The following is a 72,089-nucleotide window of genomic DNA, read 5'->3' as shown; positions in this document are numbered from 1 at the left end:
TATATACAGAACTTTTGAAGCTCAAGCATTGAGCTTGCTAACAGGCAAATATCTAGATCTCGTGGGATTTCTTTAGATCAAGAAACTTCTATCCTCTTTAAAAAAAATTAAAAAAGTTATTTCACTAAAAATACTTAAATTAAACTTTTAGGAAAAAATTTCAAAGAATATTTCTTTACGGTTTTGCTATTTAAACACTCTTTTTGACAAAAACAACTCATCCTCTCTTCTTGGCAGAATTTTTTTTTCTTTTTGTATTTTTTTGGAGCCATGTGTAGCTAATTTCTTTAATTTTAGTTAAAAACAAGTGTCAGTCTTTTCAAGAATTGTGAGATCTAAACTTTATTATTCACATTTATTATTCTAATATTATATAATTTCAGTTGTTGTTGTTGTTGTTGTTGTTGTTGTTGTTGTTGTTGTTAGACCCACGATAACTTTTCATAAAGAAAATTTTGAAACGCACGACTTTTAAATATGTGACGAGGGTCGCAGGCCTGTCACAAAGTTCGATATAGAAATTCTATCGTTTAGGGGTCAATTTTGCATTTTAATTAATTTTTTAGATATTTTGGGTATTTTCATAATTTGGCTTATTAGGCTTTTGTTTTTGTTATAAATAGCCTCCCTTGACTATTAGAAACTCACTTTTTGTAACAGCCCGGAAACCGATACCCTGCCGTAGCGGCTCCAAACTGTTCGGCACTAGGATCCAGATCGGCTTAAGGCCGCCGGGACCCGTAGTAAGCCTCCATACATCCTGAACTTTAGGTATAATCCCATACATGATCAAACTTTCATAAAACTTAAGCTTTGGTCTCATAAAACCTTTAAACTTGTTTTCCTTACCTCAGCTTGACCTATGCATGAAAACATAGAACCTCATACCAGATGGGTCATCAAGCTTGCTTTAAAAACATGCCTGCTTTGGGTCAAGGGATTGAAACCCTTTCTTCCCTCACGGGCCATTCAAAACTCATAACATTTAAAACATTTTCTCAAGATCATGCATAACAAAAAGGGATTTACCAACACTCTAGGCAAAGCACAACTCTATACCACAAGCATATACTTTTCTTAACTTGGCTCTATCTCTTTACATTAAGCTCATTACTCTTTCTATTCATTCATATCCCATGTCCATACTTCATCATGTCCATAACTAAGCTATACAAGCAAACAAACATACATAGCATTACATAACATATCATCTCTTTACAACTTACATTACATACTATCTCCATAAACATATACAATAAGCATCTCTCCTTATACATAAACATAAACAAAACAAGCTAAGCTATGCTATTACAACCAAACATGGCAACCTATGCTTGAACCTCTTCTATCCCATAGTTCTTCTGACTTACTCTGGCTTGACATACTCTGGCCCTGCAAAACTGGGGTTAAGGGAATGGGGTGAGCTACAAGAGCCCAGTGAGTAGAAACAGAGAAAAACATTTGCTTTAGTTCCTCCATTTTTAGGTATTTTATTATTCATTTTAATGTTCCACCCTTTTTATGTATTTTATTATAAAGACATTTTAATCTTTTCATGCATTCATGAAATGCGTCATAACACAGAGAAATCACATCATCTTGTCCGTCTCGGGGCTCATGCAATAATTATTCCCCACGGACCCTGGTTTCTGAGAGTCTGTCTTTTTGCATGCATCTTTCCTCTCAGAGGATGGACATGACATCAAAAATCCCTCTGTCGGTGCCCGGCTCCCCCATAGGAGCTCACAAAGGCCTGTAACATACATGACATGGTGTCTGGTCCACAGAGAGCTCACATGGACTTTCCTACATGTACTTGTCCGGCTCTCAAAGGACTAAGACAAGACTCGTGACAGATATGGGCTATTGAAGTCGCCTCGGTCCACCCTTCCTCAGCATCAACATGAAATAATGCAATGCAACATATTCGTGAACTAGTGCAATCAACCTACTATACATAATCATGATGCATGCTCATGCTTTAGGCATTAGAGTTTGTGCATAAAAGATTAAGTTAGTTCTACTCACCTGAAGCCTCTGCTCAACAAACTCAGGGTCAACTAGCACTGAAGCTAGACACCTCTCCTCAGGTCCAATCCTACACAGATGGACTCACATGAGGTACTAAACACATTCTAACAATTCATAAGAAACTCCCCAAAAACCCCTCTAAACATCATAGAAATATGCATAGAAAACAGCCATGAAAAGGCTGGACAGGCACTTTCGGCGGCACCTTCGGCGGCCGAAAGTCTCCTCCAGAGACGAAACTCGGGTAGGTTCGGCGGCACCTTCGGCGGCCGAACCCTCTCTCCAGAAACGAAAGTCAGGCACTTTCGGCGGCCGAACATTACCTTCGGCGGCCGAAAGTCTGCTTTCAAGCCACAACTCAACTTTCGGGGGCAAGGTTAAGCGGCCAAACCATGCATCCAAAGGCACGTTCGGCGGCCGAAACCACCTTCGGCGGCCGAACCTGAGTTCATCAGAACTCAGCCTTCGTGCACACCAGCCTCCAAAACCTCACAAAACAACCCCAAACCTCACATACTCTCTCCCAAGCATGCATACACACTCCCACAAGCATAGAGAGCAAAGAAACTAACTTAAACTCCTCAACACATCATTACATAACATACATTGGGCATAAAACCCACATAAACCCTTAACATGCATATCTACCCATACTCAAACATAAAAACCTCTTAAAACTTACTTAAAACTTCATAAAAACTCAAGGGAAACCAAGATCTACACTTACCTCTTGAAGATCGAGGGTTGGTGCGATCCCTAACTCGGAGGTGTGGAGAATCCAAGCTCCAAAAGCTCCAAGCTCCCAAAACTTCTATTTTAGCTTCAAAACTTCAAACCAAGGGTAGATCTTATGAAAACTTGAGGGATTTTGAAGAGAAGACACACAAGCAACCAAGGGAGGGCAGAAACTCACCTGAGTTCGAGAATGGGGAGAAAACTCGCCCATTTCCGATCTGAGGGCTCTTTATAGGTGGCCTGGTCATCAACCTTCGGCAGCCTAACGTGCCCCCTAAACTCATGCATGTTCGGCGGCCGAACCTCACTTTCGGCGGCCGAACCTTGGCTTGCTCCCACAAGACTTTCGGAGGCCAAAGGCGCTCCCGAAGCCTTCACATGTTCGGCGGCCGAACTTAACCTTCGGCGGCCGAACCTGACAAACGCCTCCTTGGTATTTCCTCTTCAAAAACTCAACTCTTTTCTATTTAAAACCATAAAACACTTAAAAACATTTTAGAAAACCTTTCCTTTACCCTTGCTCTACCCCCCAAAGAGGATCCGACACCCGAGATTCCACCGGACGGTAGGAATTCCGATGTCTGAACGAGCGGGGTCTTACACTTTTCAATTTTTTAGAATTCCAATAAGACTTTTAGTCTTCTAACCTATCTTTCATCTTAGCCAAACGATATTGGTTAAAACTCCTAACGGAGTTTAAATAGTCATTTATCATATTGGTATTAGAGCAAAGTTCAACCATAGCAGATAACCAAGAGGCACGACTTGCTGCGATTGAAGCACACCCCTAACCAGTCACCAATCCTGTGGCCACCAATCCTGTGATCATCAATCCTGTGCCTACAAATCCCCAACAAAATTATCAGGAAGGTTATAAGGTCAAGATAGACCTTCAAAACTTTTCTGGTTTGCTGGATGTGGAATCTGTTCTCAATTGGCTGGTAGAGATTGAACGTTTTTTCAAAATTATGAACGTGGAAGAGGATCACAAGATTCCGATTGTGGCCTATAAGTTAAAAGGGGGTGCAGCAGCCTGGTGGAATTCGATTCAAAACGAACGCTATCGGAGGAGGCTGGAACCCATACGAAACTGGGTGTCGATAAAGCAGATGATTGAACAATGGTTCTTACCTAGCGATCACGCTCAAGTTTTGTATAACAGGTATCATGACTGTGTACAAGGAAACCGAAGGGTGGATGAATATACCGAGGAGTTTTTGAGATTGTAGGCAAGGTGTGAAAACTGTGAGAACGAAACCCAACAGGTTACTCATTATCAAAGAGGCTTGAATCATGAAATTCGTTGTATGATGGGAGTAGCTGCGATTTTCACCTTGGCAGACGCTATTGAGATGGGAAAAAAGGGCAGAAGAGCGTGTTGATTGGCAACCACGATAGCAGTACAACCAAAATTTTAATTACAGAAATTCTGGTTCGACAGGGACGCGGCAGTATAGAGGCAATTACAACGGGCAGCCTTCTAAGGTTGTAAATTCTGGCAATTCTCAGAATACCATGGAAGAAAGGAGAGACAATAAGGGAAAGGCAATCACCACTACAGCAGACAAAGGAGGCAGAACTAATCCTTATCAGAAGCCAACAAGAGACATATATTACCGCTGCAGGCAACCTAGTCATCGATCAAATAATTGTCCAGAATGTAGAGGAGTTAACACTGATCGTCGACAGGTTAATGTAGTTGAGCAGGTGGCCGAAACTGACGAGGAATTGGATGACGATGACGGATCTATTGTTGGTTCTGAAGATAGAGAGGTCACCTATGTGGTGAAGAAAATCTTATGCTCAACAAAACAGGAGGATGAGACGCAAAGGAGAAAGATTTTCCAGACAAAGTGTCGAGTAGGAGAGACAATTTGCAGGCTAATTATAGATAGCTGCAGTTGTAAGAATCTGATAGCTAACCAATTGGTGGAGAAATTGCAGTTGCCCACACAGCCGCACCCTTCGCCATACAAAGTCGGATGGATTCAGGAAGGTCCGACAATTGAGGTCAACAGAATCTGCAGCGTGCCTATTCAATCGATAAATCTTATACTGAACCTGTTAGTTGTGATGTTGTGGATATGGATTGCTGTGAAATTTTGCTAGGTCGCCCTTGGCAATTTGATATTGATGCTTTGTATAAGGGAAAGGAGAATTCATACATATTCACGTGGAATCAAAAGAAGATTACTATCTTGCCTTCCGGTTCTGCGAAACATTCTAAAGTGGAAGGGAAGAATGTTGTTGCTGTTTCCACAGGAGTATAGAGGCTATCAGGCGCAGTTGATAAATCTGGAGGCACACTAACCTTATTGGTGAGAGTAAAAGGTATAATGGAGGATGCACCATCTTTACCACCACCCGTCAAAGAGCTGTTGAAGGAGTTTCCTAAGATAGTGGAGGAATCATCCAAGCTTCCACTTCTGCGGGATATCCAATATCAGATTGATCTCATTCCTGGCTCAAAATTACTGAAGCTGCCTCATTATAAGATGAGTCCAAAGGAGAGTGAAATCCTCCAAGAACAGGTTGAAGAATTACTGAAGAATGGGCATATTCGGGAGAGCATTAGCACCTGCGGAGTACCTGCCCTATTAGTTCCAAAAAAAGATGGGACTTGGAGAATGTGCGTGAATAGCAGGGCCATCAATAAAATTACAGCTCAGTATCGATTTTCTATTCCACGATTGGATGACATGCTGGATCAGCTAACCGGGTCTAAAGTATTTGCTAAAATTGATCTTAAAAGTGGTTATCACCAAGTTCGGATCAAGGAGGGAGATGAATGGAAGACCGCATTTAAGACTAAAGAAGGCTTGTATGAGTGGCTAGTTATGCCATTTGGTTTGACGAATACACCTAGCACTTTTATGCGACTCGTGAACCAGGTTTTGCATCCTTTCTTATGCAAATTTGTGGTCGTTTATTTTGATGACATCTTGATTTTTAGTTACAGCGAAGAAGAACATTTGCAGCATCTCCGTCAAGTCATGACAGCCTTGCAAGAAAGTGAGTTGGTTATTAATCTTAAAAAATGCATTTATATGACGGAGCGTGTTCTGTTCCTAGGGTTCGTTATTAGTGCAGAAGGGATACATGTTGATGAGAAGAAGGTAGAAGCAATACAAAATTGGCTCATCCCTAAAACTATTTCTGAAGTTCGCAGCTTTCATGGCCTTGCTACTTTCTATCGATGGTTTATTAGAAATTTCAGCAGTGTCGTTGCCCCTATCACAGATTGCTTGAAGAAAGAGAGAGTGCAGAAATTTGCATAGGCTGAAGTTGCCAACAAGAGTTTTGAAGAGATTAAAGATAAGCATACTTCTGCCCATATTCTTGCTCTACCTGGTTTTGATAAACTGTTTGACGTTGAACGTGATGCTTGTGGAGTTGGGATTGGTGGAATATTGTCACAGTCTAAAAGGCCTATTACCTTCTCTAGTGAGAAACTGAATGAAACTAGAAAGAAGTGGTCTACTTATGAGCAGGAGTTATATGCAGTATTCCGGACTTTTAAAACTTGGGAGCAGTATCTGATGGGGCTAGAGTTTATTATTCACACAGATCATCAATCTTTGATCCATTTTAAAACTAAAAAACATGTGAATAAGATGCATGCTCGATGGACAACTTACTTTGGAGCCTTTCATTATGTCATCAAACATAAGGCTGGCCATAGTAATAAGGTGGCAGATGCTTTGAGTAGGAGGGCTGCTTTGTTGATTACAGTTAATCAGGAGGTTGTAGGTTTTGAATTCCTGAAAGATTTGTATGCTATAGATGATGACTTTGCTGATATATGGGCTAGAGTCCAGACTCACCAGCCTACTGATGGGTTCTTGGTACATGACTTTGCTGATATACAGGTTGAATGGTCCAAAAGTGCTCAGTTTGTCAAACTCAGAAAGGACATTCGCAGAATACAGGCTTATGCACTCCACTGTCTATTCCAGCACATCCTTGGGATGATTTGTTTATGGATTTTGTTCTTGGTCTTCCACATACTCAACGTGGATTTGATTCCATTTTTGTTATTGTTGACAGGTTCTCCAAAATGGCGCATTTCATTTCTTGCAAGAAAACTAATGATGCTTCTCATGTGGCAAAACTGTTTTTCCAGGAGATTGTTCGCTTACATGGCGTCCCTAAGACCATTACTTTTGACAGAGATGTGAAGTTTCTAGCTCATTTCTGGGTGACTTTATGGAAATGTTTTGGAACTGAACTTTGATGTAGCAGTGCTACCCATCCCCAAACTAATGGACAAACTGAAGTGGTGAATCGCACGCTTGGCAATCTTCTGCGCTGCATCTGCCGTAACAAAAAAACTGCTTGGTATCTTGCTTTTGCCCAAGCATAATTTGTTTACAACAATGCTATCCATAGCTCCACAAAGATGTCACCATTTGCTATTGTATACAAGAAAGTCTCAGCGCATACAGTTGATCTTATTGCCCTTCCCATAGGTTCTCACAACAGTATTGCATCAAGCAACTTGGCAAAGCAGCACGTAGATGTTTTCAAACAGGTACAACAATACCTTATAGAAGCCAATGACAAATATAAAGCTACAGGTAATAAACATAAACATAGGCGTTTCAAGTCTTTCAATGTCGATAACCAAGTTATGGTGTATTTACACAAGGAGCGTGGTGGAGGACAGAAAAAGCTTAACGCCAAGAAGATTTGTCCATTCTGGATCATTCAGAAGATCAATGACAATGCCTATGTTCTTGACCTCCCACATGAGATGAAAATTTTCAAGACGTTTAGTGTGGCAGATCTATTTCAGTACTACCCTGCTGATGACAACTCAAGCTCGAGTTCTTTACAAGTGGAAGAGAATGACATGGAGCAACTAGCCTTGGACTTTACGGCAGACCTGGACCGGACCTAACTTTTGCTGCCGACGTCCGATAGAGACCCACGATAGCTTTTCGAAAAGAGAATTTTGAAACGCACGATTTTCAAAAGTATGACAAAGGCCATAGGTCTGTCACAAAATTCAATATGGAAATTCCATTGTTTAGGGGGTTAATTTTGCATTTTAATTAATTTTTTTGGATATTTTGGGTATTTTCATAATTTTGCTTATTAGGGTTTTGTTTCTATTATAAATAGTCTCCCTTGCCTGTTAGAAACTCACTTTTCAATTTTTGAGGAATTCCAATAAGACTTTTAGTCTTCTAGCCTATCTTTTTTCTTATTTCGTCTTAACCAAACGATATTGGTTAAAACTCCTGACGGAGTCTAAATAGTTCTTTATCATCAATATGACCCATTATTCATATTAGTAACATAATATATTATTAGTTTGAATGTTTTAGTCCGTAATTACTTGAGTTATTCAACAATAGGTAACAATTAGTGTAACTAAATAAAGAATTGCATGATCTAACTTAAACTCACCATGCGGTATGGTTTGTTGGTTAAAATTGGGTCTCTTTAATTCTTAAAACAGTTGATAAATTAAATCTAATAAATATTTTTTGAGTTATTTATTGACTAGAGTTAATTAGCTAATATTTCCTAATTAATTTATATCTGAGGAGAGATTGGTTGTGAGAAGTGTCTCCCACAACTAGAACCAATTTATTAGAATGAATAAAAATAACTTTGCTTCACGAATCAATTTTCATCGTTGAAATGGATCCTATTCTTCAACTGAAATTTATTTGTATTAATTTTCTCTCAAGCATTTTATTTGATTTTCTCTTAATTATTCACCCTTCATCAAAATCCCTCTCTTTTTTATTTTTATTATTTGTTTTTCTAATTATTGATTGGAGATTTTTAGTGTCAATTCCTTATGGGTACGATTCTATTCACCCTATATGTAATTTATATTTATTAGATTTGAATTTGTTATTTTGTGGTTTCGACACCATCAACCCTATCCAGCAACCTTACGGCAAACTTCTTTCGTTGACCCCTAAGGAGATCATTAAAGGTGTTAGCTTTTCTATCCATGGCGACATTTCTCCTTTCTTCTTCTCTTTATAGAGTCGATAGTCAGAACCTCCAATCAATCTGGTGTTACATGCAATCAACTAGTCAGAGACATTCTTCTCCTTGAAGATTAGGAATATTGAATGTTGTTTGCTTGTTAGATTCTTCGGTGTGTTTTACTTGCATGTTGAGCTACTATTAGTAGAAGAAGTTTTTCTTGCCACCAAGTTTTCATCTTGCAAGACAGCAGTCTTTGAAGATGAGCAGCGCTACTGGAATTTTCAATCGGGTTGGTTGCGAGTCGAGTGGTTGGATCGAGTCTCTAGGATTTTTTTTCATAGGCTTTCTTTCCTTTTAAGCATTAAAGGCCTTTTAGGTTTCTAGTTTTTTTCATGCCATAGCCTTTGATACATTGTAATGGGTTTGTAATTTTTTTTATACGAGAAAAATATAAAAAAAATATCTTGTGGTTTTATAAATTTTTTTTATTTCAGGATTTGTAATTTAATTTGTATTAAAATAATACATGTGATATCACACCATTAGTAAATAGCGGCAAGTTTTAGATGCCGTCAAGAATGTTGATATAAAAATTATATCATGAGCTAATAATTTAATATAAATTAAATCATAAACTCTGAAATAAAAATAAATGAAACTATATATAATATTTTTTAAACTTTCACTTATTAATTAATAATTATATTTTATTTTTCATGTCAGTATTTTTTATAAAATTACCATTATTTGCTAACGATACGATACCACAAGTACTATTTTGACATAAATTAAATTACAAAATGAGTGAAATCACATATACTTCTTTATATTTTTTATTTTTTCTTTTTATATGAATATGAATGAATATCAAATATATTTTAAAACAAAATTGGAAAACAAAGTAACTCATTGTCTAGCTAAAAAGTGTTTCCTCGATGATTCCTTTTACAATCCTTCGACACAATTTTAATTTGTATTTTTTTATCTTTTCCCTAAAAAGGTGCAATGAAATTCCTTATTTGGTAAAAAAATATTAATTTTTTTCTGATATACTTATCACCTAAACTGCGAGTGCAATGTCAATTTTAAATATTATATAATATTTATTTACTTTAATATTCCATTTTTAATTCATTTACACATACATTAACACATTTTATATTAAAAAAAAGTTAAATATATAAATTTAACCTTAAACTTTATAAAAATATCCTGTTTCACTCTATTTTTTTAAATCATTTCATCTCACATTTCAATTTAAAGAAAAAATGAAATTAATTGAACTTTACCATCCTAGAGTGTGAATTTAGAAAGTGAAAATTTAGAAAATAATGACACTGAAATTTTGAAAAAATTTAAAAAATAAAATTAAGATAGTTTGTGAGGGATTACTTGTTGATTAGCTGAGTGACGTGGTTTCAAGTGCAAAGAGGAAGTGGTTGTGCCTCCGCTGAGAAATTCTGAGCAGAAGCTAACACTTTCACCTTCCAGCTTCCTTTTCTCCTCTGGAAGTTGCAAATCGATTAAGGAATCAACATAGCACAATACATACTCTCCCTCTTTATTCTTCTTAATTTTTGCTCCTTCAATTCTTTTCTTGATCTCGGCGAATTTGCAAGTATTTTTTCCAGAAATTTCTAAACACAACCTTTGTCACACTTGGGCAGAAGCTGAAAATAATGAATCCCATAAAATTGGAAAGAAATCGACGATGGGCGACCTCAATCTTCTTAATCTCATCTTCACTAACCTTGTCGCCGAGACACATGACGGCTAACAAGCAGAACATGGCATATTGAAGATGATTCATTACACAAATCCTTCCACTGCCTCTGAACTCAGATTCAAGACGATCCTTAAGTAATTGCAGAACCCATTTACGAGAATGTGAGTAGGATTTGACCCGCAAAGAGTAAAGGATTCCCGAGGTGAGGCTTCGCCGTAGGAAGCGCCAAGTGGGTCCATAAGAAGCAGAATTGATAGTGTGCTGATTGCTGGTGTTTATCTTTTCGATTCTAAGTGCAGGAGGGCGATCAGCGAAGATGGCACCGTTTTGGACTAAGGCTTGGTGGACGAGACCGCGGTCCATAAAATTAGCAAATTGAATGTTCACATTCTACATACGCTTGTTTGGACAATAACTTATATTTAGCACATCAAAAAAAATTTATATAGAAAATAAAAAAAAATTATTGAAAACATTAATCAACAAAATAACTTATTTTTAATAATTATTTTAATTTAAAAAATAAAATATATTAATAAATTTATATAGCATAGTATTAATAAAATTCTCAAAATATAAATAATAATTTTTTAAAAAATAATTTTTTTTAATAAAAAAATTATCAATTTTACTGAGTATTTTAAATATTAAAAAATATAAAAAATATTTTATATCGAACAAATGAAGTGTTAAAATAGATATTAGTTTCTTAAAAACCTCTTAAGAAAATAAATTCATCATAAATTCTTACTTGCAAATAAATAAATTAACCATTTAAAATATATATATATATTACTCCCTTATTCTATGATTTTATTTTTTTATTATATCAAAATTATTATCTATTTTTTTAATAATTGATTATTTTTTTATATTATGATTAACATTATTATATTTTTATTTTATTTTATTTTTAATATAACTTTTTATTAGTTATTGTATTTTTAAATAAATATTCAAAATTTTCTTTAATATTTAATAAAATTTAATATTTATATATAATTAAAAAATTAATAAAAAAATTTATTTTACTATATATAAAAAAATAAACTGAATAAAAATTATAAGAGGGAAAAAATATTTAACTGATAATATGATATTTGTATTTGGTAAAGAAATTCCATTAAACTTTAATAATTGGGCCGGAGCTCCTCACGTATTCGGGTTCAAAATTTTGGGCCATCTATTTAGGCTATTTGGACCAGAAGCATTGAAAATGGGCCCATGTTCTTCCCCACCCTCCCAAATAATATCAGTCGCATTGAGCGCCACCGTAATTGATAACCAAAGGAATGAATATCGGCGGCGGTGTGGTGTTTGGAGCTCCACGTGCCACCTCTCTCCGTTTCTGCCACCGTATACCAACGCTTCGCAGCTTCTCTTCTCCATGTGCTTCTCCTTCGTCCTTTACTGGTGATATCATATAACCTTCACTTTATATCCGTTGCAAAAAATTTGCTAGGCATTTTTTTTTCCTTTCTTTTTTAACAATTGGATTTTGGAATTCACAGAGCATGTAAGTTTTATAAGAGACGTGGCTGCAGCTGAGCCTCCAAAGCATTTGTCTCATTTGCTGAGATTGCTTAAGACCAGAGGTAAAATGAGGAGGCATGATTCAACTCCTGGGAACATTTACATTGTGTGTTCATTGAAGCTTTTAAGCTTTTTTAGTTTAAGAATCCGGAAATATATGCCTTTTTAATTCAAACTACGTCAATATTTCATTTAATGTTCATTCTCTTTTTCTTTTTTTTTTGTGTGTGTGTGTTTTGCTTGTGGGTATTGTTATCTGTCTTGCAATTCTTGAGATTGGTTTTGCTTGATTTTGCTTTCTTTTGTGTGGATTACTGCTTATTTTAGGTGTAGAATGTAGTCTGCAGCTATACAATTGTCTTCCAGGGTGATGTGACGAGAGTTTTTTTTTTTTTTTTCACCTCTAAAGTCTTGAAGCTTGATATGCTTGTAAGGCTCGTTTGTTTCAGAAAGAATATTTTTGACGAAAATATTTTTCACATCTTCCGGTGTTTGGGTACTAGAAAATTAGTCAATAGAAAATATTTTACTGATCAAAGAAAAAAATATATTATTTTAAGGAAATGACTTCGACTTTTTAAAAGAGAAAAAATTATTTTCTGCATTTTAAGAATGTTATTAAGACCTTTATATATAAATTTATTAATGTATTTTATTTTTTAAATTAAAATTAAACAATAAAAAATAAGTTATTTTGTTAGAAAATATTTTGCGTTGGAAAACATTTTCCCAAATACAAATTATTTTCCGCAAACAAACAGGGCCTAAATTTGATATTTGCAATGAGCACTTGCTTTGGAATGAAGTGCTGAAATCAATTGACTTCCAGAGAAATTATTAGTTTGTTTTGAGATACATATGCTGTTCTTGTTAATTTGAACAAATTGACTAATAAAGTTTGTCCATCTTTTCTGAGCATTTGTATGTCACCATGGCATTCTTCTTCTTGTTTTCTTGTGTCGTTCAGGCTTACATATTTTTGTTTGCATGTTACATCTAATAACAGGTGAGGCCATCATTTCCCCTGAAGCAAAGCAAGGACTGATCCCTCTTGTAGTTCCACTGGCTAAAAATAGTTCAGGTACGGGTGAAATTGTGCTAATTTGTGGCATTCACTTTTCTTGCGAAGCAACCAAGTTTTAGCTGGTATGTGATTTTGTGCTAATAGATAATGTGATTTCTCTGCTGAGATGGCCAACTGCACCACCTGGGTAAGAGAGTCTAATATCTCTAGATTTGAATTTTATTTTATTGCTATTAAGTTTACTTTAACTTGATTCAAGTTTTATCTGGTATATACAGAATGGAAATGCCAGTGGTGGAGGTTCATAAACATGGAGTTTGGCTTCTGGCAAAGACTGTAAGTTGAGTTTTTACAGTACTGTTTATATAACATGGATAAAATTGACAATTGGAAGTTCCTCATATATAATCTTTTAACCCTCCATTTGGAAATGATTCATTTTTCAAGAAAAAATTCAAGTGAATTCTTGCAAAATCATGCATTGTATCTTTTTTTTTAAAATAAAAAAATTTTAAGTTAAAGAAATGAATTATTCCATTGCAAAGGAGAAAAATATTAGAAAATAATTGAATTAAATTAAATTTTTGTGAAATTTTGGATTCCAAATAAGGGTGAAGGCCTGAGTGTTTCCTGACTTTACAATTTTGTGTCCAAGTACAGGTAGATCAATTTATCCATAGAATCCTGGTTGAGGAAGATGCCAAAAAGTCTAGAGAAGGCAATAACAACATTTTTCATGCTGCAGCTGATGCTGGTGCGAGTCTTTATACAAGGGGTGATTTTGCTAAATCTCAGATTTCTGATCTGGATGCGTATCTCTTAAGAAAGGTATGATGATGAACTGTTGTAGTCTAGTTGGCTGTGCAAACAAATTTGTTAATAGTGTGTTTTATAAAGGTTTACGGTTTTTTATTTTCTAAAGACTGGAATTTGTTTACTGCTTTTTGTTATCTTTTCTTAAATAAACTGTCTTTCTGTGAGTTTGTAAAAATAATAGAAAAATAAACTTAATACATATATTTCTTACACATTAAAAGTTAATTTAAAAATAGTAGTATTTACTATTGAGTTGAATCCAAGACATACCAAAACATGAACTTTGAAATAATTAATTTACAGTGTAAATACTAATTTTCAACTTCATACTGCAGTAGATGAAAAACCACAATAAAAGAAACTGTTATTTTGCTGCTTGTATGTCCTACCAAAAAGCCATACTCAAGGGATTTACATGCCTCATATGCTAAGCAAATGACTTCAACAAACATCCTCCTTTCTCTTACAGGTTATAGAAAGGCCAGAATACTCTAGCTGCAAAAACTTATTCTCCCACCTAAATTTTTAGCCAAAACAAAATTGATAAGTACTACCATAGGATGAAGGAAAAAAATTGCAAATAAAAGAAAAAATAAATGAAAGAAAGAAAAATGTTGTTGAGCTAAAAAACATGTAATTGGGAAAGAAATAATGAATCTACAGTATCAAGTTCGAAATTGTAGGGGGTAACAAACAAATATGGGCATCAGATACAAACCTCCAGAACATTATTTACTATGAATCTACTCTCGATAATTAAAAGTTTGAAATTTAAGGAACTTATAGCTCATTCAAAATCTGTCGAAATTGTTGGAAATTGCTAATTATGAAGCATCAAATATGTTGAGAATCACTGCTTGAAAAGCTGCTGAGACGTACAGAAATAGAGTTGAGAGAGTGAGAGTTCTCTAATGGAGCTTTCCATGTCTATAGAGAGTGCCATGACAATGAGAAGGGGACATTGATGGAAAGGATAAAGGGAAAGATTGAATGGGTGAAGGAGAGGGAGAAGGAATCAGTGCATATTAAAAAATGAAAATAAGAATCCTACTTCCACAGTTTTATGATTACTGTTTTTTGTTTAAAAGATACTTGTGAAAAAATTCAAATAAAATAGAAGCACAGTTTTCATGCAAACATATTTTGTGTTTCATTAAGAGGGAAAAAAGAGAAACATGAAGTGAAAGTGATACTGGATTGATCCTAAGCAAATGGTGTGTGTGTGTGTGTGTGTAGGTCGGTTTGTTTCCAGATGTCCTAGAGCGGAAAGTGATACATCATTTGGAGAAAGGAGACTATGTAAGACTCTTGTGACTGTGGTTACTGTTTACGCAGCATAGATTTGTGAGCTTGCTTGTTAATTGTCCATAATTATGTTCTTCTAAAGGTTTCAGCTTTGGTGACGGGTGAATTTTATACAAAGAAGGAGCACTTTCCAGGATTTGCACGGCCTTTTGTATTCAATGCTGAGGTTTTGTTGAAGTTCGTGGAAATTTTCTTATACTTTCTACAAAATGTTATTCTAAATTTGGTTATAGTTTTCTTTGCTTTAGCATTCTTTGCATCATTTGTTGCCTTCTATAGGGTTGGGCGTAAACTAGAAGCCAAGGATGCTGCCAGGGGAGCTCTGAAGTCACCATGGTGGACTCTGGGTTGCAGATACCAGGTGTGAATTCTCTGCTGATTGTTCTTTACCTCTATTACTATCATGTTAAAATTCTTTTGCAGAATTAAATGCAAGGTTTTTTGTCTCTTCAGGAAGTTGCTCAAATAGCAGAATGGGATGATGAACAAATTGAGTATATTAAAGAAAGAGTGACAGAGGAAAGCAGGCAGGAGGACCTCAATAAGGGGAAGGATCCTACTCAGGTACTTTAAACTGAAGTTCGCGTGTCCGTTCACGTGCATATGTGACTTCAAGCAAATTCATGATGAGTGATATTGAACTTTACCTTTCAAATATGTAGATTGCATTGGATGAAGCTGCGTTTTTGTTGGACTTGGCTTCTCTCGAAGGGACTTGGGATGACTATTTGGAGCGAATTGCTGCATGCTATAAGGAGGCTGGACTTCCTGATATTGCAAGGTTTGTAGAATCCAGGGATTGACTCATCAGCTTGGTGGCTATGGATCAGTTCTGTTTGTGCAGCGGACTGATTGTTCGAAACCGAATTTTGTTAACAATAAAGAAGTTCAAAATTCTTCATTGCCAAAACATGGATCAATTAGTAGTGATTATTACTTGAGCAGAAACTTGTGGTGATTCTTAATGGATTTTTAGATGATCTCTTGAGTTGCCTATCAGGAATCACAGAGGCAATGTTCCTGGATCAGGGAAAGCTACAATTAGCAATGTATCTTCCATTTCATTCAACATTATGATTGGTTTTTGCATTCGAGTGTCGGGGCCTTACCTATATCAGCCGTTCTTCGTTCCTGGGCTGACAGTTTCAAGAATCAACTGGTCTTTGAGTACATTTACATCCTCATTGTTATCGTCACCATGCAGAACTGAGGTCTGAGGATCAGCTTAAGTTTTATAGGAACTTTATAAATTGATCGTTTATGAAGAGTTCAGCAAATCTACTAGATTTGCAGCCAGAAACTATAGCGGAACTTGTTACTATCAACTGATTCACACGAAAAATAATGCTACCGTTTCTATTAACAGAAAGTACAGATGAAAGCTATGCCCACGATGGAACTTGTCTAGCTGACTATTGTATCTACAGAAGGAATACACAACCACGCAAACACTCTCTCAAAAGCTCAACAAAAGGCAGAATTTATTGCATCAAATTCCCCTCATGGACAACCACTGTCGTAACATAACACAACGGAAACTTTTGATACTAAATTGTAGGCTGTTATGTAGAGAATGAAAGGGGTGGTCTCTTGCTGTTTGATTTCCGCTTTCTCCACAATAATTTTCTCCACAAACTTCCTCCTCCCTGTTTCTTGCAAGGTACTATGGCCAAAGAGCTAATTTCAACATCATCATCATGTTGTTTAGTTCCATTCAGAATGAGGATCTTTTCTAGAGGCTCTATAACCCCATTGGAAACAAAGGTAGAACTGCACTTGTTGCTTTCATTGATATTTGGGGATTTATTATCCTCCGCTAGCATCTGATCTAGAAGAGAGGACCTTTGGTTCCTGATCTTATCCTTGGGTGTGCTCACCGTTGTGCCCTCTGTGTTGGTGACAGAGGCAGCATTTGTATCAGTGGAGGTAGAGATGACCTTGTCAAACAGTGCTGCTTCACTTGGTGTAGCCAATGCCTTCAACTGCTTCCCTAGGTTTAGTATCGTCTCTTGGCACTCCGCCAACTTTTCTGAAGCAGCTGTTATCTCCCAATCCTGCAAAATTGATCAAGTTCTTTAATCAACAAGAAGATACACATATTAGGTAATTTAGGCACTTGAAAAGAAACTAGATTAAATTAAATGTGATAAGCTTATTCTAATATTTCGAGTGATATTTAATGTAGCAGTCACAGTCACAGCATACTTGGATCCTCAACAATTTGCATGAATTAGCTGTTTTTCATGATCAAACCCACATCCTCTTGGTTGAGCAAAGACAAAACTATAGCAATAAGCAACACAGCCTGCCGATGTCATTCTCAACAGCAATAAATTATATTCTTCATGGGTACACACACAACTTCATCCAAACCTAGAAAAACTAAAGTAAATTATAGATGGAGCAGGGATCAGATATCCCATTTCCTAAAGAAAGAAAAGCTAAAGAAAAGATGGATATGGAGTTTGTTCAGTGAACAAAAGAAGTGCTTATTAAATTCAGAGATAGATTAATGTCATATACACCCTTCATAGTTAAAAAAAAAATGCTATTCCATTTTTTTCAAATAAAACATTACAAGATTTTATAACTTATCAAATCAAACAAATGAGACTTGAGGAATTCTTCAACTATCAATTTATCATATAAGCTATAACATAACAATCCAACAACAAAATATCTGTTTAAACATGGAAAGTTGATATGAACTTACAGTTCGAAGTTGCTTTTCTTCCTGATGGAGTTCATGATTAGGGATCGCTTTCTTGGTTATACTGAAAATAACATTATCTACATTAGTCTCTTTAATGCAGGGTATATTACTAACAACTACTGTCCTCCCCGTATCATTCCAAGTTTTATTGGATGTCCAGGGATTACAGCCTATGCCCTTTATCTTCACAAAAGGGAAATTGAAAATTTTGTTTCAGTACCTCTCAAGTTGGAGCTGAAGTTGAAGACATGTGGCCTCCAATTCTTCACAGCAGCTTTCTTTGTTCTCCAGCTCCACTTCCAAGGAAGAAAACTTGTGGCGAGCCTCATTTAACTCTGCTTTGGCCACTTTAAGCTGTGTATCTAGATCTTCTTTCATCAACTTGTGATTTTCACTTTGATTTTCAATCATTGTTTTTGACATTTTCAGAGTTTCTACCTCTTTTTGCATGCTTGCAATGATTTTCTCTGATTCTTGAAGTTGATTCACCAAGGATTCACTCTTATCAATAGCTGATTGAAGCCTCCCTTCCAAGTCTTTCCTTGTAGATTTTATGTTAACCAATTCATCTTTTAACTTCTTATTTTCATCTGTTATAATACATTGAAATTCATCCTTTTCAAGACAGGTATGAAACCCATTTGAAGCAGCAACTTGATCACGGGCAAGGCACAATTTATCCACTTCAGAAAATTGACTAATCATGCCAACCTCTGGCTCAGTTTCACTTCGTGATTCATCCCAATCAAATTGCTTCTTAATTGCATCTCTCATGCTTGAAACATCTTGAAGGGAAAAGCAGTGGTTCATGATCCAGTCCAGAGCATAACATAATTCCTGAGCAAAAATGTCCACATCAGATTTTCCATTCAACAGATCATAACAAGCATGGACAAACTGCTGTAATACAGCAGCCAATTCAGAGGTCTTCCACTGCAAAACTCGAACCATGTAGCCTGAAGACGTTTCTGTATCCTTATATGGAAAGGAACTCCCATCTTCTCTAGACAAAGTGTCTGAGGTATCATAATTGGGTAAAGCTATCCGTTCAACATGCTCAATTATATTGTGCAATGATTTGCCTAGATCTGACTGCAACTGCTGATTGCTCCCATCTGTCTCCGGGACATCAACATCATTATTTCCACAAGATGAATCCAACAGAGAAGGTCTATCTGTAGGCTTCCAGGAGATGCAACCACCAATATGAGGGGAATCTGATGCATTTTGATGTTTTGAGCTTTCTCTTGTATCAAGACACTCTGCATGGCTCCCGTTACTTATGCCTACCAAAGCTACTCTAACATCCTCCAGTATTTCATCAGGTTTTCTTTGTGTGATACAAGTTTGCTCCAGCAAAACTTTAAGAATATCCTGAAGCCAATCAGAAGATTCAGAAGCTTTACCAATCACCAAGTCCTTGGTCTTAATTTCCTGTTCTGATACCCTAGAGCTAGACTCCAACACAGGAACAATCTCTTTACCAGTTACCTGCAAGAGATGCCCATTCGAATCAATTTCAAATGGGCTAACAGTTGCATTAGCATCATCAGATGAAACATGAGGACTTCCTGACTGCTTATCAACTGAGACTATTGCAAGTCTTTCCATTTCCACAAAGTCATCCATCAGATTTATGTCTGAACCTCCTACAGTTTTAACTGAAGGTGGAACCCTTTGTTTCTCATATTTGAAGTGCTCCAATTCTGAAATCAAAGCAGAGGCCCATGATTCAGAACAGCTAACCTTATCATCACTGCCAACATCAGATACCAAGGCCAGAGAAAGTTCATGTGCAAGACCACTTCCTGATGGCTCCAAGGTTGACTGGCCTTTTGACATTTCATCAAGATGCGACTCGACCTGTGACAGTTTGGAAGCTGTGGTAGCATACATGGTTCTTGAAATTTGAAGTTCATTTGATTTTCTATTAAGGGCTCCTTTGAGAGCCTTGTTTTCCTCTTCTATGGCACATAACTGCTCAGTCAGAGAGTTGATCTTTTTACTTGGAGTGTCTGGGGAGTTGTCAACAGCAGTATCAAAAATTAAAGCATTAGGACTAGAATATGTTCTCCTCCTCAGTTCAACTGAATCTCTTCCCAACACATCAACTTCACTTTTCATCTTTGCCAAGGCTGCTGGGCCTGGCAACCGCTTGCGAACAAGCAGGCGTAGCCTCTGACATTCTGATTCTAACTTTGCAATTTTTTTCACACTCCCTAAGTGTTGCTTATGCGATGCATCAGCTGTTCTACGATTAAATTCTCTCTCCTCATTTCGAATCTCAAGCTCCTTCTCTAGAACTCGGACTTCATATTTCAATGAAGCATTTTCTTTCTCAGTAGACTCTAACCTAATCATTAGAGCATTAGAATCTGCCTCCACCTGAACCTTCTGTTTAGTTAGATCTTCAATCAACCTTTCCTTTGCCAAGAGAGCCTTACTTAGATGAGTATTCTCAATGCCTAATTTTGCAAGTCTTTTACTGGTTTCTGCCAACTTCTCCTCTAAAATCATTTGGGATTTTTCATGTTCCCCTGATGCCTTCATCACAGCATCATGAACCCTCTGCTCCTGCTCTTCTCGAACAAACCGCAGCTGCTGCATACACTCCTTGAGGGCTGCATCCAAGTAAGTTAATCTTTCTTCTCCAGCAGCTTTGTGCTGTATGGCTTCATCTAACTCTTGCTTTAGAGACCCGGCTTTGGCTTCTGCCTTCTCCCAACCTATAAAAATTTTTTTAAAAAAACAATTATATGGATTATAAATTTTTCAATGAAGAAACCATTTTACAGAATGTATACAACAAAGGAGACAAAATGGAAAACACTTCCTGTGAAGGTATTCTGGCAGTGGAAATTTACCTGCCATGGCATCCTCTGCCATCTTTGCTTGTTCCTTTACAAGGTCATCCTTAGCATTGCACTCAGTCAGGGCAGAGGAAAGCTTATCATTTAAACATTTCAGGTCTTTCTCCAATTCTGCTTTATCAGTCAGAAGTGTCTGTATCTGCAAGAAAGATAAGCCAATGTGTGTGAAATGATTTTTGATGTGCATTCATGATCATGCATTTTGAACATTTTCAATAAAAGTTTTTGAGGCTGCCTAGCAAATAATCAATATGCACTAACTCTTCAGTTCCACACAGCCCATGTTTAGTTTTTATCAAGATTTGATCCAAAAACTGCTTTGAACTCGAGCATTTAGCTTGAGGTAACCAAACCACCAAGCCAATGGTTGGGTTCCATGTCACAGTTATTAAGAGTCATCCCCACAAGCAAAACAACATCGTTTATTTGATGGGCTTAAATCATTTTTGGCAAATCATGGTGTTTATAATGACAATTGATGTATAATCAGAAAATTTAAGTAGGTGATGCTTTATTGGAAGAGGATTAACTTAGGAACTATGAAGGTTAAGACTTTTATGAGGTTTAGAATTCATTATCCTATTTTATTTATTTTCTTTTTTATGATTTGTTTAACTTAGGATTCCTATTTAGTATTTAATATTCCTAATTCTAACAATAATTAGGGGCTGTACATGGTTCTTAGAAATCTCAAACTGTACCAAACTGATTAGAACTATATCAAATTAAATTTAAATGGACTTTTTGCCAATTTGAGGGTGAGATTTTTTTATTTGTGAATTAGGGGTTGGGGAAAGTATTTGGGGGGGGGGGGAGTTTGGGGTTTGACTGCCGCATGGCATTGGGAGAGCGTACCTGGCACCTGTGTGAGTAGCGCCATGGCTTGAGCCCCCTCTCTTAATTAAATTTAAGATTCATTTATAATTAATTTAAAAAAAATTAAAATATATTATATATACTTATTATTTCAATATATTTAATTGTTATTTAATATAAAATTTACTAAAATCTTACAGATTTTAATATATTATTAGTAATAAATTCATATTATGAGTCATTTATATGTATTAAAATTAAAATTTATCAAATATTTCATAACTTTTTATTGACGTTTAGGTGAAGTTAATAATTTATAATGAACAAATAATAGTGAAAATAATGACATGAACAAATTCAATTTAACAAATAAGAATGATATTACTAACAATTAAATTCAATTATACAAAATTCATAATAATAATGTTCTGGATGACGTTTAATGATGACCATGTAGATGACCATCCGTGCCACAATGTCGTGGTCTACTCTCATTAGGGCGCCTTGTGTTGTACCAAGGCTCGTCAAATGATGGCTCCTTTGAGCTTCTTGAGAATCTCCAACATCATCGTCTGCCATAGATAGATTTAAATCAGGCGGTTGAGATAGAGGCCTTGAACTCTTTCCAATAACTAGATCTTGAGTTGCAAAGCCGAAATCCCCTGAATAAGGGGTTGTAAAGAATAACTCAGGGAAATTTGAAGAAAACAAGCTAAGTCGGCTTGAGGGATCATCCAATGATTGTCAGGAGAATGCAGGATAAACAGACTCTAATGGTGTATGTGTCTACGCAAGGGAGAAGAAGTCGAACGATGTGCTAGCCATGTCTTCCACTCCAGTCTGATCGTAATTGCAAGGAGTTGGAGTAAATGACTGAAAAGGCATAGAAGAAGGCCCTGGTGCCCATTCTGTATACTCTGATAATCATCTCCATAAGTGGATATGTGTGAAGATTGACCCAATTCTGTATATGAGCCGTATGGATGGAATGCGGTGATGGTATCTGCATTACACCAGAGTCTGGCGTAGGCCGTGGAATCTCCGTCTCCCTTGATAGCCTGGTAGTCTGGCGACGATGTCCTGGAGGGTTCCTCGAGGAAGAGGGCGCGTCATGTATCATCTGAAAGTGGTTGGAAAGGTGGCACCGGCTGTGGAGGTGGTATTTGGGAAATGCGATCAAATATACGAAGTGCATGAAACATCGAATTGACTGCATTTCCAATCTTGTCCATTGTCGGGTGAATAACTTCACTCGCCCATAAGCAGCAGTTCTCTAGACTATCCTCATGTAAAATGTATTTATTAAGATATCAATTCCAAAAGTTAAGTATTGTAATTATTTTTATAATTAATAAAGAAATACAATGTTACCACAACGTCGATTGATGCACCCTTTTGAGACACCCACCAACGTGCAATCCTTCAGTACCATGTACCATTCCATGTATTGTGAATGGAAATGTAAAGGTTGGGTCAGAGGATTGCTACTGATAATCCATCGGTGCCTTAATTCCCAGAGCGCTATCCAATGTAAATTTTTTATCATCCAGCTTGTGGCCGAAGATATTAATATTGCATGCATATCATCTGTTTGACATGGTAGTTGTGAAATGGATTGAGATAATCCAAATTATCGCAGCACTCTGTCAGGTTGATGCCACTCTACAACATGAAAACAAATCAGTGGCACCGGTCGCCATATTTGTCTACCCTGTAGTAATCTGGCATAACGTCTACCACATCATCAGAATATGGCTCTCATATAAACTGTGTAGATAAGATAATGTAAAATGTTAAAACTGTATATTTTGAATTGACATGTAATTAAAAGATTAAGAATAATGACCTCTTCGGCTTCCATGCGGTCAAGTTGGTACCGAAATTGCACTAGCACATGCGTTGTAACTTCGGTAATAGTTCTAGCATTACTCTACCCCATACGATGTATAGTTTAGAATTACTAACAAGATGTTAGATTTGATGCTATAGTTGTAAAACAAAACTGTACTATATTAGGGTATAACACATACCGATTGCCTATTATCTGGAATTGGATCTATTTGGGAGATGGTTGGCGCAATTGTTTTTATTTTGTCCCATACTCAAATCTGTACAATGTGCAGTGCACCGCCCATTTGCTACTGCACCTGTGGTGATGTAACTTTACATAGCTCTTTATAAAGCTAAGGAAGGCAGGCTGCACTCCAACTATATTGACCACAGGTGTTGAAATTAGTGATCCACCTATTAGACGTAATAGGAAAGCCCTAGCATGCCTTTGAATAGTAACATCATCAGCGTAATTTGGAATGTGGTCAAAGTTATTCCTCAACCAGGTCAGTGCAACTATATTTTCCTTCATAACATCATGATCCGAGACTACCCCTAGCAAATCTTGACATAATAATTGTCAAGGCTGTCATGTAGTCCCAGTAACAGCATTACCATCAATAGGCAATCCAGATATCAGTCCGATAAGTGTAACAGTACACTCTCTATAAGGTAACATAAAAGTATGTGTCTCTGGTTACCATCTCTCAACCAAAGCCGTAATGAGGTGGTGATCTAGGTGAAAGAAGCCTAATCGAACAGCTCCATAAAATCCACTAGCACAAAGATACGGGATGAGCCTGTCTTCGATATCGTGACCATGTAACACGCTAGAAGATCGTCGACATGTGATTATACCAACCTCTTGTGACTCATCCCACGCGACCTAGGACCTATGAGATGGCTCAAGAGACATATCAATATCTAGAAGATCGTCGACATGTGATTATACCAACCTCTTGTGACTCATCCCACACGACCTAGGACCTATGAGATGGCTCAAGAGACACATCAATATCTGATGCATACATAGGAGATGACATTACATTATGCATCTCCACTTCTGACAGCGAGCGACCATTAGCATGTGCTTGTTCATTAGCAAGACGTAGCATATAATATCTACTTCTGCGTATCATTAGCCGATTATTCTCTTCACGGATCCTCATTAACGCAATCTCATATGTGCGAATGTTGTTCCTTGTCATTGTTATAGAACGACACTTGATAATTGGAGCATTAAGCTGACGGCAATCAATGACAAGGTTGTACGACTCCTCAACACCATAAGCCCATTCATAACGTAGCCCGGCGTAATACTCTCGCCTATCAATTTGTCTCTCCCTAATATAGTCGTCATTAAATGTAGACAGCATCCATAGTCGACTATTCCTATGATATGAAGAACTACTATCCATAGCATTTGTGCCTCCATCCCCAGCAAATACATAATTCAATATATATGGAAAAATTTTTCACTTGCACTAAAAGTAACATTTATCATGTGACTTAACAGTTCACTTCCATCTATTGTCTTTGTCACATGCACTAAAAATAATATTTGTCATGTGACTTACTAGTTCACTTAAATCTTCTGTCTTTATCACTTGCACCAAAAAAAATAATAAATGTCATGTGGATTAACAGTTCACTTCCATCTATTGTCTTTGTCACTCGCAGTAAAAGTAATATTTGCCATGTGACTTACCAGTTCATTTACATCTACTTTATCACTTGCACCAAAAGAAATAATTGTCATGTGACTTAGCAGTTCACTCTCATCTTCTGTCTTTATCACTTGCACCAAAAGCAATAATTGCCATGTGAATTCATATTAATTTTTCATTTGTGTTTTCTCTTCATGTTGCAGCAAAGAAAATAATTGTCACATGAATTGACAGTTCTAATAACCCTTTGCAGGAATGGAGGCCCCACATGACAGTAGAGTTTTCATCAACCCAGGTCGTGTGGGATGAGCCACAAGAGGCTGGTGTAATCACATGTCGACGATCCTCTGGCGTATTACATGGTCACGATATCGATGACAGGCTCATCCCGTATCTTTGTGCTAGTGAATTTTATGGAGTTGTTCGACTAGGGTTCTTCCACTTAGATCACCACCTCATTACGGCTTTGGTTGAGAGATGGAGACCAGAGACACATACTTTTATGTTACCCCATAGAGAGTGTACTATTACACTTCAAGACATCGGACTGATATATGGATTGTCTATTGATGGCAATGCTGTTACTGAGACTATAGGACAGTCTTGGCAATTATTATGTCAAGATTTGCTAGGAGTGGTCCCAGATCACGATGTTATGAAGGAAAATACATTTGTACTAACCTAGTTGAGGGATAACTTTGACCACATTCCAAATTACGCCGATGATGTTACTATTCAAAGGCATGTTAGGGCTTTCCTATTGCGGCTAATAGGTGGATCATTGTTTGTAGATAGGTCTGCTCGCGGGGTCAATCTAATGTTTTTGCCACTATTAGCTAATTTCAACACCTGTGGTCAATATAGCTGGGGTGTAGCCTGCCTTGCTTGGCTTTATAAAGAGTTATGCAGAGCTATATCACCATAAGTACAGCAAATGGGCAACGCACTGCACATTTTATAGATTTGGGCATAGGATAAATCCAATTCCAGATACACCGATAGGCAATCGGTATGTGTTATACCCTAATATAGTACAGTTTTGTTTTACAACTATAGCATCAAATCCAACATCTTGTTAGTAATTTTAAACTATACATCATATAGGTGGAGTAATGCTAGAGCTATTACCGAAGTTACAACACATGTGCTAGTGCAGCTTCAGTACCAACTTGATCGTATGGAAACCGAAGAGGTCATTATTTTTAACCTTTTAATTACATATCAATTCAAAATATATAATTTTAACCTTTTATATTATCTTATCTACACAGTTTATATGGGAGCCCTACTCTAATGATGTGGTGGACATTATGCCAGATTACTGTCTACGGAGTAGACAAATATGGCGATCGGTTGTACCACTGATTTGTTTTCATGTTGTAGAGTGACATCAACCTGACAGAGTGCTATGATAGTTTGGATTATCTCAATCCATTCCACAACCACGACGTCAAACAGATGATATGCATGCAATAAAATTAACATTTTCGGCCACAAATTGGATGACCGAAAACCAACATTGGATAGCGCTCTGGGAATCGAGGCACCAATGGATTGTCGGTAGCAATCCTCCGATCCAACCTTTACATTTCCATTCACAATACATAAAATGGTAAGGATTGCACGTCGGTTGATGTCTCAAAAGGGTGCATCAATCAGCATTGTGGTAACGTTGTATTTCTTTATTAATTATAAAAATAATTACAATATTTAACTTTTCACATTGATATCTTAATAAATACATTTTACAGGAGGATGGTCTGGAGAACTACCGCTTATGGGCAAGTAAAGTTCGTCATCCGACAATGGACAACATTAGAAATGCAGTCAATTCGATATTTCATGCACTTCGTATGTTTGGTCGCATTTCCCAAATATCACCTCCACAGCCGTCACCATCTTCCTAACCACTTTCAGATGATGTACATGACACGCCCTCCTCCTCGAGGAACCCTCCACGACATCATCGCCAGACTACTAGGCCATCAAAGGAGACAGAGATTCCACGGCCTACGCCAGACCCTAGTGTAATGCAGATACCATCACCTGTTGCATTTCATCCATACGGCTCATATATAGAATTGGATCAATCTTCACACATGCCCACTTATGGAGATGATTATCAGAGTCAGTATATAGGATGGGCACCAGGGCGGCTTTCTATACCTTTTTAGTCATTTACTCCAACTCTTTGCAATTACGATCAGACTGGAGTGGAAGGCATGGCTAGCACATTGTTCGACTTCTTTTCCCCTGCGCAAACATATATTCCATCAGAGTCTATTTATCCTGCATTCCCCCAACAATCATTGGATGATCCCTCAAGCCGACTTAGTTTATTTTCTTCAGATTTCCCTTAGTTATTTTCTACAACCCCTTATTCCGGAGATTTCAGCTTTGCAACTCAGGATCCAGTTGTTGGAAAGAGTTCAAGGCCTCGATCTCAACCTCCTGATTTAAATCTATCTATGGCAGACGATGATGTTGGAGATTCTCAAGAAGCTCCACAGAAGCCATTATTTGACGGGCGTCGGTACAACACAAGGCACTCTAATGAGAGGAGACCACGACATTATGGCACGAGCGGTCATCTACGTGGTCATCGTTAGACGTCATCCAGAACATTATTATTATGAATTTTGTATAATTGAATTTAATTATTATTAACATCATTTTTATTTGTGAAATTAAATTTGTTCATATCATTATTTTCACTATTATTTGCTCATTATAAATTATTAACTTCACCTAAACTTCAATAAAAAGTTATAGAATATTTAATAAATTTTAATTTTAATACATATAAATAACTCATAATATGAATTTATTACTAATAATATATTAAAATTTATAAAATTTTAGTAAATTTTATATTCAATAAAAATTAAATATATTGAAATAATAATTATATATAATATATTTTAATTTTTTTAAAATTAATTATAAATGAATGTTAAATTTAATTAAGAAAGGGGGCTCAAGTTGGCGCCTGTTTAACAAGCGCCAAGGCCTGGTGCTACTCAAACAGGCCTTGGCGCCTGGTGCTACTCAAACAGGTGCTACTCAAACAGGCCTTGGCGCCTGGTGCTACTCAAACAGGTGCTAGGCACGCTCTCCCACTATCACGCGGCTGTCAACCCCCAAATACTTTTCTCCCAATCCCTAATTCACAAATAAAAAACCTCTTATGCCCAAATTGGCAAAAAGCCCTAAATTTATTTTACTATTTTGGTTTGATTCTGATTCTTCATCAACAGTCAAAGCTGAATCAAAACCATCACAAAACGGACCAAGAATCAATATTATAGTATGTTTCCTTATAATTTTTTGCATATATTATATGCTTTTAATATAATTATACACATCTATATGCTTTAAGTTTAAGATATTCAAAAAAAAAGTTTTAAGATTGTAATATATGTACAATACATTATTTTACATTCTTAATTACACTTTTACTATATTTTATAATATATTTAATCATTTAGTGTGTATATATGTACCCCATAGTTAAGTATTATATAGTCAACAAGTAATTAAAATGTATATTAAATGATATATTTATATTACCATTTTCATGCTTAATTATCTATATATGATACTTTATAATTAAAGATTACATAGTCAGGAAATAGTTTAAACGTGTATTATAAAATATGATGTGTATTAATAATTAACTTCAAACCTTAAACGGTAATTCAAGTATAACTTTTCATTAAAAAAAAAATGCATAAAAATGTTTCAAAGCCGAGAAACAAACCATATTGAAACTGAAGAATAAAACGAAATTCGGTTTCAGTTGCGGTTCATAAGTGAACCCGAGCCACAATCAAACTACATACACCTAATAGTAATAGGAGTAGCACTAATTATTTTCCTGTTATATTTTTAAATGTGTACTATATTGCGTCTTAACTACACCAGGACATATGCACCTATCCAATTAAAATCTCACACATCATTAAAATAATTGATGTTTTATCATAAAACTTGCTTGGGCCATTAGAAAATGTGGTTTTCTAAATTTTAACTGGTTGGATGTACAAACTATTTTATACACAGTAGAGTAGTAGGTAAGAGTTTTTCATAAGCATTTTAGTAGATTTTATTATTATGATTATTATTGAGTATTAATTTCTTAGTCCCTGTTCTGCTTGTCTGCATCAATTTGGTATTACAGACATAAACATAGAATCTGTGATATCCCTCTATTCTATTGTTCCTCGATATTTTCCTTCCTTAGCCTATTGTTCAAAACAAAATAGAAAAACAATAATAAACCTGCTAGGATAATAAATTCTAAACCTATTAAAACTCTTAGATATCTTCCAGCACTGCATCAATAGGCATCGCAAACCCCCGCCCCCAACCCAAAAAAAAGGCAAAGCAAAGGGAAAAGGAGGCAGCCGAAACAAAATCTCCAAATTTGTCTTTTCATAATGTTAAAATCGGGTGAAGGATTTATGTTGATCAATTAGCATGACCACGGATTTAAAGTAAATCATCCACAACATGCAGAGAGAAGAATAGACGACTGACTGCCTATTGTAGGTGGCATATTTGCAGTAAGATAGAACTTCGGGAAGAGCAATCTACAATGCAGAGTAATGGTCAACATCATCTCTTTTAGGATCTTTCTAGTGAAAGAACTCTGTCTATAACATAGAACAAATCCAGTGTTTAGTAGCTGATCTCAAAGTTCATCACATATTTGGGCAAGATGACTCTTTTGGTGGATATTTGTGAAGCAGTTTGAACTGTAAATAACAAGATTTTCACAGAAAGAAAGGCCTTTTCCCTAAAAGCATATATTGCTGACAACATTTTAGTTCACATCGTATATTAATAAGCATATAACTGTGTGTAATTTGCATTTAAGTTGCAAATCAAATGGAATGCAGTATAGAACAAATAGACCAGCACGTAGAGAAAATGAAAGATAACGAATTCCCAAAATTTCACAAATTTTACCTCCTCTTCATTTCCATTGGGAGAGAGGTTTACTTTGTCAGTTGCAACAATCATCTTCTCTGTAGATTTCTTCCTCCACAGCCACGTCTTGTGGTCCATTATTTCCATTCGCTAAAACACTTCCGAACAGAGAGCTAAAAATCTGCAGTAAAAAATTGTACCAAAATAGCAACAATGAGAATAGAAGAAGACGTCTTCGCTTCCAGGAGCAAGAACAAGTCCTCACCTCTTAGTAACAAAAATCTCACCATGCATGGATCATCAACCCACAAAGACGAGAACTCAGAATTTCGGAACAGAAATTTTTCGAAAAGCTATACAGAGAATCAAATGCAAGCCATGCGAGACACAGTGACCATCATAATGTGCCTTGCTCCAATGCTACCGACAAATAAAAGACGAGAGAGATAGAGTACGCTTATATGTGCGTTTGTAAACGAGAAAAAGCAGAACGGGGGAAATACAAAGTACGGCAGAGAAAGTGTATGCGTAAATGTGCGAGTGGAAATTTTTCTGACACAAGAGTAGAGGGGCGAGGTGTCGGTACCTTACCTTGCGATCTTACACTATACTGCATTGCGATGACGCCACCACGCGCGTAGTTGGCGTTTTACACGGGGATTGTTTGCGTTGCTTTGATCTGACGGACCGTAAGAGCGCGGGTCTTTTTCAGTTACTTTTCCACCAGTTCTTTGATTTCGTCCCTCCGTCTGGTGTTTTGCTTACTCTTCTCTCCTATTCCTATCATCAAATTTTTTTGGTAGGTAAAAATAATTAATACCCCTCTTTTATTTTATTCAATTAAAATAATTTATAGAGATAATTGAAAATAAGTAAATAAATTAAGAAACAGTAATTTTAGAAAACGTAAAAATCTTTATTGTATATATCAAGTTGGTCACACATCTCCTCTGGATTGAAGTACGAAAGTGGGATCTACTTATTATAATATTCTATAAATTATTAAATGGTAATCTTTCTAATAGACTTTGTGAAGAAATATATTTATAAATTTGCAACTTATATATACCTTTCTCTCATTTCTGCCTCAATATTATTTGAAATTAAATCATTAAAAGTTCAGTTAAAATAATAGTTTTTATAAATTTAAATATTTAATAAATTATTATTTTAATTTAAATATTTAATGAATTAATTTTAATTAATATATTTAGTTATATAATACCCTTACCCTTATTTTGGTATTTAATTTATTTCGCTTTTGAAATTTTATATATAAATCATTATATTAACAAATAATTCTATGGAGAATTGCTGCGTTACTGTTAAGATTACAATTTGATCGGTTCGGTTTAAAATTGAATCGAACTGAATAAATCAAAAACTAAAATTTTAGTATTTATAAAAACTGAACCGAACTGATTTTGATTAAAATCAAATTAAATCGAACCGATCTAATTCTATTTGATTCGGTTCAATTTAATCAGTTTCGATTTTTAATAAATTTTTTATTTTTTACGTTTTATTTTTAATATTTTAATATTTAATTAAAATATTTTAATCTTAATATAATTTAATTTCTCAATATTATTAAAAATAACATATTATTATCACTAATCGGTTCGGTTCGATTTTTTAATTTTTTTATTAAAATTAAATCGAAATAACCAAAATTTTTAAAATTAAAAATTCAACAGAACCAAACTGAATTTTAATATTTAAATAATTAATTTATGTAGAGTTCACATAAATTAACAAAATAAATATATTATACACTCCTCGTGATTCTAAATTAAATATAATTATCAAGATCATCATCGTATCATCTGAGATATTCATAATATCAGAAATTCATAATGTATTTAATTTAAAATTAATTAATTACACATTAATGTTTTGTAATATTGAATTGGACCACCGGATAGAAGGATAATAAGAGTAAAAGAATAAGAGGATACATCACATATTTACCGGTAACGTCCCGGGGAAAATTAATTAAATTAAATTAATTTAAAAATATAGAAAATTTTTTATTTATTTTAATTTTAAAAATTTTAATTATTTTAATATAGTTTAATTTAAAAAAAAATAAAAAATTAAATCAAGCATATTATTTTTTATAATATATAGATATTAAATCATAATTAAAATTGAAATATATTAATTAAATTTTAAAATATTGAAATAAAATGTAAAAAATAAAAAAAAATTATTAAAAAGTCTGATCAATCAAATCAAATCAGATCGATTCAATTAAAATCAATTTATATTTAAAATCAAATCGATTTAGTTTTATAAATAATCACATCTCAATTTTTAATTTATTCAATTTGATTTTAAATCGAATCGATAAAATATTCACGTGAATTTGAAAAGAGATAATTAAAGTTCAAAATATTTAATAGAAATTATATCATTACTAATATGATAATAAATTAAAATAAAATATTATCAATAACAAATACCTTAAACATCCAACCTCCGTAGATGTTGTCATATATTAATTTGATAATCCAAAGAAGGTGATCTCCTTACTCTTGGTATATATCAATCTCTTTAATTAAACTTTTTCCTTTAGCTTAATAGAAAAATAATGATAGCGATGCTTAATGAGTTTTGGCTGATGAGTGGTCCCTTTTATATTTTGTGGCATATTCGGTTGTTAACGATCACTTACAACAACTAATAATTCCTTTCTCTTCTTGTCTACCATTCTTGTGATTCACACTTTTAGTTTCTTTGTTGATTTTCTATTAATTTTTTAATGCCCTTTGCCCTCTTTGTTTTATGCGTTATAGTATTATAAATGCTATTTTTCATATTTACAAATATGATTTAATTAAATAATATAAAAAATATTATTTTTAAAATAATAAATTCATCAAAAATAATATTTCAGAAGATTTATAATTTAATTTCTGAGTATTATCAATATTAATAAGTCAATCTCTATATTTTCAGAAATTTATTAAAATGTTATTATATTTTTTTTCTGTCAACCAAATAATATTTTTATTTATTTCTTTCGTTAAAAATATAAGAGAAAACTAAATTATCCTTCTCCTTTTTCTTTTTCTATTCTTTTTTTATTCTTTAAGGAGGAGGAGAAGAGGTGATTTTTCTTATTTTTCTTCATCATCATCTTCTTCCTCTTTCTCTTCTTTCTTTTGTTATTTTTCTTCTTTTTCGTTATCTTTTTTTTTTCTTTTTCATTTTTATTTTTTTTATAAGGATGGAAAAAACGATAAGAACATTTTAATACATTTAAAAAAGAATAAAAACGTTTTAATATATTTATAAAAATATATAGACTGATTTATTAATAATGGCAATATCCATAAATTAAATAAAAAATTTAATTTGAGACTAAAATTTGATTTTAAAAATTTTATCTTTCATCTCTTATCTATTTTTAATGAAAAAACTATTTTGTTAATAAAAAAAATATTTTAATAAATTTTTAAAAATACTTGACTTACTTATTAATAATAATAATATTCAGAAATTAAATAATAAATCTTCTTAATATTATTATTTTTCATATGATAAAGGATGGAATAAATATATTATTAATAGTAAAATATAAAAAAATAAAACTTTTGATTTATTTTTTATGAAAATAAATTTTTTAATATAAAAACATATATTTCTAATACATTTTTTAATGAGTTTAATATTGTACTTATTAAAATTTATTAAATACATTTATTTGTTGTAATAAATCAATAACAAATAGTTGTATTTAATAAATCTTAACAAGTGTGATATTCCGTTCTCAATAATAAAAGATAATTAGAAAATAAAATTATTCATATCTTTCAATGCAAATTAATATGAAATATACTTAAAATAATTTATTTTTAAGATCTAAATATGTGTTATTTATTTTTTTAAATAATATGGTTAATACAAATAAATAATTTTAAATAATTATGAAAACTATATTATAATTAAATAAGAAAAAATATTTTAAAAAATAAAATATATATATATATATTTCAAACTAAGTTTGTATTCGAAAATTTCTCTAATTTTTAAAATATCAAGAGACAATAGTTTCTTGTGAAGTAAATTCACCCATCAAGAAGTAGGGGTGAGCATTCAGTCGGTTTGGTTTAAAATTGAACCGAACCGAATAAATTAAAAATTAAAATTTTAGTGTTTATAAAAATCGAATCGAACCAATTTTGATCAGAAACCGAATCGAATCGATCTGATTCAGTTCGATTCGATTCGATTTGATTGATTTCGAATTTTAATAATTTTTTTATTTTTTACACCTTATTTTTAATATTTTAAAATTTAAATAAAATATTTTAATTTTAATATAATTTAATTTCTTTATATTATTTAAAAAATATTATTATCAGTAATCGGTTCAGTTTAATTTTTTCAATTTTTTTTATTAAAACCAAATCAAACTAAAATAATTAAAATTTTTAAAATTAAAAACTAAACCAAACTTATAAAAAATTTAATTAAAATTTTAAATTAATTCAATTCCATCGATATTTTTAATTTAAACCATACGTTCACCTATCAAAAAGTCAAAATTCACATGACAACAAAAGAAAAATTGACACCGTTATTTTATTTATATTTTCTTTTTGGGTATCTTTGGATGCAATGAAATTGACTTTGCATGCGTGGAGTACGTAATTGTTTTTGTACGTGTTGTTAAATGCTATTTACTTCTTACCAAACTCATCTGCTTTATGGAAAGTGTAATAAATAAGTTCTAAATGGCAGACGGCGTAATTTGATTGGTTTTTCTTCTTGTAAAAAGCAGATGAAATTTTTTATAAATATTTAAATTTAAAATTTTAATTATTTAATTTAATTTTAAATTAAATTAACTGAATGTTGAGTCTTTTATGTATTGATGATCTGAGATCCAATAGAATAGGATTTTACAATGGTTTTGTATTACAGATTAAGGCTTAAGCTTTCTGAGGAGGGGACTTCCTCTTTTATACATTGTCTTGCTTGCTGGTGGCGTGTAAAGGTCTCTCCAGGATTGGGCCACGCGTCTCTGCCATGAGGATTCGGAGGTACTAGGGAATCGGCTGCCTGCTCCATACGTAACGGCCTCTGATTCTCCTCGTGCGTACGTTCGAGCGGATCTGCCAGGCTGTTTGGTGAATATTTCTCTGGATCCTGGGCTGGGCCGAGAGTTGGGCTAGACGCTAAGCCTGAATGGAGAGGGCTTGCTTCGCGTGGGCCAGGCCGGCTTGAGTGAGGAAGATGGGTCGAGCCCGGCCTTGAGGGTCGGATGAGCCAGGCTCGTTCTGTATATCAGGTGTGTGGGCCTCTACGTCATGGGCCTTGGGCCGTGGTCAAGCCCCTAGTCCGGGGTGAAGGAATCCAGCGGTCATCAATTGCCCCTTCACCTTCTCGGCAGTTATTGCTCCAACTGCCGAGGGGGTGAATACCAAGAACTATTATGATCGCGTCTGTTCGGGTTCAGGTGCCTTAATAACATCCTTTCATCTTTCAGTCGTTGCACAGTTTCTGAATTCTATCTGCTCTTTCCTCTTTCTGTCTTTTCTCTATTCTTCTTGTCCTCTGCCGCCTTTACTTTCTTGTCATCATTATCTGGGCATCTCCTTTCTTTCCTTTTCTGTGAATATCTTTTAGAAATCTGACACCATTATCTTAGAGTCTAATGTAGTTCTGCCCCGTGCTAAGTCCTCAGGCTCCGGGTATATATCAGCGTCAGCTCTTCTTCATTCTTGAGCCTTCTGTTGAAATGAAAAATCCTTGTTTTATCTGTGGCAGGTCTATTCGACGCCTTCTTCAAGCAGATTGCCTTGTGCCCCAGAGGTTTGCTTTGATTTTGCTCTTATCATCTTAGGGGGAAACTGTTTCTGACTTGTTACTGTTTTGAAACTTTTTGCAGTTCCTGAAATAAAAATGGGTCAGTTCGAAATTCTTGAAAATTCGATGTTACCTCTAAGGCATCTGGATGGTGCATTGAAGATCCTTCGGGTATGGCAGGCGAAGGGCGGGACCATCCAGCAAGCTGCTGAAACTGCTTTACCCAGGTCGTCTGGCCGGCCTTCTCTTCTGATTGTTGTTCAGGCTCCAGAGAAGTTCTGTTTTGATATAAATGGGAGTGGCGCCGGCGTTCAGCTTGTTGTTCTTTTTGGTGTGAAGTACCAGTATTATTATTCCCTTTGGTGTGAAGTACCAGTATTACGTGAGACTGGGATCTGCTGCACTCAGTCAGGTCTCCAGCGATTTTTTCGAATGTGTACTTCGCGATCTCTTCGGGGTCATAGCCTCGAAGACTTATGTTTTTCATATGTGGTGGACGGCCGGCATACCATATCTGAGCTTGTTCGAATGTATCGCGCATCACATTTGGGTAACCGGACGTTCGCCCAGGGGAACAGTGAGAAATGCTTATGGGAATCAACTTGTTCAGTTCCCCTGTAATAGCGAGACAGATCTTGGCCTTTTCCGAAGAACTCTCATTCCGAGCTACGAGAAATCCTCCGAGCTGAAGACTAGAATAGTGGGGTAGGTGATAGTCGTAGATGAGGAAGTATCTGGATATGTAAATTCTTCAAGGATAGTCTTTCATCCCGTAGTGTAGGCCTTTGTAATGTGCTGTAATGTGCTTTTCTTTTAATGAAGTTCTTGTTCTGCTCTCATGCTTAAGCTGTTCTTCTTTTATTATGCGTGAAATACTTTAGATTGCTCGCCTTATAGTTCTAGCCAACTAAGCTCTGTCCTGCTTTTTCCCGAGCTAACCTAACCTATCTGCGAGCTTTGATGAGTTGAACTCCGGATCCACTTAGTCAACTGGGCTTTCAAGTTTTTCGAACTGGACTATCTGACCGACCTGTGAGCTCGGTTTTTACTTCGATGAATTGAGCTTTAAGTCTCCTTTATCCGAACGGGTCCTCAGGTCATGTTGTCCGAGCTGAACTGGTCGACCTGAGGGTTACGTCTTTGCTTAGTGAGATAAGCTCTGAGTTTCCTTTAGCTGGCCGAGCTCTCAAGTCATGCTATCTGAGCTGGACTAATCCAACCTCTGAGCTCGGCTTCTGATGAGTTGAACTCTAAGCTCTCAGCTTTGTATGATTCCGAGGTGCTTTTGGCGCCTCTTTCCGATCTCCCACCCTTTGGTAGCGACAAATCAAATCTTATAACTTTTTTAAGTGATGCGCAAGTCTGACCTTTATCATGCTCCTATTTGTTTGTACTGTTGAGTCTTTTCGTGACTTGCCCCTCTGTTTCCTCGGCATTTACCATAGGGATGGTAAGGTAGTATGCTAAGTTGCTCTGACTGATGAGTTGGGCCTGTACTATGTGGATGGCGAATGGGCTTTTAAATGAGGGACTGTCATCGTATGCTTGGCCCTTGATAGATGTATAGAAGCCCAGCGATCGTCCTTTGGCCCCTTTACCGTCTCGCCGGTTATTTCCTAACCGTCGAGAGGGTAAACTTCGAGAACAATTAATGATCGCGCCGTTCCAGGACAAAACTGTTCAGTATCAATGCCTTGCCTCATAATTCCTTCTGTCTTTTGAAGAACTAGTTCTTGGTTGCTCTCTGTCTTCCTGCAATTCCTTCTACGTCTCTTTTCTCATCCTATCGTGTTCTCAGGTACGCTTCCTTGTTCTTCCATGGCAAGTTTAAAGCTTCCTGATGTTTTTGACCTTGAGTCGCATATTACCCCTTCCAACATAACTAATCACATTTCTCGGAGGCTTTTAGATACTCCGTTGTACCTTATTCGAGCACCTCTTCCAAATGAGAGGATAGTGCTTCCTTACCCTCGCCCACCTGGTTTAGTGGATCCCCAAGAGGTTCGTAGCATAGTGTTTTTCCTGAAGCAGAGAGAATTTGGTCTACCGCTTCCTTTTACCCCTTTCTTTGTTGAGGTTTTTGAATATTTTGGGGTAACTCCTCGAATGTTATCCCCAAATTCCATTTTATTCATGTCCTGTTTCGAGTCTATCTGTCTGGGTTGGGGTTTCGCCCCTTCGGCTTGTCTGTTTGTCACTTTTTTTCGCCTGGTTAGGGCAAAACAAAACTTCTATTACTTTTCCCCCCGTAATGGGTTGTCTCTTCTTACGGGCTACAAGGATTCTATAAAGGGATGGGTAGAGAATTTCCTTGTGGCAGAGTTGAAATTAGGGTCCTGCCGATCGTGGGATGTGGACCTGAGGTGGGGGGAGATCTTTCCGGGCTGCAACGATCTGCCCGAATTGAGTCTTATTGAGCAGGTTGGGCTGCTTCGACTGACTTCCGTTGAGAGGAAGTATGATGTCGAGAAGTGTATGTTTGCGTCAAACCTTAGGGATATCCAAGACACGGGTATAGTGCTTTGTCCGGTTATTCTGTTTTTGTTTTTTTCTTTGCTTGTGATATCAGGAAGGATGCTGACTCTTTATAACTTCTTGTTTTGTTTGCAGCTTCTGAGGTTAGAATGGAGGGCATCAAATTCCCCAAAAATTTTGACCTGTCTCGGGAGAACATGCATGCAATTTTTGACGCCTTTGGGGATGGTCGCTCTGTAACTGAGATTGCTGCAGAGCTGGCTCAGGCCGCTTCTTCCAAGAAGATCAGCCGACCTCTTGTCAAAGCCTCTACTCGGACTGCCAAGCCGAGCTCTCGCATCATTAAATCAGCTCGGACATCTGGCCAAGGTGGGTCGAGCTCAACCTCAGAGGTCGTGAGGGAAACTTCCCTAGCTGTTATGGAGCGGACCCAAACTACTGAACAAGTGGGGCAGGGTGCCGTCCATTCTACTGAGGAGGTGTTAGAGGGGAAACTTAAGTCCCCTGTTGAAGATAAGGAGGCCTCTGGGACAGGGATGGAGATCATCCTCCTAGAGGATCAGAGCCCGGAGGTTTCTGGTGAAGGTGCCCCTGCCCCTGTGAGGACTGAGCCTGAGGGATCTGAGGGTGTCCCCTCAAAGACTGAGGGCAAGCGTCCGACCTCTTCTGGAACGCCTGTCCCATCTCCTGCTCGGAAAAAATCCCGGACTGCTGTGGCTCCTTCCTCATCTCTTCCTCCTATTGGGAAAGGGAAAGGCGTTTCTGCTGTTCCTTCGTTGTCCCCTACTGACAACATTCTGGACCTGTCAAGCATTTCCTCGGAGTCTCCGGCCTCCGCTGTTGCCGCACTTCTCCGGGAACGGATGTTCGGCGGGATAACAGAGGCTTCGGATCCTCGTCTGCTGGCCCTGACTGGTCAGTTGGCCAGTTCTACCAAAGAGCAGGTGGCCTTCCAATCTCGCTCTCGTGAGGAGCTCGGATCCACGATTGGAGAAATGCTGCTGATGGTAAGTTATGTTTTTACCTTTCTTTTGAGTTTGCTTGGTGTCTTTTCGTGACAATTGTTCTTCCGTCCTAGGTGTTAGGCCTGGTTATGGAGGTGGATGCCCGTGATCTCTCTCTCCGGGAGTCCGTGGACCGCCGGATCGAGGAAGCGCGTCGTGATGAGAACCTGACTGCCACCAGTGACGCGAGGGGCCACCTGGCAGCTGCCCGGGAGCAGATCCAGTCTCTTCGAGTGGAGTTGCATTCTGCCCAGGAGGCCTCTAAAAGAGCTGAGGACAAAGCAATGGAGGCGGCAGAGCATAGCAAATCCCTGGAGTCAGAGCTGTCTCGTACTCGCAGAGTTCTCCAGGAGTCTGATGAGAGGGCAGCTGAAGTGGAGACTCGTTGTGTAGAGGTTGTAAAACAGCTGTCCTCTATGACGACGGCCCTTCAGGAGAGAGATGAGGCTGTAAGCCAAAGAGCCGAGATCCAGCGCCAACATGAGGCCTTAAAGGCTGATTTTGAGGGGCTTCAAGCTCACCTGAGTGAGGTGAAGGCTCAGAAGGAAAGTGCCCTAGCCCGGGTGGAAGTCCTTGAGCAGGAATTGGGCACAAGTTCTGAACGTATCAAAGATCTGTCTTCATCGGCTGAAGAGTTCACCCTTCGCCAACAACAGCTAAAGCATGAAGTTAGGTCTTTGGAACGTAAATGTTTAGCCCTGCTTGAGGTGGTAAAGTATGCGGAAGGGAAGGCGCAGCTGAAGCGTGAACAGTATATAGCGGAGTATCAGGAGTCTGATGAGCTGAAGGTTAAAATTGATCAGGCCTGTGAAGCTCATCTCCAGGACTACAAAGACTCTTCTGAGTTTAAGGAATTTGTGGCTGAGGCTTGTGAAGAACACCTTGATGAGTATAAAGCTTCGGGTGAGATGAAAAAGGCTATCCTTGATAAGGCCTACCGCATGTATGTAACTGGCTATAATCGCGGTTTAAGAGAAGCTAGACAGGCTCCTGATGTTCCTTTGGCCGAGCTTCGCAGGCGCGAAGTGGACTCAGATGGCTAGTCAGTGCTATATGGGGAGGATGATTGTCCTTTGCCTCGAGGAGAGTCTCGGAGGAACATAGACCGGCCAGCTGAGTCTTCGTCAGAGGAATCCGAGGTTGGGTCGGAGGAAGATGATCTTGATTCTGAGAAAGACGGCCTTCACCCTAGGCCAGAGGTTGCCCCTACTAGCAATGTTGAGAGCTCAGGCCCCAGGGACACCGAGCTTCCTTCGGGGGTGGCAATAAATAGAGATAATGTAGACGAGGATGTACTTACTGATATAAGTCCTTTAAGGACTGTTTATCCTCCTTCCTCACCAGAGAAATAAAATGTAATAGTTATTAATGCAATATTAGTTTCCTTCTTGTTTTTCATATTTCTTGGCATTTTATCTCTACGCTTCGTATTTGTGATGTAAACTATATATTTTCATTCAGAAACTCTGAATTAAGCTTAAGGTGTGAGCTCAGCTCTTAGCTGATGTTTTGGGAGATCAAGTCTCGTACCTTTTTAATGACAACTATCATGTCAGTTTTCGGCTTTTAGTCCTGCTTTCTGCGCTGTGACTTCGTATATTTGTTTCAGATAAGCTGATTTAGGCTTTGATTATGGCCTTTTTTATCCTTCTAAGGATATGTATGTGTATTGCTATGGAGGGAGCTCGGCCGTTCTTTTTGGCCTTCGTATCTGGATCCTTTAAGGATATAAGTCTTCCCGAGTGGAGAGCTTGGTCTTTGGGCCTTTGTGAATCATCAGTCCGAGCTGGGAGCTCGACCTTGAGTGTCGTAAGAATATAAGTTTGGTCGAGCTGGGAGCTCGGGTCGCTCTTTCTTTTTTTTTTTTTTTTTTTTTTTTTTTTGGATTTCCGGCCTCGGGGCCTCGCCGGTTGTTTTTGTTTCCAGGAGATCTTACGGGATCCTGTTTTTCTTTGAGTTTCCGGGACGACCTCGGGGCCTCGCCGGTAGTTTTTGTTTCCAGGAGATCTTACGGGATCCTGTTTTTCTTTGAATTTCCGGGACGACCTCGGGGCCTCGCCGGTAGTTTTTGTTTCCAGGAGATCTTACGGGATCCTGTTTTTCTTTGAATTTCCGGGACGACCTCGGGGCCTCGCCGGTAGTTTTTGTTTCCAGGAGATCTTACGGGATCCTGTTTTTCTTTGAATTTCCGGGACGACCTCGGGGCCTCGCCGGTAGTTTTTGTTTCCAGGAGATCTTACGGGATCCTGTTTTTCTTTGAATTTCCGGGACGACCTCGGGGCCTCGCCGGTTGTTTTTGTTTCCAGGAGATCTTATGGGATCCTGTTTTTCTTTGAATTTCCGGGACGACCTCGGGGCCTCGCCGGTTGTTTTTGTTTCCAGGAGATCTTACGGGATCCTGTTTTTCTTTGAATTTCCGGGATGACCTCGGGGCCTCGCCGGTTGTTTTTGTTTCCAGGAGATCTTACGGGATCCTGTTTTTCTTTGAATTTCCGGGACGACCTCGGGGCCTCGCCGGTAGTTTTTGTTTCCAGGAGATCTTACGGGATCCTGTTTTTCTTTGAGTTTCCGGGACGACCTCGGGGCCTCGCCGGTTGTTTTTGCAAAATTCAGGCTTATTGGCCTTACTGTCGCTTCGTCATCTCAGCTGGTTTTTGTGCCTAACTGAGGTCTTGTTTGCAAGGGATCTTTCTGAGCCCTGTTCTTTCTTTATCATGGAAAAATGTTTTTCACAAAGATAATCACATTGTATAAACAAATTTTATTTATTCATTTTTGTCAAAATACAATGTTTTTTCTTTATGAATATTTCAAGGAAAGTACCTTTTTAAGTGCTGGATGTTCCAAGCGTGGGGCTCGGGGTTTCCTTGCATATCTTCAATTCGGTATACCCCGGGCTTAACCACTTTTGTCACCTTGAATGGACCTTCCCAGGTCGGCGCTAGCTTGCCGGCGGCTGCTCTTTTTCCAGTAGCTTCCAGGTTTCTTAAAGTCAGGTCTCCCACTTTCAAGCTTCTTTCTCTGACCTTTTGATTGTAATATCTTGCTGCTCGTTGTTGGTAAGCAGCAGTTCGGACTTGGGCGTCTTCCCTAACTTCTTCAAGAGCATCTAGGTTGCTCCTTAATTTGTCCCCATTAGCGTTCTCACTAACGAATTGAACTCGATGAGTGGGGATCTGCAATTCAACTGGGACTACAGCCTCTGTGCCATAAGCAAGTGCAAACGGGGTTTCTTGAGTGGGCGCTCTGGGAGTGGTTCGGAGTGCCCATAGAGTACTATTGAGCTCTTCTGCCCAATTCTCCTTTGCACCATTCAGTCGTTTCTTTAATCCTTGAAGGATAGCTCTATTAGTGACTTCCGTTTGGCCATTAGTCTGAGGATGAGCCACGGAGGAGAACTTATGCCATATGCCCATGTTCGTCGTGAAGGCTCTGAAAGTGCTGCAGTCGAATTGTCTGCCATTGTCTGAGATAAGTACTCTTGGTATGCCAAATCTGCAGATGATATGCCCCCATACGAAATCTATCATTTTGCGGGCTGTGATTGTGGCTATTGCTTCTGCCTCTGGCCATTTCGAAAAATATTCCACAGCCACCACTACGAATTTCCTTTGCCCCGTAGTCTTGGGGAAAGGTCCCAGGATGTCAATTCCCCATTGTGAGAAAGGCCATGGACTGGATATGCTTGCTTGATGAGTGGCAGGGGTCCTGATGGCGTTGGCAAATCTCTGACATACGTCACACCTCCGGACAAACTCTTCAGCTTCTTTTTTAACAATGGGCCAGTAGTATCCTTGCCTGAATATTTTGTTAGCTAATGTCCCTGCTCCCTCGTGACCCCCACATAGGCCTCCATGTATTTCCTCCATTACCTTTGCAGCTTCTTCCGGACTCACACACCGGAGCCATGGGCTGGATTTCCCTTTTCTGTATAAAGTTCCCCTTATTACTTGGTAATTGGCAGCTCGAGCTGCTATCTTTTTGGCTTCGACTTTATCTTCAGGGAGTTTGCCCTTTTCCAAGTACCTCAAGTATGGAGTCATCCAAGTTGGGCTCTGCTCCACCTGTAGTACTGTGTTTATCTTCTTGAAAGCAGGTATGCTGACATGCTGTATGTAGACTTCATCAGGGAGCTGCTCTAACTCTTCTTTGGTCAGCCGACTAAGCAGGTCTGCCTCCTCATTTTCATTTCGAGGTATCCTCTGAAATCTCGTCAATATTCCTCGGCTCGTGAGGTCGGCTTCCACAGCTTTTACTTTATCAAGATAACTCTGCATGATGGGATCTCTGGCCTGATATATTCCTGTCACCTGGTTGATCACCAGCTGAGAGTCACTATTTACTTCGAGGTCGGTTACCCCTATTTCCAGAGCTACCAGCATTCCGTTCACCAAGGCTTCATATTCGGCCACATTATTAGAAGCTTTGAATTCTAGCCGTAAGGCATAACATACTTTGAAGCCCTCCGGCCCCTTAAGTATTATCCCAGCGCCACTGCCCTTAGAGCCTGATGCTCCGTCTACATATAGCTTCCAGCTGGACTCTTGGGAAAGTTCTCCCTCTCCTTCTTTGCTTGGTATCTCCGAGGATGATCCTTCCTTCTCCTTGTTGAATGAGCATTCTGCTATGAAGTCAGCCAGCGCTTGAGATTTTATAGCTGTCCGAGGTCGGTACTCCAGGCAGTAAGGGCTGATTTCCACGGACCATGCTAACATCCGTCCTGAAGTTTCCGGCCTGCGTAGGATCTTCTTTAACGGTTGGTCCGTCATCACAACTCCTTGGTGGCCTTCCAGGTAAACTTTGAATTTCCGGACTGCTAACACCAAGGCATACCCCAATTTTTCGATATTCGAGTATCTTACCTCAGTGTCTCTGAGTACCTTGCTGACGTAGAAAACAGGTTTCTGCTCCCCTTCTTCCACTCTTACTAGTACTGCGCTGACTGCTTGCTCTGAGGCTGCCAAGTATATCAGGAGTTCTTCCCCTTTTACGGGGCTGCTGAGCACGTGAGGTGAGCTGAGGTATTCCTTAAGCTCTGTGAAGGCTTTTTGGCAGTCTTCTGTCCATTCAAAATTCGGGACCTTCCTCAGTTTTTTGAAGAACGGCAAACACTTTTCTGCCGACCTTGACATAAATCGATTAAGCGCCACTACTCTCCCGGTTAATCTCTGGACGTCCCTTACACAGGTCGGCTTTGGCATATTCAATATGGCTTCCACTTTCTCCGGATTGGGCTCAATGCCTTTTCCACTCACCATGTACCCCAAGAATTTTCCTCCCTTGATGAAGAAAGCACACTTTGCTGGATTCAGCTTCATCCTGTATTGATCTAACACCCCAAATATCTCCCTTAAGTCCGTTATGTGTTGTTGAAAAGTTGAACTTTTAACCACCATGTCATCCACATACACTTCTACGTTCCTGCCGATCTGATTTTTAAAGATTTTATTCATTAATCGTTGGTAAGTTGCCCCGGCGTTTCTTAATCCGAAGGGCATAGCTCTGTAGCAGTAAGTCCCGTCTTCAGTTATAAATGAGGTCTTCTCCTCGTCCGCTTTTTCCATTGGGATTTGGTGGTACCCAGACATAGCATCCAAAGAAGACATATAATCAAAACCAGCCGTTGAGTCGACCATCTTATTAATATCGGGGAGGGGGTAACAATCTTTAGGGCAGGCCTTATTCAGGTCGGTAAAATCTATACACATCCTGTATTTGCCATTGGCTTTTTTGACTAACATAGGATTTGCTAACCACTGTGGGTACATAACCTCCCTAATAAAGCCTGCCTCTTCTAGCTTCTGCACTTCTTCCTGGGTAGCCTGCTGCTTCTCTCTTCCCACCACTCTCTTCTTTTGCTGTACTGGTCTGGCCTCGGGGAGGACATTCAATCGGTGTGTCATTACTTTGGGGTCAATTCCCGGCATGTCTGAGGGCTTCCATGCGAAGGTCGGTGAGTGACTTCGGATCAGGGCCATGGCTTCACCTTTTTGTTCTTTGGTGAGGCCGGCATTGAGACTGAAGACCTTACTCGTTTCTTCTTCTGATAGGGAGAAAGTCTCCAGCTCTCCAACGGGCTCTGTCCGGGCTTCCTTTGTCTCGTCCCTGACCTCCAAAACTTCCGAATCAAGCGCTTCTCTGGTTGAGTTTGGTTCCGTCACTGTGGCCAAGTATACTGCCCTTGCTTCCTCCTGGCTTCCTCGGACCATTCCCACTCCTCCTTCCGTTGGGAACTTGAGTGCCAGATACCTGATGCTAGTGACAGCTTCAAAACTGAACAACGCCGGTCTCCCCAAAATCGCATTGTAGCTCAGTGGGAGTTTGACCACCAAGAACACCTCATAATGGGTGCGAGCTTTGGGTGCTTCTCCCAAGGTGAGGGCCAGCTTCACCTTCCCTTCTACAAGTACCGGTGCTCCTCCGATCCCTTTGATGGGTGACTGGTCCCGAACCAGCTGTTCCTCTGGGATTCCCATTTGCTGGAAAACCCGATATGGCAATAAGTTAACCTTACTTCCATCATCCACCAGAACCTTCTTCACCCGAAAATTATGAATGACTGCTTCAATGACAAGCGCGTCATCATGGGGCATCTGAATGCCCTGTGCATCCTCCGAAGAGAAAGCGATGGTCATGGGAGAGTGTTCAACGATCTGCATGACCTCGCCATTGCTGGTCTCCCCTTCCCGGTTTCTCTTCTTTCCTCGACGGTTCATCCGTCCTCTAGTTCCTCCAATGATCATGTTAATAGTCCCACTGGACCCATCATTCACTGGCCCCGTTCCAATTCTCCTGGGCATCTGGGCCGCCGGACCGGGTTGAGGCCTCTGCCCCTCCGGTTTCTTCACAAAATTTTTGAGATGCCCCCTTTTTATCAATCTTTCAATCTCTGCAATTAACTGAAAACAGTTATTTGTGTCGTGGCCATGCGTTCGGTGATACTGACAATACTTATCAGGATTTCTCTGATCCGCTTCCTACTTCAAAGGTTGAGGCCACTGGAGAAACTCTTTATTTTGGACAGCCATGAGTACCTCGGCTTTAGACGCATTTAATGGAGTCGGTTTCTCCGGAACCCAAGGAGGGAGCATTCTTGGTTCGGGAATCCGAGGAGGAGGAGGCCTGTGATCCCTTCTTTCCCAGGCCTGCTTGTACGGTTCAGGCCTCTTTCCATGCTTCTTCTCGTGCTTCTCCGACCTCCCCTCCTCCGGGGCTTTTTCTTTTCCTTCCGTCCTTTTGGCAAATCTACTCGTTACTAAGGCGTTATCCTGCCTTATATACTTTTCCGCCCTCTTCATTAACTCGGCCAGCGAGGTCGGAGGTTTCCTGCTTAGTGAACCGAAGAACTCGGCAGAAGTTGTTCCCTTCTGCATGGCCTCTACCGCCCTTCCTTCATCAAGGTCGGGGATCTGCAGGGCCTCCGTATTGAAACGGGCGACATACTCTCTGAGGGATTCACCAGCTTTTTGTCTCACTGTTTCCAGATAACTCGTCTTCCTATCTGCAGGCACCCCAGCTACGAACCGGCTAATGAAGCGAGTGGCCAGATCTCTGAAACTTTGAATGCTTCCGGCCTCCAGGCTGTTGAACCATGCCCTCGCTGGTCCCGAGAGCGTTGTTGGGAACACCTTGCACATCAGAGCATCTGATAGAGTTTGCAACTCCATGAAGGTCTTATAGTTCATGACATGCTCTCTCGGGTTACCAGCCCCATTATAGGCCGCCATCGGCGGCATCATAAACTTTTTGGGAACGGTCTCCTGCTGCATTAGCTTTGAGAAGGGAGAAGAAGTATGCAAGGAGGTTTGATTCTGATCTTTCTTACCTAGCTCGGCTAGGAGCTGCTCTTTCAACCTTTTCAGCTTTTGGTTCATTTTCTCGTCTTCCAGGCTGGATCTTTTGCCCAAACTGCATTCTTCCTCCTCTGTTTCAGTTCCCGTTTCTCTGGTTGTTTCGGCAGAATAGTCGTTCACCTCTTCGTTTTCTATCAACTCTCTTGCCCTTCGCCCATGAATTCGGGCCTCCGGTTCTTCCTCTTCTCCGGCATTGTGGTTGTTAGTTCGGAGGCGGGCAGAGGTAGGTTGGGGTTCATCGGTTCTGGGTTCCTCCACTACTGGGAGTGTGTTTACTGGGGTGCTAAGTCCCCTTTGTTGCATTATCTGGCCCAACCAGTGAGCAGTGGTTTGTAGCTGGAGAGCCATGGTTTGAACGTCTTGGTTAGACAGGGTCATGGTGGGAGTATTCCCTGCCAGGCTTGGCGAGGGATTAAGAGAAATAGGTGTTTGGTTATTCAACGTTGTAGGGCTAGAAAAGGAGAACTGCTGCCCATCTTGGGCAGAGCTCAGGTCATTTGGAATATTAAGGTTACTGTCTTGGTGGTTTGCCATCGTGGATCTCAGTGGGTTTTGAAAGTGAAAACTCCGGTGATGAAAAGATCTCCTTCGTTTTCCCACAGACGGCGCCAATTGATGATCTGAGATCCAATAGAATAGGGTTTTACAATGGTTTTGTATTACAGATTAAGGCTTAAGCTTTCTGAGGAGGGGACTTCCTCTTTTATACATTGTCTTGCTTGCTGGTGACGTGTAAAGGTCTCTCTAGGATTGGGCCACGCGTCTCTGCCATGCGGATTCGGAGGTACTAGGGAATCGGCTGCCTGCTCCATGCGTAACGGCCTCTGATTCTCCTCGTGCGTACGTTCGAGCGGATCTGCCAGGCTGTTTGGTGAATATTTCTCTGGATCCTGGGCTGGGCCGAGAGTTGGGCTAGACGCTAAGCCTGAATGGAGAGGGCCTGCTTCGCGTGGGCCAGGCCGGCTTGAGTGAGGAAGATGGGTCGAGCCCGGCCTTGAGGGTCGGATGAGCCAGGCTCGTTCTGTATATCAGGTGTGTGGGCCTCTACGTCATGGGCCTTGGGCTGTGGTCAAGCCCCTAGTCCGGGGTGAAGGAATCCAGCGGTCATCATGTATAAAATAAAAAGAAAAAGTAGTGTAGGGTCCCATTTTGAAGAGAGATAAAAAAAGGCTTATATAAATTCGTTGCACCTTCAAATCAATGGCAATTGCCAAAGACCCTTTTCCATCGCTTTCATGTTTAGTCCCATTTGGTTTTTGAAGTTGAGATTCAGCCACCCACGTATTAATCCATCAATGTATACAATAACTTCTCATTTATTTATTTAATTATTAGCATTAATTTGGTGAAAAGTAGAGCTATGCAGTGATAGAAACTCATGTGAAGTGAGCTTTTCTTTTTATCAAAATAAATATCTAATTAGATGAAATCTCATAAAAGATATTCTAATCCAATAGAAATATCTTATATAAATACATATTAAACGCAAAATATAAATTCAAATGAAAAACATTTTCGAAGAATATAAACACTTATACTCTAATCAATGACATAAAAATTTAGTTCAGAAGTTTAATTTAAATAGATTGGAGGGAACATTCGATCGGTTTGATTTAAAATCAAATTGAATAAATCAAAAATTGAAATTTTAGTATAAAAATTAAATCAAATCGATTTTGATTAGAAATTGAATCGAATCGAACTGATTTGATTCAATTCGATTCAATTTGACCTATTTCGATTTTTAATAAATTTTTTATTTTTTTACTCTTTAGTTTTAGTATTTTAAAATTTAATTAAAATATTTTAATTTTAATATGATTTAATTTCTCCATATTATTAAAAAAATATATTATTATCACGAATCAGTTTGGTTCGGTTTTTCAATTTTTTTCTGATCAAAACTGAATCAAACCAGAATAATTAAAATTTTTGAAATTAAAATTTTTAAAATTAAAAATCAAACCAAACTGAATTTTTAAATTAATTCAGTTCGGTCAATTTTTTCAGTTTGAACCGAATATTGCTCACCCCTATATATTTTTTTTATTATTTTATCAATTTTTATATTAATATTTTAAAATTATTATTCACTTTCTATTATTATAATAATTTATAATATTATAATCCTATTTAATTTTATATTATTTTTAAATTAACTTATCATTAATTATTATTTTTCTAAATTATTTAAAATATTTTTTAATATTTAATAAAATTTAATATTTTTAAAATAATATAATTAAAAAATTAATAAAATAAATTATATTTTTAATACATGTGAAAAATTTATATTCAGAAAATAAATTTTTATGAAAAATGAATAAACTATTTATACTTAACACATAGTTATTTTCATTTATTTTTCATTCATTAAAATATATTTTTAATAATATTATTATTAGCATTTACAAATATATTTTTTAATATAAATTATTCATCAATTATTTATAATTCATTATTATACAGTTCACTTTTAATGATATTTACAGTAAAAAAATTTATTTTCGCTATCGTTGTAACATGCAAATTTATAAAAAGAAATTATTAAAATAATATAATATTTTAATACAGAATTTATTATTAAAATTTATTTTAAAAAAAATATTTTAACCATTAAAAATTATTTTTTTATAATTTTAATTGTATAAATAGATTAATAACTCAATGAAATAAATAAAAAAAATATAATTTAATAACAAAAATAGTATATAAAAATAAATTAAATAATGAGCAAATAATTTTTAAAAAAAATTAAGCGGAGACTGAACTTAAAATCTTAAAAATGAAAAGTAAATTTTTTAAATTGAAAATTAATAAAAATGAATGACTAAATAGTAAAAATTTATTTGATAAATGGATTAAAAAATTTGAAATTATAAAATATAATAATAATTTAATTAAATAATTTTAAAATAAGAATGAGTTGATAAATTTTTTAAATATATAGAAATTTAATGATAATTTTTTATATTTTAATAAAAATTATCTATATAAGCTTAAAAAATTTTAGAAAGTTCCAAGCCCTGACCATAAATGGGTCGACCAATGGTTAAATATATATTTGAAACCAATTTAAATCCTTTGTTCATCATTCAAATATACATACTTGAAAAGGTTATAGTTAATATTTAAGTTAAAAATAAAAATAAAAGAATAATAATAATAATAATAAAATGGGTCGACCAATGGTTAAATATCTTCGTTTTAAAAGAAATTGTTTTATATATTTTCTTATAAAATATTTTTTTAACCTCAAAATATTTAAATTGGAGATTTAATTATAATTGTTTAATTGGCATTTGATAGTTATTTATTATAAAAATAAAATTCACATATTATTATAATAATAATAATAATAACAATAATAATAATAATAAAATTGTACTTTCCTAAATTTATTCTTCGTCAAGTATTCCAAGGAGTTGCTTTTCAAATCGAACATGATTTCACTTCAATTTCAAAAATCAATTTATAATCATTTAAAATGATTTTTTTTTTCCAATTCAATTAGTTCCAATTTTTTTTTAAAAAAAATCCAATTATTTCCAAAGTTATTTGTGCAATTTAACTCTCTTTTTTATTTTCTTATTCTTCGTTTTGGGTTTTGTGCAAGTCCGGTCCATGGGCTCCCTCACTTCCAAAGCAAAAAGGAAGGGTCCAATCACCCGCCCGCATTCACCATATGTGAGTTCGGGTCCTACGGGATCACCGGTGGCGGTGGCCAGGCACACTACTGCGCTATCTATAAGCTCCTCCCCTTCCGTCGGTCTTTTGCCCGAGCCAGATAACTAACGGAAAAACCATTGTTGCTAGCTATTCAAAAGCTCGAAAATGGTAAAAACCAGACAACAGACGTCCACTAAACCTAAGAGGAACCCCCACGTACGTCTCTCTATCATCACTTCACTTTTTGATTTCTCTAATTTCTTTTCATTTTGCTATTCCAGTATAACTTTTCTTTATGTTCTGTTCATGTATTCAAACCCTGAAAATTCGAGCAGCCACAGATTTAATAGATTTGTGAAGCTTCTCCATATGTTGTGTAATATACTGTGGGTTTTTTTCTAAGTTTTGTATTAGAGATTAATGAAAAGTGTTGTACTCAATACGAGGCCCTTATTACTGGTGCAAATTAGGTTTCATGGCATGATCCTGTTGTTGCTGGTGTATTATTTGTCATTTTGCTGAGATCATCTTGTATATGGTTGAAGATAATGAAGTAGGTGAGACAATGAAGGAAACAATGTTATTTGTGATTCAAGGAATGAAGCAGTTGAGACATTGAAAGATACTGACTATTTACTGTTTCTATATGCGCATGTAGTTATATACCTACTCTGGAGGACTAAGGTATGAACATTTAGAATAAAAAATGGGGATTCATGGGATGGGAATGGGCTATCTTGCATAGTGTGGGCAGTGAACCAAACAGATGCACGAATATAATAACAGAACACACGCACACATATTTCTGATAAGTTAAATTTCAGTCAAGGTCCACTTGGAATGCAACCCAAGTGGAATGGAAACAAACTCATGTACAGAAGGTATCAACAAAATTACAACAATAAAAACCAATAAAGAATTGTCCCTTATTCCAAAGACAAGGATTGGTTTTAAAGGGGTTAGAAGGGTACAATTTATTGAATGCACTTGATGCGCATGAAAAATTGTGCACCTTTGCTTAGACATGTGGGGTTCACCTGAATAAAATGGAAAGCAGGTTGCACTTGAATGTAAGAAAGGGTGTAACTATTTCTAATGACTAGGTGTATCGTATCCCTCTTCTGATTCACTCCTAGCTTCCTGCTCTCTAATTTTAATCATAGCTTACATGTGCTTTCAGTTATCTTTTCTTCTAATGGAACTTCTCAGTTATTGTTTTTGCTTTTTGTCTTTTGAGAAGCTACAGCTTTATAATTATTTTTTGTTTTACGTGAAGCAAAAATAAATAAATAAATAAATAAATGGAACATGTAGTCACTCATTTAAACAGTTCTGTGGTTGGTTTTCTACAAATTTAATGATGCATAACACGTGTAACCATATGTTTTGTCAGGCAGAAACTTCGTGTATCTAATGCTTGGCCATTCTGTCTGCACATACTTCATGCAATTGAAACACATTAGGTATATCATTGATTACATGATAATTTTACAATGAGTTAAAATAGTGCTGACTGATGCACATTATTGACATTAACACATGTTTGCACAAATTTAAGATGATGCATAACATATATCTTAGATTACATCATGACGACACTGGGGATCTTTAAGTAGGGTTTAACCAGAAGAATGTCAGCATGTGCTTGTTTTCCCAATGAGAAAGGATTGATGGCATATGCATGAGCTATTCAGCTGCTGATTTGACCCTGGACTGGATAAATGATTTCAGTTAAATTAATTCATCTACCTGATAAAGTTTGTGCTGTGCTCCAGATGAATTACTTGTAGCCCATTAGTACATAAATGGTTGCTTTCTAGATAGTGCAATGAGAAGTTAACAAATCCACTATGGATACAGGTGAAAAAGCAGGGAAAGCAGGCTGATATCACTCAATTTCGATCTCAGCTTGATGTATTGGGCCTAAAAATTATCCAAGTGACTGCAGATGGTAATTGTTTCTTCAGGTTTGTGTTTGGAAATGATATTAGCAATATAGCTTATATCATTCCTCATGCTGTATTCACTATCTAACCTCTAGGCTGTTGCATAGTATAAAGAGTCACAGATATTCTGAGACTTATATTCCTTTTTCCTCCATTTTAACCTTTAAAATGGGGAATGCTTCATTCCACTACCTAAGAAAAGAATAGTTAACTTGTAGATGTGCTTTAATGCCATCAGGTTGTGTACTCTTCTTTTTTTGCAGGGCGCTTGCAGATCAGTTGGAAGGTAGTGAGGAGGAACATGGAAAGTATCGCAGCATGGTGGTGCAATATATAATGGTAAATGGATATTGAAAAGAACAAATTATTATGTAATCTAATTAAAAAAATCTTATATTTACTTTTTTTTTATTCTGCAACCTGTCGAGTATCTTGCTTTTTTTGCTGCCCTACAGTGGGAATCTCCTTTATGCTACCATGAACTTTGCAATTCTTGTAATTCATGCTTTATGAAGAATGCTGTTACTTACTGAGGAGCAACTGGCTGGACGATTTGCCTTTTTGCTCTCTCTCTCTCTCTCTCTCTGTCTCTGTGTGTGTGATAAATTGCCAACATGCAAATCAACTTGATTTTGGGCCGTAATTAACAGAAGAATCGTGAAATGTTTGAGCCTTTTATTGAGGATGAGATCCCATTTGATGAATACTGCCAATCAATGGAAAAGGATGGCACATGGGCTGGACATATGGAATTGCAGGCGGCTTCTCTTGTTACACGTAGCAATATATGCATTCACCAGGTGATTATTTATTTTCTTTCTCCTGCAATCAAAATTGTACGAAATACAAAGCAGTTGCTACTGTAGAAAGATTGCAACATTTTTTTACCAGTACAGTATGCTCTTTGTGCATATGCATGTATCCACTAAATGTTTCTTTGCTGGCTATATGTGCTAATGTGAGAATGCAAGCAAGAATACCTGAATACAACACAGACAACAAGTTTGTATGCAATCATGACATGTATTATTGGATTAACGTTTGGATTGTTCATAAACTGATACAGTACATGTCGCCGCGCTGGTACATCCGGAATTTTGATCAAAGGGGAGCTCGAATGGTCCATTTGTAAGTAAACAAGAATTTTTTACCTTTCTGTAATATTTTTTTCATTGCTTGCTTTCTGCTTGTAGAGAAGGATTGTCTTCTTGTGTTCTAACTAGAATAGTGAAATACTGACTTTGCATACTATCTACATAATGGAAGGAAATATGTAATTCCTTGGCCTTTCATGGTGGATCTGATGGAAGATCAAGTAATTTTCTGACAATCCAAAAAAAAAGTTTGGGAGAATGCCTTGTTTCTTTTTGTTGCATACGGGGATGAGATTTTGAACCGGCAAAGATCTTTTAGTTTGTGGGAAGAGTGCTAGAATTGAAAATGGAAAGGGTTTGTGTAGCATAAATAATCTTGTAATTTTGCCATTCAATTTGCCCCTTTTTTCTCAGATCTTATCATGACGAAGAACATTATAACAGTGTGCGATTAAAGGAGGACCCTTGTGATGGGCCAGCCAGGCCAGTTATAATTAAGGTTTATTTCCCTTTTCAATTATGGCTTTTTATACTAACATTTGTTTATCCAAGGTAAGTTTCAACATGTAATTACTATCAGTAGCCTGATAACTTCCAGTTTATGAAAGGCTGATGCTGACCTTTCAGCAACATCTGATAAAGCAAAAGCTGCAGCCAGCAAGTGTAAAAGGGGAGCTGCAAAGGATATCATTGATGCTGGATCAATCAAATTGGTAATGGCAGGAAGTGGTTGTGAAAGTGCTGAAAAAGTCGAACAGGTGAGAAATACTTGCAAAATTTTGTTCCTCTGTTCTATCCTTCCGCATAATAGATTATATCACCAATAACTTGGTAAAAGTGTTAGTTTTCCAGTATACCTGGCATGCTTGAAATGTTCAAAATACTGATGACTTTCTGTGTTATGTTGATTTCATACTAGGTTTTACTACAAGTGGATGGTGATGCTGATGCTGCAATAGAGTTTCTGGTAGCAGAACGAGAGGCAGATGACTTCTCAGCTGAAAATGATACCCTGCAGTGTCATGTAGATACTTCTCATGGTAATGTCTAGTCAGAATGAACACAATTTTATGTGCTGCTTCTAATTTCTTTGTTCCATCTTTTTTTTTTTTGGCATTTCATCCATTCATTTAATATCAGTCCGGAATTTCTATATGTGAGCAGGCTCCCAGATTTCAACTGTCCTTTTGTTTGTAGATATCAATTTCTAGGAAAAGATTTTCCTAAAATTCTCCTAGAGTTCTTTTTTTTTTTTTTTTTTTTGCAAATTGGTGAAGGATTTGATTCTGAATGCTTTAACATGGATTGAAGAAAGTTGGTGTTTCTTGATGATTTCCTGATAAACTGCATTCTTGCTGTGCGGAGATTTGAATGTCAGCTTGATAAGTTATGGTCCTAGTTGTCTTTTTGTTTTTTAGCCCTTTTTACCCTTGTTTTTGGCATTATTATCATTTCACGATTTTCAGGTAGAAAATGAGGACTTCTTGGTACCTTTCATCAATGGTTTGAAACTTGTTGCTTAGGCTTCCCTGCTTAATTGAATAGCACTATCTTGGCTTTTTTGATATATTTTCATTTTTAATTTATTAATATATTCATTAAATTATATGCATGTATATAAAATGGAACTCAGTGCAAGGAAGTGGTAGAAAATTCTTTCCCCATTTGCTACCTTTTGGATGTGTGCATGTTGAGAATACACAATTTCAACATGTTCTGATTATGAATTAGTACAAGAGGAAGATGGTTAAGCCAAGTACATCTTTTATCATCTCAGTACCATATTAGAATTGGTTTTGCTTAATGTTTGGTTGGTAATTCTTTTTCTGCTCCTAAAATGCTAAGGTGATGGTGAAGATGGAAACTGTGAGCAACAGAAGGAAGAGTCTCTAAAGGAGACCAAACACAATCCATCTAACAATAGAATCAAACAAAGCTATGACAACAGCAGTTCCCAGGCACATGACAAGGTTTTTCTTCTATTCAGAAACCTTTGCTTGGTCAATCTCTCCTTGAAAAGAGTTGCTTTTAATTTCATGTTTTTCATATACTTCATTCTCTATTGTTATCTTGGTGTAATTGCAGAAGATACCAAGAAATAAGACCTGTCCATGTGGATCTAAAAAGAAATACAAGGCTTGTTGTGGAGCTGTCAAGGCGAGACCTGCTGCAAAGGTTATAGTGTATGCTTCTTGGACTCCTTGTCCTCTTTATAGGATTCCGTTTAAGCTATTGTCTTTTATTTCTGCAGTTTCATCTGGTTTGGTGTTTAGATTTCATTTGCTTTAATAAGTGAGGACATTTTTTGAATCAAAAGAGGGGAAAGGGAAGCTCAAACTTGGGTCTTTACACAAGTTGAAACTTGAAAGGTGCACTTACCAATAGTCTAGGGCTCAAAGTCACATTTTTGGATTTAGAAAATGGAAAGGAAGATTCCTTAAAAGAAGGTTCTGTTGGCCATAATGTTTACTCAAGGCACCAAAGTAGTTTTCAATTGTAGGCAGTTCCTGTGATCCATTCATATTATGTTATCTATTAGTTATGGTCAATTATTCCCAAGGCTGCTCAGTTGAGTCATTACAGAAGTTTAAGCAGTTCCTCTGTCCAAAAATCTTTTCTCATGTGGCATTTTTGCTGTGTCAGTAACCAAACTATTGGCTCGAGAAAAAGTAGGAAAGAAAGGAAGCAAGGCAACAAAGGAGGTCCATCTGAATCTGAATCTGAATCATACTGTGGACCTGATTGTGGACTGCCTGATGTGGGTGCGCTTTGTATATGAACTTGACTTTAATGTGAGTGGCATTGCCAGTTCGTGTAGTTTTTATGACTTCCCATTCGTATTAAATTAGAGTGCATATAACTTTGGCTTCCCGACCAGATTTTTCTTAGTTTTTTTATATTTTTATCACGAGTCATTCTAATTGTCATATTGGTTGCTCCTAATTCATAATTCACAAACCACATGTATCCCATAATCTTTTCACTTCGGATTGTTACTTTTGTCTGTCTGAACATAAAATTTACATACAAGAGAATGAATGAAATAATTGGCCATGTATTGAAATCTGATGTGAAAAGTGAGTAAATTACTATTTTTAGAATCAAATTAAAATGTCATGTATGTTGTAAAACTAAACTCTTTAGCTTTTCTGTAATAAATGAGGTTGTTAACTTGTTTTATATTTGAATATTATGCTGTTTAGTACATGTAATTTTAATTATCCATATTGTTAGTCTCTGTAGTTTTAACTACCCGTACTATTTAGTTCCTCTAACCAATATGTTAAAACATGCAAAAATTTTTTTGGTTGAGGGTGTGTGTGGAGGGGGGGTGCAGAAATGAGAAGTAACAGAATGGCTAAAGATATTGATATAACAAAACACTTGGAAACTGATATTGGTGTACCCATAAAAAGTTTTGGTATTAGTGTACCATAACCATATTAATTGGCTTAAAAGAAAATAGGGAAATTGATATTAGTGTAACGGAAAAAAGTTTTGTCGTTATCAAATAAATATTCAGATTCGGATATCTGCAAGACGTTGGGATTATTTCACCACTTAAATAAGTTGATGTTTTTGCAAAATTGACCTGTTCTATTTATTCTTATGAAAGTGCAAATTTTACCTTCCTGGATGTAATGTGACAACACTTGGGATGGCAGTTTGAGAAGAGCTGAATCAAAATTTAAAACATGTCTCTCAGTTGTGCTTACTGTGTATGACTGTGCTGCTTCACTTGTCAGGCCCTCTGATGATTTTTCCCCTTCTTGGAGCTTGTCGGAGGATTTATGCTGTTCCCTTTGATTTATCATAAGCTAGGGAAGGTTTTCTCTAATCAGGAGGAGGAAAAAAAAGAGGGGGGAGGGGGGGATAAAGGGATGGTGTTTGCTGCCATGAGAGGCTTCATGGAAGAGGGCTTAATGATGGCTGCTTTTATATGGTATCGAAGGGCAACCAAGAAAAGAGTGAATATTTTGTTCTCTTCACATTTTTGAAGCTGATGAAATTACACGCAGCAAATACAACTTTAATACAGGAAGAGAGAATTTTCAGGCGAAAGTTCTGATGCTTTGTGAGTGCGCTGGTCAAATTACTTGGGTTGTATGAAAAATCTGTCGAACTGAGTATGAGCATGTACGAGGCGAGCCTATTTAGTGTTTCATTAGAATTTCATAATTGGCTGTTGAATTTGCCATGAAAATTAATCCTGTTTTAATGCACAAGTTGGAATACCAAAAACGGAGGATTTAGATGTTTAGCTTAGAAATCTAACGATCCAGAAGAAAACACAACATTGAAAATGGTAACATTCTTGTAATTATAGGCATCGATTTTAATCAACTGATTCCATAGTTAAAAGTTTGAACTTGAATGAGTGAAGACTGGAGGGTATGGACCTTTTTTTCCCTTCAAGATAGAAATGGGTTCTATTGAGAAACTGGGCTGTAAAGGGAAAAACAGAAGAAAATCTCAAACAAAGATTCGACAGAAGGCCTATGGCGAATACAAAGGAGAATCTAGAGCTAGTAGAAAGAAAACCGGGGCTTGAACAAGGATAATTATATCATTTCATATAAACTATTATATACAGAATAGCAAGTTAATTAAAATTTAGCATTTGATGATAATAAATCTTAAAAATATGAAAGTAAATTTCAAAAAGAAAAACTGCCAGATAATTTTAATTTTCAATAATTAAACATAATTTTAAAATCAACCGTAATATCATATAATTTCGGCCACTAGGAACGACTCGCCTATTTATGAGTTTTTGAAGGGAACATGTTGGTAACTTGTTTAAATTTTGGACAAACAATTTCCGGTTTCTGTGGATCCCTTAACTTTCTCTATTCTTACAGCCGACAAGAGCCCACAACAATCTAATTATAGCATGCAAATGAAAGAAGAACCCACAGACAAAACTGTTAAAAAATTTGCCCTACTTTAGTTGAAGCAAAGAGATATGGTTTCTAACTCTTAACCCACATCAAAAAGAAAAAAAAAATCTATGAATAGAATAAAATCCCATCATATAGTTAAAAAGTACGAAGTTAAAAAAAAAAAAAAGTATAATCAAAACAAAGTAGTGCACGAAGATTGACTGCTTGTGAATACTCTACATTGCCTAGCTCAACCTAAAAGAAAAATCCATATGCTAAAACTAGAAAGTAGACGAAAGAGAGATTGCGTCATGAACCAATCTTCTTGTAATAAGGAAAGGAGTAGAACCCAAAAGTCCAAATCAATTATTGGTTTGTTTTCAACCCATTTGCTTAATATAGAAAAGGAGGTGGTGGAGGCGGCGGTTGCGGCGGCTTTCTTTGTTTTTGATGGGCACTTGCTAAAATTATTGCATGATGAGACTCTCACCTTGTTTCTTTTTGCAAGTGATTATTTATCATGTGGGAAAAATTGAAGAAAAGTCATATATCCCCAATTGAGGAAACTACGTATCCATCCTTCTCTTATCACAAAAGGAAGTTTTCTTTTTTCCACATAGTACTAAGCAATTTTGACAACCACCATGATTAATAGTCATTTCTTCTTGAGTCATCTAACCCCTTTCCCACCTTTTCTTTCTCTCTTTTTTATTGGTGAAAAATATAATAATTAAAAATTAATTACAAAAAATATATATAATAAATACTTTTCAACCAATAAGCGAAGAATGTTAAAATTAAACAATCACTTAAAAAAATAATTTCACATAATATTTCTTTTTTTGTTATATATTATCTTAATGTCTAAATACATTGATATTATTTAATATGTTAACATCATGCATAACGTATTAAAAAATGATATTAAAATTTAATTAATTGTATTGTGATTTTCATGGTTAAAATGTATTTTTTTAGATAAAAAATAATTTTTAATTTTTTTTAAAAAATTATTTTATTATTTTGATGTCTTATATTATCCTTGCGTTTACAAGTAAAATAAGCATTAATTAGCTCAACATTGAATTAATGAAGGAAAGGACTTCCCTATAAAATACAACAAAACCTAATATATAAGATAGACAAAATCAATAATAATATCCATTTATTAGCTAGAGAGTCTATTCATCATGGTAGATACAAGATTTGGATTGACATTTCTGATTGTCTCTTGAATTATTATTCTATAAGATAAATAAAGTCTTTCTTGATTCAAAAAAAAAAAATCAACTTAGTCTATCAAATAAAACCTAAAAACTCAACAACTAAAAGGTCAACCCAAACAAAAGACTTCCCTAATAATAACAGAAGCAAAACGAGTTGATTCGAAGAGATCTAAATCGTCTCATGCAACCAGACATTTAAATATAAATGGTGTATTTTTGCTTTATAATATAACTATTAAAGAGAAATATAGTACAAAGCGAGTTGTAAAGAAAACCTAAAGTACTATGTTTTAATTGGATATCAATTTCTTAAGATTTAAAAAGCTTTTTTTTCAATTATGTTTCTCCTATTTGATATAGGTATATCATTAAATTTCTACAAAAAAAATTTACGCACTTAAAATTACAATAATTACTTAAAATAGTCCATAAGATGGCAATCGAAGATAAGATTATAAGATAAAAGTCTGATCAGATTATACTCGATTCCACTGATAGAAAAAAAAAAAAAGATTCAGGTATTGTAGGTTTCAGTTTTTCATCAAAATTCATTCTTTTAACTATATGACGAAACTTTATGGGAAGTTACCATTAAAAAATACAATTCAACAGATTCTCATTACGCATCTGCTTATAATATAAAAATAGATGAATGCATGGATCAAGATCCGTAATTTTTACACAATTTAAACCATCTTATTTCACATGCCCTTTTTTACAGTTTACTAATTTGAATATCGGAATGACATTATAGACATCAATCATTTCACCTTTTTTTTTTTACAGATTAATCAATCACAACACGGTCTTATTTCAACAATATTAAAAAGCTTACATATATGATGAATACGAGATTTTACATTTGAAATGGAGATTTTTCAATTAAAAAACAACTGTATAATACAAATATTCGGTTTGATATTGATAAAAAAAATTAAAAAAATTAAATCAAACCGATTAATGATAATAGCATATTATTTTCAATAATCCATAGAGATTAGATCATATGAAGGTTAAAATATTTTAATTAAATTTTAAAATATTAAAAATTCAAATCGATTAAATTGAACCGAATCAAATTGAACCGAATCAAATTGAATCAGATTGATTTAATTTAATTTAATTTTTAATCAAAATTAATTCGATTTAATTTTTATAAATATCAAAATTTCGATCGAATCTCATTCGACTCATGTACTCTACAAACTTTGCTTTCTACACTAAAAGTTTTCTATTTTTATATTAAGAAAATAGAAGTAAAATTTTAAATTTTAAATTTTCATTTATTTATTTAATGATATTTATTTTTATAAAAAATTATTTAACTAATTACATTTAGTATTTGTGTCTACTTGAAATAGAAAATAAAATATTGCATTGTCACCTAAAAGGGAACGAATGGTTGGAGATGATTGCGTTGCCGTCCCCACTTTTGAAACCAAACCTTTTTCTTCCTTTGTTATTTTTAATCTTTCCAAACTTGGAAAAGATTTACAGCCAAACCCTTTAAGCTCAAATAAACAAATTACTGCCTTATGCCTCCTCCTCCCATTAAACTTTTCTTCTTTTTCTTAATATTTCTTTTTTATATTTTATGATATATCTTAAACCTAAAAAAAACTAAAAATTAACAGTTTTTTAGCATTAAAAAATATTTTAATAATATTCACAGATTTAATCCGATAATAAATATATTTAAATAAATTTAAATTTTAAATTTTAAATTTTACACGTTCAATTGCATTTCAAATTAAAAAAACACTAGTAAAATCGAAATCATTAATCACAAGTAATAACATGGAAAATAGACAAAAACATTGGGATTGAATTTTTCTTAAAATGGAATTATATTATCATAGTCTGGGTTAATGTAAAAATAAAGCAAAGGATTTTGGCTTGCGTGCTAAGGTCATGTAACCTTCCTTTTCGAGGAAAATAAATAAATGGAATTCACGTGGTAACAAAATGGTAGACGTGTCAACTAAGTAGATTAATATTAGAGAATGAGAACCTACATTGTACTCAATTATTATTTTTTAAAAAAATAATTAATAATGGTTCTAATAAAATCTTATATATTTATAAATAATTGTGGAATGACGACCAAGATGACGAAAATTCACTCTGCAATTATTATCTTAAATCACTTTGAATATATATATATATATATATATTATTCCTAATTAAGTAAAGAAAACATTGGACTAATCAAAATGGTTATTTCTTTATTAAGAAATTGTCTCTAATATTCAAAACCTCAGACACCATTTCCTCGTACACTGCTTCGCAGGTTTTAAACTAGTTAAAAGATCATAAACTCAAATACCCAATTTGGGACAGAAAATTATTTATTTTTTATTATCTCATAAAAACAATTTTACATGCTGCTCCATATAATTTCTCCTTCAGTAATTCTCGTAAAAGCCGACAAGGTTAAACTCATTGGGTTTCATGCATCTTCCAACTTTCTATCTTTTTCACTTGTGTAATAAAATCCAAAGCAAACTCTGAGTGCGTCCTTGATTTAGGTTAATAGTGACAGGTCCTTCTCATAATAATAGCCATGTCTGACTGCTTTTAGCCAAGAGGCAAGAGAATTGATTCAAAGGACACTGGAGATGGTGACTATTCATCACCTTCCGGTGATATTTCCAAAGAAAACCCAATTCCCATCTCAGATAACTTGAAATTTTTTTAACTCTCTCTCTCTCTCTCTCTGTCTCTTGTTTTCTTGCATTTTCACTTTTCAGAGTTCATCCGTTCCATCTTGTGTCACTGTTTGTTTTTGCATGTATAACATTACTCGATTAGGGAACTAAGGAATCAATCCCAAAGAGTCAGTCCTCAACTCCAATGGCGGAAAGAAGAGATAGCGCTTGTCGGAAAAAGACAAAAACCATGACTGTAACATGACTAAACTTTGGAACAGATTGATAATAATAATAATAAAATAACATATTTAATAAAATATATGTATATACACTATGTGGCTGCAATGAATACTCCATTGGACGGCAGAGCATCAAAATTTATTTGTTTTTATTTATTTGCATAAAGGAAAGAAATTGTAGCAGTTTCTAGTCAGAAAAGCAGGATGAATATTTAAATAGTTCAAAGATTTTCGTCCCTTTGTTAGTTTTGACTGGGGAGCCACATTTTCCCAGAGGCTTGGAATTTTCTTTCTCTGTCTCTTTCTTTCCCTTGGTTTCTTTGGAAGGTCACTCCTTCATTGTTCTTTACATCTGCTTAGAAGGAAAGCATTTCTGGATCTTGTAAGGAAGAAAATTGAATGGATACTTTCAAGAATCTGGGTTAAGAGAGTCTCAATATAGAGTGGAACCCATTTTTCTGCAGCCAGTTTTGTGGAGTCCTAATTTGCTGTGGGAATCCTGATGATGCTGCAGCATTTGCAACCAACTGATTAGGAGGAGGAAGAGGAGGTCCAGATTGCCATTGTCGCTGTTGTTGTTGGCGGAGATGGTGGTGGGGGTGGTTATCACTTGGATATAATGAAAGATCACTGCCAATTCGGCCTCCATTGCTGCAGCTTGGAAACTGAATCTACAATGACAGGAACATAGTAATTTAGTTTTGTTACAATTAATGTCACTAACAGATTTCATATGCAATACCCACTTGATAGTTTGGAGAAATCCCATGAAACAACTGGGTTTCTCCAGGTCTCCTATGTTGTCCAAATCTCTGTGCTTCACTTCCTGGAGATTGAATGCGGGTTTCCTGTGCCTTAGTCCTAATTCCAGGATTTCGCCAATCAGCTTCGAATGGCATCGATGCTGACTGCTGATCTAATCCTACACTGTTCTGGATGGAACCCGAATGGCCTAAACTCAAATCAAGATTGTGATCTGCATATTCTGCGCACCACATGTTTGAATTAATGCAACAAACAGAACATGATTGATTCAGGATTCATTCAGAAGAATCCTCCAGGACTTACCAGAAGAATTAAGCTCATTTGCATAGATGCTGGGATCAAAGTTGGTCACTGCCTCTTTGCCATTGCACTTAATAGCAGCCTTATCATAAGCCCTATACAGCAAATACTGATCAATTAAGATTCAACTAAACAACAGATCAAGAACTGATGAATTGATTGATTTGTCATTGAAGAACGCACACACCTTGCAGCTTCAATCTCAGTATCAAACAAACCCAAATACACATACCTGTAAAAGACCAAATTCAGCATGTATGTTTATCAGAAGCATGAAGAAATAAAGAGAAACGAATTGATAAAGAAGAAATCAATTACTTTTTGCCTAAAAATTGACCCATTCTAGCTTCCCATCTTCCACATTTGTGCAAAGTCACACCTCTATATTTAGAGCTTCCTCTGGGAAAACCAGTGCTTTGTCGGCGGAGTACATGCACAAACTCTTCTTTAGTAAGGTTGCTCATCTGTTACCATACACAAGAATCTTCTCTTTGTAAATCAGATGTTGCTTTATCTTTTTTTTTTTTTTTTTTCAACAGAGCATCATAAAAGCATATCAAAGAAACAACTGTACAAGCTAAGTCTCTCTTTCTGTCTCTATTTCTACCTGTTTTAAGTCTTCCTCATAGTCTTCAATGGCGAAATTTATATCTGCTTCCACTCCTCTGAACTTGAGAGCTGCCCTATCATATGCACTACAAAGAAAAAGAAGAAAAGGGATTTCAATCTCAGGCTCTGCAACTGGAGATTTTGTTCATTAATATGGTTTCAGAAAAAAAAAAATGAAAAAAGAGAGGATATTGAAGAAAGGACCAAGAGCTCACCGAGCAGCTGCATGTGCAGTGTCAAATCCACCTATATTGGAATATCCAAGAATATAAGAACGCCATGCCCATAACATATCAGAAATGTTTGAACAATTCATTACAAAGAAACCATTTTTTTCCATAAATTATAATACATATTTGCAACGAAGATGAAAATAGTCTCCTACCTAGATAGACTTGCTTCCCACAATCCCTGCATCAAATAAAGCACAATAAGAGGCCAAGCCATAAATTCCGATCAGCCAACAAAGAACAGTACTACCAACCATATATGAGACTCCCAGCGGCCGGTCCTCCGGTAGTAGGTGACACCTCGATACTGAGAGCTTCTCGACCGGGGTCCTCGCCGGCTCTTCTTCAAAGGTTGTGAGACTTCAACGGATTTCGGAGAAGCAACTGACTCCGATTGGCAAAACTTGACTCCACACCAGTGAGCCCGAGGAAAACCTGCTCTACCTCCTCCTCCTCCTCCACTACCACTACCGCTGCCACCAGATATTCCCCCCATTTCTTGGTCCTCAACCGGAAAGAACTGCCGGGTGACAGGTGGGTCATTTTCCATGGAGTCATCATGGGAGACAGAGAATCCGAATAACTTGCTAGTACGTTTCTTGATTCTACTCCTCTCACCACTACCATCTACTTCCGATCCATCCTCGATTACCACAACAGAGGAGCTTGAATTAGACATAGATCCGACCCGTTTTCCCTTGTCATCTTCACCGTCCAAATATGTTTTCTGTGAAGAACACCCCTGGGATTCGTCGTCCCTTCTCTGATCAGGAGAGTCATTCAAGTCCCACATTTTTTTCTCCCTGAATGGAGAATGAAAGAAGAAAGCTTTAATAAGCTGAATAAGAGTAAGAGTTAATGCAAAGATTCTTGATAACTCTCTTATGTCTTAACATGGAAGTCTACAATTAAGGATGGTGGCCATAGAAGCGAAAGATTTTTTTTTTTTTTTTTTAATTTTTCAGTCCTTGTGAATAAAATATATAATGGTGGGCAACAAGGAGGCTTTGGTATGCTAAGTATTCAAAGGCGAGCTAAAACCTACGACTCAGTGAGGGATAAATAGAGAGAGAGAGATTGCAAAAAGGTTGTAGGGGAGATGTTTGAAGATCTCGTACCCTTTCATTGCCCAATACAGCATAGACGAGGCCAGTTTGAGTTTTAATTTTTAGAGCTTTTATAAGCTGAAAGTATTTTCATTTCTCAATTTCTCACCCACCTTAGCCCTTCCCTTACTCTTTCTGCTTCTGTCTTGCCTCACATTTTCCTCTCACTCTCTATAAATTAAAAGTAAAAAGAAAAAACTTGCAAAAGAATCATCCTATGCTCCCAAAGATAGATTATTAAGAATCGAAATTTAACTTGTTTTTACTTTTTAAATTTTTAATTTAATTTATATTAAAATAATATACATAATATCATATCATTAACACTGTAAAAAATACTGATAATAATTAAAATGTAATTTTTAATTAAAAAAATATATAAAAATATTTTATAATTTAATTATTTTCATTTTAAAATCTGTACTTTTACTTATGCTAAATTAATAATTATTGATATAATTTTTATATAATATTTTTAATTGCGTATAAAATTTTTCTATTATTTATTACCGGCATAATATCATAAATACTACACAAATATAAATTAAATCACAGCCCTTAAAATAAATATATTAATAAAATTATATAACATTTTTTATATTTTTCCTTTTAATACAATTAGCTCCAATCAAAACTCCAAACTCGGCAACTTTTTTATTCAAGAAATGTGCATCAATCATATTAATATGACAAAAAAATTTCACTAATTTTTACTTCTAAATATATAATTTAATTTATCTTTAAATAATATATCATCATATTTTATTATTAATAAATAACAATAATATTTATATACTATTAAAAAATATTAATATGATAAATAAAATATATATTAATTAAAAATAAAAAATATAAAAATACATTATATAATTTCACGTATATTTTTTATAGCATTTAAAATTATTATTGTTTACTAATAATATAATATTATAAAATATTATTTTCACACAAATTAAATCATATATTCTAAAATAAAAAATTAATAAAATTATATATTTTTTATATTTTTCTCTTGATTCTAAATCAATGAAACTTAATATTACTCTTATCTTGCCCGTCTAATAAAATTTTTTGATTCATGTTAATTCAATCATAGGGCAATGGTCAAATTATAATGACGTCATTACCAATAGCCAGTCAAAATAAATTAAAAAAATTTTATTAAATAAGGGAGATGAAGAGTCAAATTATGTATATATATCAAACAACTATATATATTGAAATTTACCTCAAAGCAAAAACAGAGACGGGGGGAGATTGGGAAAATGAGAACCAAAGCAAGAAAGAGAGACAAAGGCGTCTCTTTCTTACTTGACTTTCCCACGTTAACCAAATCGAAAAGCATCCTCTCATCTCATCTCTCTCTCTTTCTGTTACCCACTAATGGAAATAGACAGCCCTAAAAACTCAAAAGATGGCTATTTACTCAATTCCCTTTATTAGCCTACTAATCATCGTTGTTCACACACTCACGTCACAACTCACCATCACTCGTTTCACCTGGTTTTTACCATGTGAGGGGAGATGGAGGGTAATATGGGAATGAGAGAAGTGGTGTGAGGGTATTTTGGGAAGACGAGAAATTACAAACAACCAATAAACGGATTGGAATCAGAAAAGGGCAAATGGGAATAATGTAAATGAAAGGAAAATGTTCCAGAAAAGTCTAATCCAAGAGTACGGGAAGCGGGCCAGTTTTGCCTCTTTCGTTCTCTCACCGCCCAATGCCTTGTATTTATTGCCCATTTTTCTTTCTTCTTCCCCACTCTCCCTCTCCAGCGCGTATCTCCCACCCTCTTTCTATAAAAAAATTATTAATAAGAATTTTTTAAATAATATAAATATAAATAAAATTATAATAATTAATTTATGATTATAAATAATATTTTAAAATATCTAAAAATTAAAAGATAAAATAAAAATTATAAAATTCCCATGGAAAACCATTAAAACCAATAAATAGTACATACAATTATTAAAAATAAAAAAAAATTGTCTAATAGATTTTTTTAAGGTGCACCTTTTTTATTTTTACTTTTTTTTTATCTAGCGACTCGGTTTTATTTTTTCAAAATTTTTTTTAAAGAAATTAAAATAATTTAAATCAAATTCACATTTTAATTCCTAATTTGATGGTTCACATATAACATAGTATAAATATAATGAATTTTCTGATTAATCTCTTATTTTTATGTCTATATCTAAAATTTTAAGAAAAATAAATGCAAAAAATGTTTACAATATGACGTGAATATTATGATAGTGTTCTAAAAAATTTTAGACGTTATATACATTTTGAGAAAGAAATGTGTAAAGTAAATATAATGTTATAAATTAGTTATATCCTATTAAAAATAAAATAATTGATTGATAATATATTTTATTATAGCATAAATTATATTTTAATTTTTAAAATTTAACATAAATAATAAATTGATATTTATATTTTTAAAATTAAATATTTAAATCTCTTTGTAATCAGTGTGTTTAAATGAAATATTATTATGTCAATAATTCTATCAGTCAACCTGTCAAAATGAAGGATAAATAATTCAAATGTCTAAAATATTCTCATTAATACTTAAATCCTTATTAATAGAAAATATTTTATATTGCATAAACTATACTTTAATCATTAAATTTTAACGTAATTAACATATTAGTTTTTATATTTTTAAAATTGAAATCTTAAATCCCTCTATATTCAAATCCAAAATTACAGTTCTTCCGTCTATTATAAATATTAGTTTAAAACTAATAATAGTTAAATTTTTAGAAGTACAATTTCTTCCTAAAATATTTTTTGTAAAGATCTACAACTTATTTTAAAACTAGAGGGTAGTCAAACTTCTAGAAATTTATTCCTAAAATACTTTTTGTAAAAATCTATACTTTACTTTAAAATTACTTGGTACTACTTAAAAATAACTGAATTTATAAGTATTTTCTGAAAATTTTAAAATTATTAAGTATCGAATGATTTTAATGAATAAAAATTAAAGCATAAAAAGTGATAAAAATTAGTTAAATATAATAATGTTTAAATTTTAATAGTGATGTTGGAGAGACTAAATTGATGACATAGTGATTGGCTAATCCTGCAAGACAGAGAAAGTGAGGTGATGGGTGCCCATGGCAGCCACTCCGACGCTCAAATCGGTAATATAGAGAATAAGACAAATATAGAACTTAAGAATATTTGTATTAGAGAATTGTATATTTTTACTTCTGTAATCGTTCTCCTTTTATACAATAAGAGAATGGAGATAAATATGACATTTTCTAGTAATCTAGCGATGATATGGCTGACTTGTTGATAAGGGATCTTCACGAGCTAATTGATCGAGAATTTGGTGATCGCAAACGTAAAAGAGATATGTTAGATTGTAGTTGTTAATGTTAACTTTCTTATGAAGCATTTCCCTGAAGTTGAGAGCGCGAGTCTGTCCGACCTAATGTCGATCTGTCCTGAAGCGCTCGGCTCTTTTTTTCTATGAGTGAAACCGCATATAAATTTATCAAATCCTTACCACATGATCTTATTTTATGATGACAACTCACTGCCTATTTCGGCCAAATTTTATGTAGTATCAAATAGATGAAATCTTAACTCCTAATTTTTAATTTAAAAAGAACAACAAAGACATTTTCATACTTTAATTGCAAGAAATGGATGAAAAAATTATAATCTAAATGGATTGATTATAGAGTAATTTAAATGTTCAATTTTAAAAATATGAGAATCAATCTGTTAATTATATTAAAACCCAATGACTAATATATAGTTTATCAATTTAAAAAAGGTAATAAATATATTTTCACACTTGTAATGATAAAAATGGATGAAAAAGCCTTTCTATTTAAGACAGACCGAGTATAAGGAGATTTGAGTGTTCGATTTGAAAAATATAGTAATCGATCCGTTAATTATGCTAAAATTCATAAATCAAAGGGTAATTTATTCTTTATTATAACAAAATATATTAAAAAATATTAAAATAATAAAAAAAATTTCTATCGAAAATATAAATTAGTTGTTATAAATTATGATAGTAATATTTGAATTATCGCATGTTATTACTATAAAATTATGATTATAATTATTTTATAATAAAATTATTGTTACTTAAAAAATAGTTATTAATAATAAGTATTTTTATTAAAAAATTTTATTATTTTTATATATTATTAGTATATAATACAATAATAGTCAAAGTGTTTTATGCGTTATCATCATACGATAGCATCACGTAGTAAAAATTTTAATAGACTGTGATACTCGATCATTCAAGTCACACTTAATAGACTGTGATACTCGATCATTCAAGTCACACTCACAAGAGAGAAGACTTTGTTAACTGGATGATCGGTACTCAAACAATAAAAGGCTCACTCATGTGTCTAAACGAGCTTCCTGCAACATTTAATTACTGTTAAAAGATGTTATACAACCAATTCTTACTACACCTAAAATCACAAAATCTATTATTTATTAGCAAATACTAGTTAGATAATTTTTAGAAAAGTCACTCATAAGCCTTATCTTATTAAAATATAAAAATAAAGTTTATGCATATCCTTCTCGAAAAGTTTGCTTATTGGACTATAAGAGTGACCGCTTCTAGGCGTTTACCACGTTACGTTCTATTTTTATATATTTGATGGCTCTTTTTCGACTACATCAATTAGTACTAATTATTATTTTTTATATATTAATTATTATAATAATAAACTTAATGTTACAGTAAAATTTTTATTATTTAATTATAATATTTGTTATATTAGCGTTTTGAATTAAAAATAAAAATAAATTAATTTTTTTATTATGTTTAAATAAAACGATAAAAGAATAAAGATTGTTTATTATATTAGAAAAGTGATTTAGCTTTCTTAATAATGGTAAATTACATGTGTTAGATTTTTGTATGATAGTTATCGGGAAAAAAAACAATGAGAAATTAAAATAACCTAATGTATCCAAGAAAAATAAATAAAACAATTAAAAGAAGAGTGAGGAATAAAAAAAAATAAATCACACATTTGAAGAAATGGTAATTAATTTAAAGCTCTATTCCTTGACCTTTTTTTTTATAATAATAACAATAATTATAAAATAAATAATCAAATAAATAACACATAATAATAATTGCCTCTCTGTAACACTCCTACCCGGTTATTTAATTAACCGAGTTGGAGATAACATATTTTGTAACAGTTCTCTTATTTTTCCTATCATTTATATCATGTAATTCATAATTTTTTTTTTCTAAAAATCTGACAGAGTTTCCCCTGAAATATGAGCTTAATTCCACCCATGAAAAGTAATATCACACTTCTATATACTTCAACCTCGACCCATACTTCTTTTAACATCAACACAAATTCAATTCAGATCAAACACTTCATAACATCTCATTATTCTCAACACAAAAACTTATACTAATCATCCATATTTACATCAAAATTAAAATATTTAAATATATATAATTCAAACCATATACAATTTTATCTCTAATACATGTACATGCCATATTTTCAAAATTAACTTTATATAAAATTTACAAAATATACTCCAAGATAGTCAATGATGTAACTCTGACTAGATTGATACAGATCTTGATCTACTGTTCTTTGAATCTACAGCCTGCGCGAGGAAAAAATAAATTTTTACTCGCTAAGCAAATTACTTAGTGGTGCTTAATTTTTTTTTTATAAATAGAATATTTAAATCAAAATTCATTTAACAACAGTAAATCAAACAAGTGACAATAAATTATATAGCAAATAATTTGAAATAAATCTAAATCATATTATTGTTTCACATATATACATATTTTAATTTCATAATCTATTTTTTCTTTTCTTCATCATGTAAAAAGTTTTATTTTCTCTTAATACTTTTATTATTTATTTATTTATATATATTTCTTTTGTCCCCTATAAATTTAAATGGGGTTGTTAAGTCAGATAAGAGAGCTATATCTGTAGGCCACAAAGTGCCAAATAACTATATGGCTCAAAAGCCGATTCTATAACTGTAAGTATCTCATTGTAACCCAAAAATCAGTGTAACTGTAGTGCAGTACTGTAAGATCTGTATATGGCATTCCACTCTCTTAAACTAACTCACAATTCCCACCAAATTTACTAGGCTTAGACTTTAAATAATTTATACATTTAAACAGGGGGACAAAAACTTTCAATACAGTGTAACTGTCAATTATTCTAACTATAATACTTTATCATATTATAAATGTGCATGTAAACATTAT

General features: G+C 35.4%; 4 protein-coding genes across 9 annotated transcripts; 2 read left to right on the top strand and 2 right to left on the bottom strand.

Annotated features, from left to right (window-relative positions):
* Positions 1-11,696: 11,696 nt before the first annotated feature.
* Positions 11,697-16,232, top strand: LOC110629674 (protein IN CHLOROPLAST ATPASE BIOGENESIS, chloroplastic). Of its 2 annotated transcripts, XM_021776758.2 has the most exons (11): positions 11,697-11,857; positions 11,956-12,039; positions 12,984-13,058; positions 13,146-13,188; positions 13,280-13,337; positions 13,662-13,829; positions 15,054-15,116; positions 15,205-15,299; positions 15,402-15,483; positions 15,576-15,686; positions 15,785-16,232. In XM_021776758.2, exons 1-11 carry the CDS (start codon positions 11,737-11,739, stop codon positions 15,923-15,925), a joined length of 1,041 nt encoding a protein of 346 aa, XP_021632450.1. In that variant the 5' UTR covers positions 11,697-11,736; the 3' UTR covers positions 15,926-16,232. The 2 variants fall into 2 exon arrangements, with proteins under 2 accessions (XP_021632450.1, XP_043805166.1); XM_043949231.1 differs by lacking the exons at positions 13,146-13,188; positions 13,280-13,337 and having other exon boundaries at positions 13,747-13,829.
* Positions 16,233-16,451: 219 nt separating this feature from the next.
* On the bottom strand, positions 16,452-30,544 carry LOC110629673 (filament-like plant protein 7). The gene is made up of 6 exons (XM_021776757.2): positions 30,216-30,544; positions 29,990-30,131; positions 20,700-20,844; positions 18,056-20,561; positions 17,836-17,896; positions 16,452-17,176 (listed from the first exon to the last, which is right to left on the bottom strand). Exons 2-6 carry the CDS (start codon positions 30,095-30,097, stop codon positions 16,685-16,687), a joined length of 3,312 nt encoding a protein of 1,103 aa, XP_021632449.1. The 5' UTR covers positions 30,098-30,131; positions 30,216-30,544; the 3' UTR covers positions 16,452-16,684.
* Positions 30,545-50,735: 20,191 nt separating this feature from the next.
* Positions 50,736-56,877, top strand: LOC110630212 (OVARIAN TUMOR DOMAIN-containing deubiquitinating enzyme 7). 5 transcript variants are annotated; one of them, XM_043949818.1, is made up of 12 exons: positions 50,745-50,984; positions 52,162-52,231; positions 52,629-52,719; positions 52,978-53,053; positions 53,365-53,514; positions 53,781-53,842; positions 54,223-54,307; positions 54,417-54,566; positions 54,728-54,848; positions 55,654-55,778; positions 55,894-55,991; positions 56,452-56,877. In XM_043949818.1, exons 4-12 carry the CDS (start codon positions 53,033-53,035, stop codon positions 56,585-56,587), a joined length of 948 nt encoding a protein of 315 aa, XP_043805753.1. In that variant the 5' UTR covers positions 50,745-50,984; positions 52,162-52,231; positions 52,629-52,719; positions 52,978-53,032; the 3' UTR covers positions 56,588-56,877. The 5 variants fall into 5 exon arrangements, with proteins under 5 accessions (XP_021633273.1, XP_021633272.1, XP_043805753.1 ...); XM_043949817.1 differs by having other exon boundaries at positions 52,629-52,735; XM_021777581.2 differs by lacking the exon at positions 52,162-52,231 and having other exon boundaries at positions 50,736-50,984; positions 52,629-52,735; positions 55,897-55,991.
* Positions 56,878-62,907: 6,030 nt separating this feature from the next.
* Positions 62,908-65,880, bottom strand: LOC110629087 (floral homeotic protein APETALA 2). The gene is made up of 9 exons (XM_021775952.2): positions 64,966-65,880; positions 64,867-64,892; positions 64,697-64,727; positions 64,480-64,567; positions 64,191-64,336; positions 64,060-64,104; positions 63,876-63,967; positions 63,554-63,792; positions 62,908-63,478 (listed from the first exon to the last, which is right to left on the bottom strand). Exons 1-9 carry the CDS (start codon positions 65,502-65,504, stop codon positions 63,230-63,232), a joined length of 1,455 nt encoding a protein of 484 aa, XP_021631644.1. The 5' UTR covers positions 65,505-65,880; the 3' UTR covers positions 62,908-63,229.
* Positions 65,881-72,089: the final 6,209 nt, after the last annotated feature.

This window comes from Manihot esculenta, chromosome 13 (assembly GCF_001659605.2).
Source record: "Manihot esculenta cultivar AM560-2 chromosome 13, M.esculenta_v8, whole genome shotgun sequence".
Taxonomy (NCBI): Eukaryota; Viridiplantae; Streptophyta; class Magnoliopsida; order Malpighiales; family Euphorbiaceae; genus Manihot; species Manihot esculenta.
Note: the sequence above shows the minus strand (reverse complement) of the source record. Positions and strands in the feature narration are given on the sequence as shown.

Bases quoted from the DNA above. Each gene is read 5' to 3' on its own strand.
- LOC110629087 (XM_021775952.2), bottom strand. From the start codon at position 65,504: ATGTGGGACTTGAATGACTCTCCTGATCAGAGAAGGGACGACGAATCC. The intron at 64,728-64,866 runs GTAGGAGACTAT...ATTCCAATATAG, and splicing joins TGGGAAGCAAGTCTATCTAG to GTGGATTTGACACTGCACAT. The intron at 63,479-63,553 runs GTGGGTATTGCA...CTGTCATTGTAG, and splicing joins GGATTTCTCCAAACTATCAA to ATTCAGTTTCCAAGCTGCAG.
- LOC110629673 (XM_021776757.2), bottom strand. From the start codon at position 30,097: ATGGAAATAATGGACCACAAGACGTGGCTGTGGAGGAAGAAATCTACA. The intron at 20,845-29,989 runs GTAAAATTTGTG...TCTTTCTTGCAG, and splicing joins CCAATGGAAATGAAGAGGAG to ATACAGACACTTCTGACTGA. The intron at 20,562-20,699 runs GTAAATTTCCAC...AAATTTTTATAG, and splicing joins GGCAGAGGATGCCATGGCAG to GTTGGGAGAAGGCAGAAGCC.
- LOC110629674 (XM_021776758.2), top strand. From the start codon at position 11,737: ATGAATATCGGCGGCGGTGTGGTGTTTGGAGCTCCACGTGCCACCTCT. The intron at 11,858-11,955 runs GTGATATCATAT...TGGAATTCACAG, and splicing joins TTCTCCTTCGTCCTTTACTG to AGCATGTAAGTTTTATAAGA. The intron at 13,830-15,053 runs GTATGATGATGA...GTGTGTGTGTAG, and splicing joins ATGCGTATCTCTTAAGAAAG to GTCGGTTTGTTTCCAGATGT.
- LOC110630212 (XM_021777580.2), top strand. From the start codon at position 50,934: ATGGTAAAAACCAGACAACAGACGTCCACTAAACCTAAGAGGAACCCC. The intron at 53,054-53,364 runs GTAAATGGATAT...CGTAATTAACAG, and splicing joins TGGTGGTGCAATATATAATG to AAGAATCGTGAAATGTTTGA. The intron at 53,843-54,222 runs GTAAGTAAACAA...CTTTTTTCTCAG, and splicing joins GGAGCTCGAATGGTCCATTT to ATCTTATCATGACGAAGAAC.